Raw genomic sequence first — 72,089 nt, 5'->3', positions numbered from 1 at the left:
TCAGGAACTTAATTGTCCCTGAAGTGATATTTTTTTCAAGAGGTGGTGGCTCCCTATGTGTCTGTTTTTCCCTTCCTCTACAAGCATGAGGTAAAGCTGTTCAGAAAACTGTTATCAGGAACAAGCATATCTGCCTCAGATGGAAGTACAGGCTACTCCTGAAAAAAGATTCAAAGTCCTTCTTTTATTTCTTGAACTCCCTTTCTCTTAAGTATTTTTCTGCTGCCAGTGGTCCCTGTGCTACAGAAAGGCTCTGATCAGTAGCAGCATTAACATGAATAGGGGGCAGACCTTCATTTAAAAGTGCTCAAAATGAGAAGGTAGAAGCTGGTACAACACCTTGAAAGCAACCATATTTGTCAAAATTGGGGTTTCTTTTCTGAGGGATTTTTTTTTTCTTGACTTTCCCCAACAGCAGCTCTTCTGTGAAGAGTCGAAGCCCTGCACTGTGAGTGCACCTCTGGCACAGTCACAAGATCCTGGATGGTTCCAGAGGCAGAACATCTGCTTCCCATGGCACAAGATGACATTTGAGTTGTGAAGTCACCAAGAGCCCAGAGTTCCCACCTCACACAGAAGCCAAATTTAGTCAAACAACTTTTGTTTTCCCATTAAGGTACATTTTGTTTGCTCATGCAGGTTATTTTCTCGTTTCATTCTCTCTTTCCTTTTTTTCTTGCTTCCTCAAATATTAATTCATTGAATAATTTCTCTGAGGGTATCCACAGTGCCAAAAGAAAGACTAACATAACTCTGTGGAGAGGGAATTTTCTGCAGTCTGGCTTGCTGCTGATGAAGGGTTTGCTTTGTTTTCATTTCATGGACGCAACAACTGCTCTAGACTGTGACACACTGCTGGACACTTTCCTGTTTTTGCAGTTTCCAGTGGAAAGTATCTGGGTTTAAAATATTTTTTCAAGACTTTTGAGGGTTTTGCTACTAATTTTAAACAATTTGGTCCTTTCATGCTTGATTTACTTTATAGCAAAACAAATATTTGAGACTGGATGTTAGCAAGGAAGACTGTGAGACTGTTTTTACTTTTCCCACTTCCTTCATCTCTAAATGAACAAACACATGGTCAAGTAACCATTTCACAGGATGACTTGGCAGTTATTTTGGAAAAGAGGGCAATAATGAACAAAGTAGCATGTTGGTTAAAATGGTTAAATAAATCATGACTTGTGCATTCAAACAGGAATCTAAGAGTCAACACTGATTTAAACAAACATGCTAAAAAAATGATCTGAAGTAGTCTGATTCATCATGCTTTTAAAACAGAAAAACACAGAGAAATTTAATAAAATTCTTTTTAAAAAATCTCTTCGGCACCACAAAAGCCAGAATGTTAGTACTGTCTAGGTACTAGACAAGGCATCCAAGTTTGGAATGCGGATCAGAAGCCAATATCCTTGCTAGTAGGGAGGGAGTGTGACAATCATTTGAGTTGCCTTTTACTCAGTGCTTTGTGTTAAGGTTTTGTCCTGAATAAACGGTTTCACAAGTGAGCTGGTGAAGTAAATCGCCTTTAATTGACACGATAAATGGAGAACAAAAGGACCTTCGAAGTCTAAAGGAGAAACATTAAGTTCTGGTCTTTCCTTCTTGTATCTGAAAGCCCTGAATACGTTGTAGAAAAACACACATACAATATAAATGTTGCAGAATCTTTGTTTGCTCAGAGAGTTTGCAAATTGACTCAGTATAAAGTCAATCCATTCTAAGTTAATACTCCAGCTGAGCCCAGTGGGTGAAATCATATGATAACTTTGTAAAGTGCCTTCCATGGCTGAGGCTTACCTTCAAAATCTGAGAATTTTACTATCAATCATCTATCAGAAATGATTCTTATATTTTATGAAGTGGTAGGTAAACCCAAGCCACCTGTGGCTCCCAGAACAGTAACCTGAAGCACAGGATGCTCAAAGAGGAGTTAAAGGATCTGTGCTTGTTTCATGAAGCAAAAATGAGGCTAAGATTCTTGCTGGCAGTGGCTGCTGTCTGCTCTTATGATGCCTGTGCTGTGTCTTTTGAACCAGGGAACAGCAGCACATACTGGGACCAGGGCCTAATCACTCAGGTAAGTGTCAGAGATCCAGAGACACAGACAGCACAACTCAGCCAACCTGACCCCTTTGTTCCTTCTGCTGACTGAAACTGCCAACTTTAATTCACCCCACAGAGCAGTCAGAGCAAGGAGGTCATTGCACATAGACTGGCCATCAGCTGCCAGGCACCAGCAGCACTTGATTCCTACCTGACTGTGTTGGGTTGACCCTGAGTTGATGGACAGTCTTTAAGACCAATTACGCTTCTCACAATTTACATATTTAAACCGCACGGAAAGGCGGGACTTCCCCTTTTTGGTCGGAGCTCGCCTGCTGGAAGGTGGGGGGGCTCCGAGCCTCCCGGCCCCGCTGGGCCGGGCCGGGGCCACTGCCCCTTTCCCCCTTTCCCATCGCTGCGGCACGGACCCTGGGTCACTGAGGGGGACTGTCCCAGAGCCGCAGGCAGCTAAAACCAGCCATGGACTGCTCACAGCTAAACCCATCCAGCGCGGCTTCTGGGGACAGGCGGGTCCCTCTCCTCTCCATGCGGAGCCGGCGGAGCCAGCGGGAGCCGGCAGAGCCTCCTGTCTGCAGCCAGCACACTCCGTGCTGAACTGAAGAGGACACCACGCAGCCAGCAGCACAAAGGGAGCGAGGCTTTCCCCACCGTAAAGCCCGAACAAGAACACTCTTCAACATGGCGGCTTCAGAGTCAGAGAGAAAGAGAAGTGAGTCCCGTGGGACGGAGCTGAGCATGGCGACAGGAGAAAAGAGGGCGGTGCCGCGATTCTGGCGCGCAGCTTAAAAGAAACCTTCTTGCATGCCGTGGTAAGAAACTGTAATACCACAAACTGTTTGTCTCTTTAATCCATTTGAAGAACATGGGGGGGGGTGGAGAATCAACGTGTGCCTATGAAGTTTGTGAAGAGTGCCTATGCCAGGCTATATAGAAGTAGTAAGAGGCTGTTAGAGACTTGTGGCGAAGAAAAGCCTCTGTGTGCAGGCCAAAATAACTTATCCTTAAAAAGATGAATAACCCCATGTGATGGCCCATGTTCTGTAGTGTGAAAGAACTGTGAAATTCTTCATGGGAGAGATGTTCTACACATAGCAGACTGTTTGTTTCCGGGCGGGTCTGCTATTGGTGGCAGTTTGGGAACCACGTGCAACTGAAGGAAAACCCTTTTTTCCTTAAGCATAAGAGAGAGACTTTTCAAGAACTGCAACACTGACTAACATCCCATGTTCTGTTATCCCTTGTGTGAGCTGGATAAAAGGAGAGAAGTGCTGGAAAGAGGGGGGGGGGGGGGGAATTTACTTTAATTTTGTTTTGTTTTCTCTTTACTTTTAATTCTGTTAGTAATAAAGCTCTTTCATTGTACTGCAACTGTTTAAGGTTTGTGGCCTGCTTTGCTTTTCTCCTAATTCTTATCTCACAGAAGGAAAATAAGTAAATAATGAATATTTTGAATCAAAACCACTACATTTAATTGGTGTTTCTGCCCGGTTTCAAACTCAACCCGCTACATTTATGGTGGAGATGCCGGGGAGCAATTAATGAGCGCTGTGAGATGAAGATTAATTAGGAGAAAATAATAAGCAAAGCAAGTAGAAAGTTATAAAATTAAGTAGAATAATAGAAGAAATTTGCTTTGTAGTAGTGGTAAAAATTCTAGGGGTGGAGGTTTATGTAATTTGTTTTCTTTTAGCTCTGGTTTTGCTATTTTAAGTAACTTTTGGATATGTAAATTTTAAGAAGCGAGGGGTGGAATGTGTTGGGTTGACCCTGAGTTGATGGACAGTCTTTAAGACCAATTACGCTTCTCACAATTTACATATTTAAACCGCACGGAAAGGCGGGACTTCCCTTTTTGGTCGGAGCTCGCCTGCTGGAAGGTGGGGGGGCTCCGAGCCTCCCGGCCCCGCTGGGCCGGGCCGGGGCCACTGCCCCTTTCCCCCTTTCCCAACGCTGCGGCACGGACCCTGGGTCACTGAGGGGGACTGTCCCAGAGCCGCAGGCAGCTAAAACCAGCCATGGACTGCTCACAGCTAAACCCATCCAGCGCGGCTTCTGGGGACAGGCGGGTCCCTCTCCTCTCCATGCGGAGCCGGCGGAGCCAGCGGGAGCCGGCAGAGCCTCCTGTCTGCAGCCAGCACACTCCGTGCTGAACTGAAGAGGACACCACGCAGCCAGCAGCACAGAGGGAGCGAGGCTTTCCCCACCGTAAAGCCCGAACAAGAACACCCTTCAACATGGCGGCTTCAGAGTCAGAGAGAAAGAGAAGTGAGTCCCGTGGGACGGAGCTGAGCATGGCGACAGGAGAAAAGAGGGCGGTGCCGCGATTCTGGCGCGCAGCTTAAAAGAAACCTTCTTGCATGCCGTGGTAAGAAACTGTAATACCACAAACTGTTTGTCTCTTTAATCCATTTGAAGAACATGGGGGGGGGGGGTGGAGAATCAACGTGTGCCTATGAAGTTTGTGAAGAGTGCCTATGCCAGGCTATATAGAAGCAGTGAGAGGCTGTTAGAGACTTGTGGCGAAGAAAAGCCTCTGTGTGCAGGCCAAAATAACTTATCCTTAAAAAGATGAATAACCCCATGTGATGGCCCATGTTCTGTAGTGTGAAAGAACTGTGAAATTCTTCATGGGAGAGATGTTCTACACATAGCAGACTGTTTGTTTCCGGGCGGGTCTGCTATTGGTGGCAGTTTGGGAACCACGTGCAACTGAAGGAAAACCCTTTTTTCCTTAAGCATAAGAGAGAGACTTTTCAAGAACTGCAACACTGACTAACATCCCATGTTCTGTTATCCCTTGTGTGAGCTGGATAAAAGGAGAGAAGTGCTGGAAAGAGGGGGGGGGGGGGAATTTACTTTAATTTTGTTTTGTTTTCTCTTTACTTTTAATTCTGTTAGTAATAAAGCTCTTTCATTGTACTGCAACTGTTTAAGGTTTGTGGCCTGCTTTGCTTTTCTCCTAATTCTTATCTCACAGAAGGAAAATAAGTAAATAATGAATATTTTGAATCAAAACCACTACACTGACCCAACTCATTTCCTAGATGTGAAAGAGCTTGCACTTCACTGAATCTTCTGTGGGCAAGCCAGTCCTGCCTTACAAGCCTGCCTAGAAATATAAAAGGCTTTAAAATAGCATACTTCTTTTAACTGCTCAGGATTTGACCTCTGACAGGAATGAGAGGCAACCTTTCATGAAAGTCAACAGCCTGAACCTTATTAAGAGGGAATTCAATGTTGAAATTTCACTGTCAAGTTTCATACCACAAGAGAAAAAAACCTGTTTATGTACCTCCCTCTGCTCTCAGAAAAACATTTACCTCAACCTACCCAGGTGTCCTGGTCATCTGGTAGGGTTTCCTCCTCAAGGATCACTTTTTTCCTTTTTTTTCTTTCTTCTTAATTTTTTATTTCAGAAGAAAGCAAAGAAAACACAAATTGGCTGAATGGCACTCAGACTCCAGAACCTCTCTTTTAGTCCTCCAGTGGGACATTTATATCCACATTCCTCCCTGCACTCCCTTTTTTTGCATCTTTGAACATTCGTTTGGCCCCAACCAACACATTCTATCCCAAAGCACGGATTTGCAGTACTTTTGGTGAAGCAGCACTAACATCCACCCCTGGCACTGGGGATAACCTTCCCTCCCAATCAGGATTACCAAGAGCAGAGAGCTGTGGCATTGAACAGTTGTGACAGAAAATGCTCCCAAGCAAGGCAAAGAGGAAAAAGGAGGGTCTCAGAACCAGGTTTTTGTTTGAATGTATTTTCCCTCCTGTAACACATCTCCTTGAGACCAGGGCTTGTGGTGTTCAGTGTTTCACATCCTCTTCCTCCACTGTGTTTATGCACAGACTCAGGTCTGTGGACATAAGAACTGAAATCTCCCCTCACAAGACTTAGTGGTTAGTCACCCACCTACTTAGTGCTTAGATGTGCATCCCTGAAAGTCTGTCTGTCATGCAATACAGAGACAAGTTTCTTTTCTGTTTCTGGCCTTTGGGCTGTGAAGGATATCTTATGCTATGACACAGTGTCAGAGGGACGTGCTTCTCCCAGCGCACTTCTGACTCCTGGGAGGCCAGTCTTTGCCACAGAATCTGAGGGTTTAAGCAATCTCTTTTCCCTTGTTGGTGACCAGAGCTCTTGTTCTTAATGCTGCTTACAGATATTTTCTTATCTTTAATCCATAAAGAACTCTGTTTGAGCTGCACCTGGGAGTTGTGGAGATGAATAGATATTTATCTGAGTCTTCCTCTTTCAGGATGCCTTAGGTCAGAGATAGGAGAAGGATGCTAAGCCTTTTGTTTGTTTTCTAATGTGAAAAAAAGCAGGATCTTGTCCGGGAGGGGTTGAGAGACTTTAAACAAGAAGTAAGGAGGCTTGAGTAAATGCAAGGAGTTCTTATATTTTTCTTGAAAATAAGAAATCAGAAACTGAAAGAAGTGAAGCAGGGTGAAAAGAGTAAACAGATATGATGGGCAATGGAGAGAAGTAATGAACAAGGCATCAGCTAGGCATAAGGAAAAGGAAAAAGGAATAGTTTTCCAAAATGGACACACAGTTCTACTTTCTTCAAGCCATTACCTCTTTCTGAAGAGAAATATTTAAACAGCAAACAAAACCCAAAGATACTGTGATATCTCCCTTAGGATGTCTTCCAGCAGATGACTGTATGGGGCTTCATCAGTAGTGGGCTGTTGTCCTATATGGACAGGGATTTGGCTGTGCAGGATGCCCAGGGCATCCCTAGGAAGGGAGGGTGACTGTCCATCTTCTCACTCTGGGCTTTTGGCCCTTGGACAGGCTGGGGTACCAAAGCTGCATAGGGAAGAATTTGGAACAACAAAAAGGTAAGGATATTTTTGTCTGTCTGTCTTGCTGGTTATCCAAGCATTGCTCTATCCTTCCTCTTGCTCTTCCTGGAAATCAGGAGCAAAGCAGTGCCTGCCAGTGTCTCCTTCCTGCCTTAGTGATTACAAAGCTCCTCTCAGTGGAATCTAAGAGAGGAAGAAGCCAGTGCAAGTGTTAGGGATCCCAGGACATCATCCTGACCCCTTCCTTTCCTTTCCCATGGAAATGATTCCAGCTGCTGTTATTGTGTTCTAGCTTCAGGGTCTTAGTGTTTGGGCCTCACCATGATAAAATTAGGTCTTCTAGTTCAAGTACAAAGAAGAGAAGGGGAAGATAGTAATACTACTAATAATAGCAATACTAGCAATACTAGTGATACCAATACTAATACTAATACTAATAATTTTGAAAATTTATATTGCAGAATTATTCACAGATAAGATAGCTGAAAAAAAGGCAGGAAAATATTCTGGTGTGCTTTTAAATACAAAGGCCTAAGATAATCAGAGTTTTTCCCAGGGAAAAAACTTTCTACTTCAGTTGCATTGTGTTTTCTTCTCAATGCAAATAAAAAACCCCAGAGCTCCTGCTGACATCAAGAAATTCTTAAAAAAAATGCTAATATGATCTTCCTCACCTCCCAGAGACAGGCTTTAATTTTGAACACAGTTTGTGAGTGCTCCCAGTTTCACCCCCTCAAACTCCAGAAGAAACTAATCCAAGTTACAGCCTGGAAAGAGAAATGCCCACTTTAAATTAAGGCTTTAAAATACTCTCCATGAGTACTTAAAAAGAAACAGAGGATTTGTGTTATTGTCATTATTATGACTTGAAACATAGCTGGAGAATCTAATCTAATATGCCACCCTGCCTTGCAATGCTGAAGTCCATTAAACCAAATTAATTAACTAAGGGGAATTAATTAATTCTTTTTGATACTACCAAGTTTGTGAATAAGTGTTTGGAGTTGGTTTTAAACTTTCAAATGGGCAGCTGAGAGAAATTATTGCTTTTAAACAAACATGCAATTGAAAAAATATCCATGCTGAAAATAACGTTTTTTCTGTATTGATCTAAGACCACTTATAAGGCAATAAAATGCTTAGAACAGAACTTAGGTATGGAAGCACATATGGAAGCAGTGAACAAAGGAGCCCTTTTCTTCTCCATTAACACTCACTGATATAATACAGGTTCTCACATGACAGAGTGCTGCCATCATCAAGTGACTACCTTTTCCCCATTTCTGTTACTTCTTGTCCTGGCTCTGCAATTATGAAAAACAGCATCTTTCTATATATGTGTATATTTGTGGCTATTTCTGCACTCAGGTGTCTTTTCTTTAGGCCAAGGGCCTAAACAACCAATTTTTTTCTACCAATATTTTATTACAGGTCCTGTTTATTAGAGTAATGATCATTCACTCTATCTCCCCTGAACTCTTCAATTGCTTCACATCTTTTCTACAGTGTAGTGTAGAAAGTTGTGCATTGCAGCTCATGTAAAGCCTTGTCAATGCTCAGATAACTTTCTGTAATTTATGGGTGATACTTCTGCTTATTTTTTTGCTTTTCCCATGACATCATGAATATGACATGACTTGTTCAATTGTTGTAACTCTTCATCTATCTGAAAAACTGTTACTTATTCCTCACCTTGTCTTTGTGCTCTTGATTTTTTCCTTTCTCATTCTGGCATCTCATTCTTTCTCTTTTTATGTTATGTCATTAGAGATTTTTCCCAACCATGTCTCCAACATACCAGAATTAGTTTGAATTCTTATCTTCATCTCTGGTATCTTTGTAAGTGCCTCTACAGTTTTAATAAACATAGATTCTATTGCACTAGGAAGGTTATTCATGAAAATGTTAAACAATTTGGGTGATAGGCCTGCCGAATTACAGGCAAAATATTATTCTTTTTGAAGATGGAATCACTGAATCACTACTTTTCTCTCAGTTGATATCCACTGGATATCAGTTTCATTATATAAGCCTCCTTCTCTCCCTTCATGTTCTTTTACTGTCTCACAAAGTCCCTGTGCGTCTCTTTCCCATTTTCATGGGGTTTTTTTCACAACTGAGGACAGAGGACAGGAACAAGAAAATGCCCTGTGAGATTTGACTGTTCAGTGTTTCTCACTGCCTGCCTGCAAGTCTGCTGGACCCTGTGTCTCCTGCTTCTTTGCTTTGCTGCTAAGCTGATACAAAGTGCACAAAGCAGCATCTCATTTTTCCTGGGACCTGGTAAAATGCATTTACTTATTAAAGAACATAAATAGTTTCCTAGTATTGTCCCACCAATGATGAACCCAGTCATTTCCTTCTTCCTGGATGTACAAAAATATTTTTCCAGCCATTCCAGACTCCCCTTGTCTCATCATTCAGAGATTATGGAGAAATGCTACTTGAGGAGGGAAACAAACCAAAAATCTAGTCCAGATATATTAGTAAAACTGAGAACAATAAAGAACTGAAGTCTAGACTATTCCAAGGCACCAAAGGCAGTAAAATCCCTTTTTTATTGTTGTGTGCCATTCACTGTGGTCTTATTGTGACTAATATTTGTATATATATACTTATGAATCCTAGCTAACACTTCCAGACCACATTTAGACCACCTCCTGCAGCACCTAATGCAGATTCACTCTACATTATTATATCTACTGCCAAAGCAAGAAACAATATAAACACGGATAGTAAGAGTCTCATCACAGATGAGATGCACATCATCTAACTTGTAAAGTCTTCAGGGTTAGCATCCAGATCTAAAGTTCTCTAGACTCCCTTCAGAGGCAGCGTACAGAAATAGGAATTTCTCAATGGTTTTGTCACAGCCTAAATCACATGTTTCAAAAGGACTAGATGAATCATGGCTTGCAGACACCTCTTGCTTTCCCTTAGTCATAAAATGAATCCACATAATTGGTATATCCATCAATATTGCACATATTCCAAACTGGAAAAAAATTGCAGCAGAAAGCTTGGAGCTGACACATCTAAGGCAATCCATGAACAGAAACAAAAGTTGTGTACAGGTTATTATCATAGAACCATAAAATCTTTTAGGTTGGAAAAGGCCTTTAATATCACTGAATCCAACCATTAACCTACCACTGCTAAGTCCACCACAAAGTCACGCCTCTAGCTGCCACATCTACGCTTGTTTTGAACACCTTCAGAGACAGGGGCTCCACCACTTTCTGTGACAACCCTTTCTGTGAAGAAATTATTCCTGATATCCAATCTAAACCTCCCCTGGTATGACGTGGGGCCATTTCCTCCTTTTCTGTTGCATATTACTTGGAGAATAGGAATAGACTGATGCCCACCTGGCTACCATCTTCTTCCAGGGAGTTGTAGAAATAATAAGGTCTGCCCCAAGCCTGCTTTTCTCCAGGCTAAAAAGCCCCATCTCCTCAGCCGCTCCTCACAGGACTTGTGCTCCAGACCCTTCCTCAGCTTCACTGCCCGTCTCTGGACCTGCTCCAACACCTGACTGTCCTCCTGGTAGTGAGGGGCCCAAAACTGAACACAGTATCTGAGTCACATCTTGTCCTACTTTTCTTTGCTCACCTGATGGGAATAAACACAGCCCCTAGAAGTGTCACCATTCCCTGGAGGCTGTATTAAGTGCTCAAGCCCCCTGTCTTTTGTGCTTAATGTCAGCAGAGGGGTGAGACCCAGCTGGACAATGTCAGATAACTCTGACTTTCAAAACTGGGTCGCAGAGGACAAAACATTAATTATAAGTTCATATGACTAACTTTACTGCACGAGGGAGCCTTCTGAATTGTTAACTTAAGTTGGAACAATGTTTTACCAGGAAAGGAAAGCATTTATTGGGCAAGGAACTTTCAGAGTAAATCACTTGAAAATAACATAAAGCATGTCTTTGAAGGCATAATACAGCATCCTTGGAAATTCAGGGGAGTGGATGTGACTTAGACAGATTACAGCAGGATTTAATACATCACTGTGCATGGGCAGGTAGTGAATGAGATCAGTGAAGGCAGAGAAAAGGACCAGGGGCTTAGTATGTAGAAATCCAAAGATGTAACATTTAAGCATTGCAAGTACATAGAAATCATTGCTGGTAAACACAGCATGAGAATCCAAAGAACTGTTATTTATCCATGCTTTTCTTGGGCTTAATTCTGAACTGGTACAATAAATGGTAGCTCTGGAAAAATGAGATTTGGCCAGGATACACAGGGTCACACTCTCAGTTTGGAGCAGTCAAACCTTAAGTGCACTAGTTGAAATAGTTAAAATATCAAAAAATTGCAAATGGTGTTTACTAGCTGGGGAATAGCAAACTGGTGAGGAGACAGATTTCCAAGATTTGAGAAAGATAAAAAACAAGCCCTCAATTATGAAAAAACTCTCAGTTTCTTTTAAAGAAACCAGTGAAGCTTTGAGTGAGCAATGCAATAACTACATCAATGTATATTACTCAATATTTTTGTGTTACATATATACAGAACCATTAACAGCCTCCAACACAGACCCAGGCCTCAATAACGAACAGGCACCAATAGATGAATAGATAGAAGATGAACAGCCTTATGATCTGAAATGAGGAGAGGCAGACAAAAAGCTCAAGAGAATAAACATGTTGAATTTAGGAAGAAAACTGCCAGGTGATTTCACTGCCATTTCAGATACCTTATGGGAAAGTGCAGCCCTTTAGCGTGACCCAGCTGGTTTGCCTCTGAGAATCCTCTTAAACATTGGTCCTGCCTTTCATGGATCAACTCCAAAAATAGAAGGGGAAGGAAAGATCTGCTCTTTTTAAACAGGAACAAAAAGTGAGATGGTCTTGTACTTCCAAGGAGAGCCTGAAAGCAGGCAGCAAGCACTCACTTTACCAAGTGGACAACACATTAGAGAGTCCAGAAGAGGCACAAAAGAAACTCCTGTCATTTTGGGACATTTTGTTTTGAAACATTTCCTTTCTGACCAGACATTTAACATTTTTCTATATCAAGTGGCTGCATATTCTGCAGTGCTCAGGGGCACAGAGTCTTCAGCTTCTATAAACTTCAGTGGCTATTAGCATGGTCTAAGGCAGCAAATGTGTCTAGCATGGTCTAAGTGCAAATGTGTGACTGAAGACATGACTGCTTTGCAGCCAGTCACGTGAGACACGAGTGGGCAGATTACATCAGTGTTCAGCTCTTAGAGGGGTTGAACTGTATGAAATGTGCTGGGAGACGCTGGCTTCTCTTCTTGCCTCTAGATTATGACACCACAAGAGAGAACAACTGTCCCAGAACTGGGACTTGGTCCCGCTGCAAATGTGGTGCATTGGACCTACACATGCAGAGAAGTAGGAGAAATAGGTGGGTGGTTGATGTGCAAATTCCACTACTTTTTGCATGCATTAAGTGTGTAATTACACTCACTTTATTTGCACATTATATCCTAAGTGACTAATGTATCAGCAAACCTCACAGATAAGATGGTGAATTTTAGCCATAATCTTCCCCTCAAAGTTTTCAGTTATTTGGGATCCTGTTATTTATTTCTTTTGCTTTCAGATATTTCTGCACAGACAGGAATTACAGGAATTTCCATGTTTGGTATAGAATTATCTAGACACAAGAGTTTTAAAATGATGAAAAATATTCATCATAAGAAAAAGAGTAATAAAAGACATCTCAAAAGGCAAATTATGATTCAAGCTTTCTGCCAAGACAGTTTTTACTGGTACACTTAGATAAGAAATGCCATATTTATATATGAAAAACTATAGCAGGTTCCTCTGCATAAAGGAATAATAAAATACCTGCCCAGACACCAACAAAGCAGCCTTTTTCTATTGAAAACATCCACCAGCACTAGTCTGGAGAACGAATATTAAGATTCATCATAGATATTGCTGGTTTGGAAGCATCCTTTCTGTCAAAAGGCTTTCAGTGACAGTTCACCAACATTGTTCTCCATCTTTTTCTTCATTGTCTCCCAAGGATATATTCCCTTTTGGGTGAAATGCACACAGACCTTTGAAGTCTACTGGCAAATCATCAACTGCACTATAATACAAGGGGTTTTCCAAGGGGGTAGCATTTTTTTGCAGAGTCTGCAGCCCCATGCCAGGGCACATGGACCCACTTTGGTACAAGTTCCTTCCAGAAACTTTGGTGGAATTGCACATCATATAATTCAAACTGAGGAAATTTAGAGACAGGTGCCCTCAGCTTTGAAAAAAGATGCCTCACAAATAGCATTCAGACATTAGAAAACCCAGGGACTCCAGAGGACTTCACAAAGCATAAAAGAAAGAAACATTAATACATTGTTTGGAGAAATCTGGTGCCAAAAAAAAAAAGAGTAGATATTAAAAGCAAACATGAAAAAGAAATAACAGTTGTTTTGAAGAGTTGCTACAGTGCTAAGTGTTGGGGAGCTGTAAAACCTCCTCAGTCATTCTTTTGGCTTCATTTTCCTACATTGTTACTAATATCCAAGCTACTATAGTGATTTAATTTTACTTTATTGCACTGTTTTTCCAGCCCTTATGAGATAAACATTTCCGACAGTGTTGAAAATTGAGGTGACAACAATTTTCAAGACAGACCAGACACAGAGTATGAACTACACAAGTTATAAACAAAAAGGAGGAGGGGAAAAAAGAAGTATATTTTGCATTCCTTGGAGTCAGCCCAAGGAAGAAGGAGTCCAGTTCTCACTGCTGAGAAGTAATTGAGACAGTGAGGAGTTGGCTCAGTGCATGACTATCCATAAATTTGTCTCCAAGACAAAACTGGCTTTCTGATTACATTAAACAAGAGGATGGATGACTTTGTGGTTCATGTCCTTGAACTGGGCTCAAGAGGATGACCAGTCTGAACCTCCTGGTTGACCTTCTACAGGGCACATTGAAAAGGCCTGCTTTGTGTGGGGAGGGTGTGTCATGACAAGCTAGTTTATTCAGTAGAGCTAAAGCCAGAGAGGCTTTCCTTCCCAGAAGAACTCCACATGGTATTGGCACACCTACCCTGCTTCCTGACACCCTGAAGGACAGAAACACACAGATCATGTCATTCAGAGGTAGCTTGGTTTACTTTATTACACTCTTCCACTGAACAGAATAGTCATGATCTCTCTCTAGTCCTCCTTTGTCTGTTTCTAAAAGGATAATTTCTTTCCCACTCCTTTTTCTTCCCCTTTGCATCTTCTTCTGCAATACTACATAATTTCTTATTGTTTACAATATCACATGCTAAAATATTTCAGCTACTATTATTTTTTATCTTGTTACCTTCTACTAAATCATATGATTATCTCCTACTTCTTACTTTCAGGCACCAAACCATCCCTGGCCCCCTCGTTTGCCATATGTTTTGTCAGCGTAACATTTGCTGGTAACACCACATCCTTTCAAGAGCATTTTGGGAAAGGAACAACAAGCAGGTTATTTTTGGTAGAGCACATTTTGTCACACGAGGGAAGAAGAGGTTACACTACAAGGACAAATATTTCATGATATTTGGGAATACCAATCTGTTTAGGAGCTGTAACTGCAGGTGCAAAGAGAGCTCATGGCATCATCCACAGCAGGGTAGCAGAGAAACCCTGTAGTGAATGATCCTACGGTGAGAAACTTTGATGACTTGGGCTCAAGCTGAGAAAAGTAGTTGTACTGAAATCATAAAATAAAGTAGAAAACAATATATCCTCCTACACAATTGTTCTCTCTGGGTAGTTTCTAAGTATTCTGAACAGGTCAGAATATCTTTCATTTGCAAGTGAGTCCCTATTGCTTTACATTAGCAGAGAATTTGGCCCTCTCTTTCACACAGGGATGGGTGATATTAAATCTAACACCTAATATCACTCTTGGTTGCACAGCAATAAATCTGAAGTTACTCTTTTGAGCTCAGAGTACTGAATGCAAATCCAACAGGTTTGTCTCACTTTTACAGGGAGATAATGGAAAATAAGCTGTGCTTTTGTGCATTAAGACCTGAAGTAACATACAGCAAAGTTACTAACTTTGGACATAAATTATTTGGATTATACAAATATAAGAAACTGAAATCTTCAGAGGCAAGGAGAGAAGAGTTAAGACACTGCCTGGAATTGCAATCTATTTTCTTTTCCCAGTAGAATCTGCCCTAGACCTGATATACCAGCTGCTGTCTGATATATGTCTCCTGCCTCCCCATATGCTTCATGTATATGCTTGCATATCACTTTGCAGTCAGCCAGCAGCTTGAAAATGTCACAATGATACTTTGCTTGGTGACACCCCACACCCTCTGTGCTCATGACTGAATGTGTAGGTCCCAAATCTACTTATATGCACAAAAAAGCAGAACAAAGGGGGTGGTTTACAGCGAAACCCTTGAGCAGTGCTACAACAGTGAGCTCTGGAGTGAGCCAATACAGATGGTTTCGCCTGCCTGTGGCCTGTAGGGACATAAGAGACATCACGATCGTGTTGTCAGATACTCTGCCCTTTACAGGCCATAGACTTTCACTGGCTGATTCACAGATTAATATCTTCAAGGCCACTCAGGCCTCAGAATGATATTGAACTAATAACTTATGTTTGACTCATAAATCTTTCAGGAAGGTGTCTGTAAGATTTCAAGAAATAGAAAAATTCATCCTTTTTCTCAGCACTTTCTTCCAAATTTTGAGCGCCAAAAAATTGTCTCTTTTTTATCACTTGCATTGTTACAGAGTAATTGCACAATTGTTAACATTCATTAAAATTTACGAGATTCAAAACCTCTTTTAGTACCTGATTTTTGCTTCCCATTGAGATCCTTGTGAACAATAAACATCTTGCTCCTTGATCTTGCTTCTGGTAAGCTAGATAGAGGTATTTCTGCAGCAAGGCCTTGGCCTTGTATGAATCATGAACCTAATATACTTTAAGATATTTATCTTCCATGCTTTAAAGATGGAGAAGAGAAAGCTCTTCCATGCTGCTGCTTCTTGTTCTTCAAATGTAGACAGGACCACAGAAGTTAGCTCAAACCACTAGTTTCCAGAATAGATGAGGTCAGCCACAAGTTGTTCGTTGCAGACTTTTTACAAAGAACTACAGGTGATGAGAAGTTTTTGTAGAAGTGAAAAGACATATTTAGTTTCAAGGAGTCAAATGGCCTACCCAGGAATTTCAGCCAGTATACGAAAGGGAGCTAAAGTCCTTGTACAGTCAACAGAGGAAAATTAAATGACACCAAAGGCAAGTTAGCAAGCCTCAGAGACGTATTCCCATGCTCTCCTTCAACAGGTAACCTCTGTTTCTCCATGGGGTGATCAGATCCTCTCACACTCAGTGGGTTCCCACATGGAAACAGTGGAGCTCAGGGAAACACTAAATGTGAATCCAAGGAAATCCTGTATAGCAAACATTCTGCCTTCACAATGATTAATGCACTATTCAAAACAGATGCCTGATAGTGGAAAAATCAAAGAGGAACGAGTGCTAACCACAGCACTACGCCATGACCCCAGTGGAAGGTTGACTTCTCAGCTAAGAGTTATCAATATCTATCTGTAGCAAAGACATGAGTTAATGGTAAAGTAGACATGAACTTAATTCTCATTGTGCTTGTGTATATTTTACAAGGAGACAGACCATGTTGATATAATTTTTATACTGACATAAATTTTTTATTTTCTATATGTCAAACTAATGTGACTTCTAAATGGAGAAAAGCCCTTTATAGCTTAATATTGTAGGTGTATTTCTCTTTATAGATAATATTTGCAGTGCAAGATGTTTTTAAATCTTCTTTTCACCAGTGATCAAAAAACTCAGCATTTTCAACCTTTTCTGGCAGTACATTTTAGATGATGTTCTGTTCCTCTAAGGAATCCAAATAATAGGTGTCTGCCAGAAAATGGCAATTTTGCAATATCAGCTCGCTGGCAGAGTACAGAGAATTGTTAGAAACACATAATCAGAGAATCACAGAATAGCTGGGGTTGGAAGGAACCTCTGGAGATCATCCAGTCCAACCCCCCTGCCAAGGCAGGGTCACCTAGAGCACCTCATCCGGGTGGATTTTGAATGTCTCCAGAGAGGGAGGCTTCACAACCTCCCTGGGCAGCCTGTGCCAGCACTCTGCCACCCTCAGTGTCAGGAAGTTCTTCCTCGTGTCAAGGTGGAACTTCTTGTGTTTGAGACCATGGCCATTGCTCCTCATCCTGTCACTGGTCACCACTGAAAAGAGTCTGGCACCATTCTCTTGACACCCAATTTTGAGATATTTATATGAGATGAGATATGATGAGATCCTCTCTCAGTCTCTTCTCCAGACTAGACAGGCCCAGCTCCTGCAGCCTCTCCTCTGACCCCACACTGGAGCAGAGGAAGGGTGTGAAGACCCCTCCCCCTGAGGAAAAAGGAGCAGCAGAGACAGCATGTGATGGACTGACCCCTACCACCATCCCCTGTCCCCCTGCGCCACTGGTGGGGAAAAGGGAGGGAAAATCAGAAGCGAAGCTGTGCCCTGGGAAGAAGGCAGGTGTGGGTAGGAGATGTTTTAAGATTTGGGTTTCTTTTTTATTATCCTACTCTCATTTGTTTGGCAAGAAATTAATTCTTTTTTCCTAAGCCAGGTCTGTTTTGGCTGTGACAGTAACTGATGAGTGATCCCTCCCTGCCCTTACCTGACCCTCAAATCTTTCGTTATATTTTCTCTCCCCTGTCCAGCTGAGGAGGGGAGGGCTGGATCAGGTTTGCTGAGCACCTGGGGTGGAACTAGGGCTAACCTACCACAGCTGGACATTTCAGAGGACATTTGAGAATTAGTTTTTGAAGTTAAAAAATGAAAAAAGCAGAAGATTGTGGCAGGTGAAATTCCAAATGGTGGAATAGTGATAGACAGTGTTAATTAACACAGTGTTTATTCATGCTACATAGTGCATGTAATCAGTTACACTTCTAAATGAGGATTTGATTGCCCACTATTCCAAAGCATACCAGCACTTTCCCATCGTAAAGACAGGGAATCTGCCCATTTGTATTTGCTAAGTACAAGCAGAATGGCCTCTGGGAGGAGCATGAAACAGTACCAGAATAGAAATAGAAAATTTAAATATTCATAGAAAAGCTGCAACATCCTTTATGTCTGGATCTCAGCAAAGAAGGGTGTTGGTTTTTTCTTAGGGGGGGAGAGAGAATTATTGAATGTTATGTAGTCCACTGCACCTAATTTTAGCCACAGAATGAATCACCTTCTGGAAACATCTATCTCCTCCTTTGACTCTGCAGGGTATGCAGAAGACTAGGATAGATTATGTGACTAATATCTCAAACATCAAATTTGCATAAAATGACACAAGCCCCTTATCTTTAGAAAGTTTCTTCAGTAGACTGCCTCATCGTAGAGTCTAATTAGGAAATTTAATTTGGGTGATGTTGTAGAGGAAGAGTCCTTATATGAATATTTATAGGAAGCCTTCAGTAATCAGAACAATCTTTCAGCATGCTTTCAACTTGTAACAAGACCTAATCATGTGCTTAATTTTAAGAGGAAACTTTGTGTTTTCTTAAATCTTGGTACCCATAGGGCATTCTTCAGTGCTTCCCCAATAAAAGTTTGAGCTCCGAGAGACAAATCAGCACTGCGCTACGCAGCATTACTCCAGCTCCTATTTCAATGTTTGAAAAAATCTGACAAGATCCAGGGATCCTAAAGATTTCTGAGCTAAGTTCTTTCTCAAAACTTCCTGATATAAACCAATTCCATTCCTGAACTCTCCCTGTAACATTTTTTCAGCCTGACTTCACAAGGCAGAATTCATATTTATCTACCTCATAGAGAAAAGATATGTTTAGCTTATTCAGATACTTTCCTTGTAGTTTTGTTTATTGTTCTGGCTTATAACTTCCTGGGCAGCTCTTTGATTTAATAAGGAAGAAAACTATTTCCAAATAAAGCATTGCGTTTTTCATAGTGAAGTATATATATTTATTTCAGTTGAGTTTGGTCGTAGCTCACTTCAAGAAAGGAATAATCTCTATACACTGTCTTCCAGCATCTCACATTTCCCTTGCAGTTTAATGCCTACCATGTCTAACAGGAACACACGGACAATAAAAAGTAGATCTGTGTGAGTGTTGAAGAACTGACAGTTGAAACCTTCAGCCACATTCATACATGTCATTTAAATTGGGTTTGAGGAAGTCCATGACACTGTACCCAGAGGGAAACATTTGGACTCTGCATTAAACCAAAACAAAACTCATTGTGCAATTTCGTCAGCAAAAGCATTCATTGTGTGTCCCAGTGCCTGAGTCGCTGTGAGAGTGAGCTGTTGCAGTTGGGCTTGTTGCCATCCCAGCATGTGAAGTTTGAGATTTTTTTGCTTTGTTTTGTTTCTTGCAGCTGTATATTCTCCTGCCAAGCATCAAAAATCTTGAAGTAGTGCCAATCAGATACAGCTGAATTGCCTTTACTGCAGTAAGAAAAATTATCAGCATGCAATTTATTATTAGAATAGACCATTCTAAATTTTTACTCCCATTGCAGCAGACAGCTATATCCATTTTTGTATAAAAACTCACTCAGCACAAATAAAAGGCCAGCAGATTAGCTGGCTTTAAAACCATATCCTATTTTCAGCTGGACTCACTGGAGAGTGGACTTCAAGGACAGCCATGTCCAGTGCATTTAGTTGCACTTGGGGAACTCTCTCTCTCCCACACCTTGTATAAAACCAGTAAAACAAACTTATCATCAGTGGCTTAGGAACCTCGCTTCAGTGAGATTAATATTTCATTATTTGAGAGAACTACAATCACCCATTTAGCAGGGGTAAGCAGAAAACAAAAAATTAGTTCTACTGTAGCTCTAAGTTTACCCCAGGGCTCTCTGGATCCTATACCAATGGTGTTTCAGGAATTGTTTAAAATAAGATTTAAAAGAAAGCAAAACAAACAAAAAACAGCCACCAACCAAAAAAAAGCAAAACCAATACTATCAACATAAAAGTATTGATGCTCTGCATGCAGGATATGGTAACCACTTGCCACTTTGGGAATTATCTCCAAGAGCCTAAGGATTTGCAAGAGTTACTGTCAGCAATCAGAGGAGAACACACCCTGAGGGACCTTGGGAGGACCAAGGTCTGTTCTAATCTCTTGTAAACCCTTTCTTCCCCCCAGAGTGCCAAGTTATTTCTGGGATTCTAATGAATTCTATTAGGATTGCTGACTGCATCTTCTAGTTGTTTAACTAATCACCTAAGTCTAAGGTTGCTTTAACTAAGCCGCCTAAGTCAGAAAACACAAACATCCTCAAGATAGCTCAAACAAGTTGCAGAATGAAAGAAAAACTTATTGGAGTTTAAGGTTGTTTTAAAATAAAACCAATTCAAGTTACATTACTTATGAGAAAAACGAAGTTCAGGCCTCCCTTGGGCTAATAATTTTGAGGAGTTATTTTTAAAGCAGTGATACGAGGAGTGCTAAACAACAAGGTCTTGAGGTCATCACACACATCCTTATGGAGCCCTAGTTTCATTCAGTGTAACTGTGACTTTACCACATGCCAGGTTTGTGCTCAGATACTGGGTTGAAACACTAAACTGCACTGGAGTATCTCAGAAGAGAAGGGAAGCACAAAGATTTTGCTCTTGCACTTATAGAAGAAAGTAATCTTGAACTAATGCCTTTTTCTCTGGAGAGAAAAGTACATGCAAGCTGAAAGAGCAAATTCATCAGTGTTATTATATTTTAGGAAATATCAGCCAATCTTGCTGTGTCTGTTTGGGTAAGTGTTGCTTCAAGGTGGGAAGCAGACTCAGGAATGGATTTTAAGCTTTGTTAGATGTAACCCAGTTACTTCATTGGCTGAAGCATCCACACTGTCATTAGAAAGATCTCTGCTTTGGATATGTCCCCTCTGTGCCTGATGCATCCAGGCTAGAAAAGGGTAGAAAGAGGCTGAAGCCCTTGCTAATGTAGAGGAGATCCAATCTCCCAGAGAGCTCAGGCTGAGACAAGCCCATCATTACGTTACACAAGGACAGGCCAGATGCTGTACTAGCAACCTTTGAGAGGATTTTCATCTGCACTTAAATAACCATGAAAGCAAAATTTAATACGTGGGTAACAAAACACAGCAGGGTCCACAATCATCAGAACTCTTGACTTTCTGGCCACTTTGCAGTTATCACAGAATCACAGAGTATGCTGTGTTGGAAGGATCATTGAGTCCAACTCCTGACCCTGCACAGCACCATCTCCAAGAGTCACACCATGTGCCTGCCTGAGAGCATTGTCCAAATGCTTCTTGAACTCTGTCAGGCTGGTGCTCTGACCTCTTCCATGGGGAGCTGTTCCAGGGCCCAACGACCCTCTGGGTGAAGAACCTTTCTTTAATATCCAATCTAAACCTCCCCTGACAGAACTTCAGGCCATTCCCTTGGGTCCTGTCAGTGGTCACCACAGAGAAGAGATCAGTGCCCGCCCCTCCTCTTCCCCTCAAGAGGAAGTTGTGACTGCAGTGAGGTCCCCCTCAGTCTCACCCTCTCCAGGCTGAACAGACCAAGTGACCTCAGCCACTCCTCACATGGCTTCCCCTCAAGGCCCTTCACCACCTTTGTTGCCCTCCTTTGGATGTTCTTTGATATGCAGCAATGTTCTTTGATATGCAGCAACTAAAAAAAACAGCTTATTGAAATTATGCTACAGTAACACAGTCCCATCTATGTAAAGAAGAATAAAGGTTTGCAGTTGAACTGACGTTCTAACTACACCAGATCATCCAGGAATTATAACTTCCAGTGTTTAATTCTGCTTTTTGTGAGCAAGTCTTTCCTTTTGTTTTAAACTGCAGAATGATTCACTTTATTTTACTTATCATTCTGTTACTGTGTTATGAGAAGTCCATGTGCCAAAGCCTGCTCTGATTTCTTGAACTCAGCAAGAACTGATAGTATGATACACCCTCTCCACATCTACCCAGATGACATTACCACTGTTCCAAATATGCACTATCAAACTGCATGTCAACATCCTGTTGGCTGGTCTAGAGTGTTGGACATTAGATTGGAGAGGAGGCAGTGGCTCCAAGACATTCTGCCTGATCTTTGGACATGATGATACTATAGAGTTACAAAGACTCTGCACCACGGTCCACTGAACTCTTGACCTTACACATCTTCCCTCCATGGTGTCATTAAATGAACCACAGTTCATGGAAAGCCAAGAACCAGGCTACAGGGAAGATGAAGAGTCTCCTTATATTTCCTTTTCACAGAGAGATGGCACATTTTGAGAAGTATTTGTATTGTAGTGACACTGGATGTTCACCTGAGCACAGACACAAATGGAAAAGAGCTTGGCCCAAATAAACTGACAGATTAAGTGGGGACCTTAAACAGGCACACTACATCCTTTAACTGCAAATGATTGTGCAATAAGGGAAAGCAGGGGATATACATGTTCCAGGGATAGGAATATATCCTGAAGGTTCAAGATGAAGTCAGAGGAGTGGTAAAAATAAAGCAAATGCCTGGGGTACAAAGTAGGAAGGAGAGTTGATCTCTTATCTCCAGGGTAAACCCTTCTCTTTTGGCCTCGTATGAGGGTCAAGAACTTGTTCAGTGTTATGAATGCAGACAGAAAATTCCTTCTCTGTGCTCCAAGGATTTCACAATCTTGTTGCATTTAAAGTCACAGGCTGCATAGGCATCACATAAAACATGAGGTATACTAGCATCACAGTCCATCCTGGGCAATAAGTCTATATTGATCCCTTTTGCATCACAAAGGTTTCATTCTCCATGACATTACATCAGACCTGAGATGGTCCACACCGTCTATGGCCAGTATTCCTCACCTTTTCAGCACAAAAGTAAATGTGAAACAGAAAGGAAACAAGTCAGGGGGGAGAACACACCACAGGTTAACAAATAAATAACCTATTATTCCTCACAGAGATGGAGAGGAAGATAATCAGTAGAAAATAGTATTTCATGGGATATCCAGAGCCAAATGCTTTCCTATGAAGAATCCTTCCTTCAGGATTCAGCCTAGCAGTTAAATCTCTGCTTGTGTTGACCTGCACAAAGTCTTCAAAACCTAGGATTCCACCCAACCACACACAGCTCAGCAGCCTGGCATGTTTAAGACAGCCTGAAGTGTGTAGCCAGCAAAGGAGAGGAGAAAGCCAACACCACCTCTCCCACCAGCTGGCCAGGTGACCATGGCACGCAGCCCAGTGGGACACATCACTGGCTCATCTGAATGTGGCCACCAGTACTGTCATGAGGCCCATGCTGAGCTCACAGCCAGACACAACTGCTGCTACATCCTCTCCTCAAACGTCCAGATGATGGATCCAAACACCTTCTCTGAAGTTTGCAGGCTGTGCAGGGCGGGCAGTGAAGAACATTTCTGATAGCTTTCCAGTCAGCCTCTTTCAATCTTGCCACTGCTTTTACAGGATGAGATTACAGATTTTGCATCATGTTTTGCCATGAAAATCCATCACAGAGAGGGATTTCTAGTGTGATGTCCTGTTGTTGTAAGGCATAACTTCCTGAAGAGAGCCTCTTTCCTTTGTTTTATTTATTTATTTTCCTTCGAGTGCAGCCCAAACCCTCCCTTCCTGTTGGGAACAACAGCTGCAGCATGCTGTATCAGCTTGCCAAGCCTGAATGACTGTGAAATATCATTTATCTTGGAGCAAGATAGCATCAAAGAGAACAGCCATGTGGGCCTGACCATGCATTCATTACATAGCTGTGCTTAGGAGGAGTAGGATAAATTGCACTATCAGAGGCAAAAGAGGTCCCACTTCTGAGCTAACACTCTTGGACCTGAAAGCACTGTCACATCTGAAAGCACTACTGAGAAAAAAAGGGAATTTTCATTTCCTTACTCAGAAAAACATTCTTTCGAAGGTTGGAGATGCAAAAGTATTCACCAGGGTAGGAAAGCAATACTTCTTCTGTAGGTTAATGGGAACACCATGGCCTCAAGATCAAGTAATCGGCTGATGAAAACCACAGAGCTGACACACACATTTCCTAGCATACCTGTGTTATCCCACAGATGTGGTGAATCCTGTATGAATGCCACAGTCCTTAGACAAAAATTGCTTTCAGATACCCTTCTGTTATTTTCTCCCTTTAACCCTTTTGGGGAGCTTTTGTTTCTTGCCAGAAGCAACTGCTGTTTAAAGATTAGGAGAGTTCAGTCAAATTGAAAATTAATGATTAATCACACATTTTCCCCACCAGTGCTCCACTCCCATCTTTTGTTCTGGGTTCCCTTGGTGCCTCCTGTCCCCCAGGACCAGTTGGCTTATGCTGGGATGCTTTTTGTTTAGTGCCCAGTCTCAGGCTCCTCCGGAAGCGTGCTGGGCTGCATGGTGCTTCCCTTATCAACATCACATATTTCCCATTAATGACAAGTGCAAAAGGTCAGGCAGGTCTCTTTAATGGCCTATTTGAGGGCAAACAACAGCCTTGGGAAATGGCTTTCTGATTTCTGGGAATCCCAGTCTATTCAATAAGCAAAGAAAGAAGTCCCAAGAAGATAACAAGGGGTTAAAGGGGACTTCCCCATGTGGGTTTGGTTCTGCCAGAATCCTCTTATAGAAACTTGGGCAAAACTTCCAGTGATTTTGGTGGTGGGAGAGTAGCTTTAATAAGAACACAGACAGATGCAGGAAGTGTTGCACAGATGCAGAGGGGTTAAGCACCCGGAGCAAATCATGCATGCCGTTTTCAGTAGTTTGCCACAGAATTCTTAAGAAGGTCCAGACAACTGGCTCTAATGTAATAAAGGCATCACTACCACCATGCTTCAGTTCATCTGCAGCAGCTAAGTTCTCAACAGCAGTTCTGAAATTTCTTGGGGATCAAAGGATCATAGAATCATACAATGGTTTGGGTTGGATGACCTTAAAGATCATCTAGTTAACAACCCTCCTGACATCTTCCACTAGACCAGGTTGCTCAAAGCCCACTCAACTTGTGCTTGATCAGGATGATGAAAGATTTAAATGTAAAAATATTGCACGACAACAATTCTCATGCCCCAGAACAGAAAGCCCCAATTTTACCTGTGCACATTGTGTTTCTTACACAGAAGAAGCAGTAATCAAAAACATGCCCATCAGTATTTTCATAGAGAAGCTTTCGGGTGTAAATGAATGTCACGCTATAGAGCTGAAGCCAGTGGAGCAACGTCAGGAGTTTTTCCTATTATTTCACTGTCTTTGTTTTGTGCCTCGCTTTGCTCTATCACTAAATGTTCCAGAGCTCTCTACCATGAGCCCAGAGTGTGGAAATGCTGACTGAAGTAGTTTACTGCATCCATGCTCACAAACAAGCTGTTATTTGCCGTTGGCATGTAAATAAGTCACTGTTCTTTCCATCCTATAGCTGTTAAATAAATACTGTGAGCCAAGTTCACAGCACTGATTTCTTGTAGGAGGTCACTGAGATGATTTCACAGAAATATCCTGTGACAATTTTGCAAAACAGGATGGTCCCAGCCTGAATTTCATTACTCTGTTTTTTTCCACTTCCATCCTGATGGTTACTGTGTTTTTGCTGTCACAGGCAGGCTGTTAATTCATCCTGACTCCAGAACAGACACCAGGAAAATGGAAACTTTGTCCATTCTTCTTAGTGTTTAAGGCATATGTATTAAAATTACTTGTATTCTGGTATGACCTAGAAATCCTAGTCCATGTCAACTACAGACTCTGTATGCACACTTACAAGAACTTCATGCCACTGACTGCAGTACAGCATGCAGACAGCCAAACAGATAGCTTTAAACGGCAGCTATATAAACAAGGCAGCTGGCAGCCTAGATCAGGCTGAAAAACTTGCAGTGGAGTATGAATAAATTCACCTCTGCAGACCAATAAATACATCTTATTTATAAATAACACCTGCCTGTACATTAAAATAAAAATAACAAGACTAGGGAGACGCCAGGTGTCTCATCTTTATCCTACCAATGGCAAACTGGGGCAGAGATTAAATGTTTTGTCAAAGGTGCCATAGGATGCCTGAGTCAGAGCCATGACTGGAGCTACCTGTGCCTCAGCCTGTGCTGCAGCCACAGGTTCCTCCTTGTTGAGCAGTGTAGATTCATGGTATATGCTGACATAACTACTCTGACCCAGTAAATGTCATCCTCAATTTTCACCTGTTAAAAGGACAGAATCAGTCAGACTGTGAGTGTTAAGGGGGATGCTGGGCAATGAAAATTGGAAGTCCTACTTTCAATCTTACGCACTAATGGTAGACATTTTAGGAAAGGGAGTCAGCAGCAAGTTTTGCACTTAACAGGAATAACATCAACAGCAGTGGATAGGGGTTTGGGAAGTGGATTTAATAGGTGAGTCTGGATTTGGCTAAGAATGAAAAGAGCATTTTCTTTCCACTGGTTGCTGGCTAATAAAAGCAAAGGGGTGGAATACATCCAACTTGCTAAACTTGAATACAGTTACTGCTATCTGCAAATGGGTGCCCCTCCCCGCTCATGTGAGCTACACAGGCAAAAGAGAATGACACATGTGCTGTTTCCTTTTCCAGTTGTAAAGAGGTCAGGAGCCAGGCAAGGAGAGCCTGAACAAGAGGAGCATTTTCCTGGGTTCTTCCAGCTGTTCTGCTCAATCCCGCCGTCAGTTCTGAGCAGGGAAGAGAGACTGTCAACACAAATAAGGCATTTTTCAAAGGCGTAAATTATGAGTTCCCAAAACAATGCGACATCTCAACCACGTGAGTACCCTTACCCCCCCTCCCCCTTACAGTAAGAGTGGGTTTATCAGTCTGTCGCTGAAGGAAAAGATTGTCTAATGCATTTCATATGGGGGAGAAAAAGAAAAAAAGGAATGCCTGAGACCGATCCTGAAGGAAAGAAGTTGTGAAGAAACTGTTTTCTTTCTTAATTCTTTGTGTTTGTGTGTGCGCGTGTGTGAGTGAAGAACTGAAGCAGGCTCTGCAAACTCCGGTTCCTGAACAGGACCGAGAAAAGTTAGTAACATTTCCGCCTAAACCCCAGCTTAGAAAAGCTTCATTTGAATGTTTTTCCCTCCCCCCGCCTTCAGGAATGAAGTTATAGAGCATTTTGAAAGCGTAGTGACGCTTTTCTAAGATAGTAATGGTGCTGCTCAACTTGCGTTTAGAGTCTCAAGCTGTCTGTGTGTAACATGAGACGCAAGCCACAAACTGGCAGTCTATATTTAAAGCCACAATGTGTTTCTGCTCCTGGAAATTTAGAAACATGGGCTTAAGGACAAGCAAATTAGTTTTTCAGCAAGAGAGTGTACAGGAGGGCAAGTCCTCTGTTTGCATAACTCCACATATTTCAGTAAATTTTAAGAAAGTCAACAGTCAAGTGAGAGGCTCAGCTGCAGTATGGTAGTGTTCATTTTGGGACAGTATTAAAAAGAAAGGAGAGGGAAAGGGGGTGGATTATGATTTGATAAACTGAAAAAACTCTTGAGTTTTTGGTGCTGCAATATATCTTTTTTATTTTTTTCCGTATGGTTTTGTGTGATCTTTCCTGTTTTAATTCAAGAAAGTACGTTTGTTTTATTTTTAATAAATAAACTGCCAATAGCAGAATTATTTATCATACCATGGTATCAGTAATGAAGGCAGAAAGTACAGACAGCACTGCTGGGAGCAACTTGCAGTCCAGGGTACTTTTTCTGTATGGCTGTAGACATTGACAATGTTTCCCAAGCTTTGAATGAGGCAGGGTGATCCAGCAGAAAAGACACAGCAAGCAGAACCTCTGTAATCTCAACCAGCAGTTTCTAGTTACTCTTTAGTCCTTTTTGCGAGTTCTAACCAACAAGAAAGATTAGATGCTACCTTTATATTTTATTCTACTTCATTCTGCAGTTCAGAATATTATAGCTTGTTTTCAATTGCAGCTTGTTTTCTGCTATAGACAGGAAAGATACAGGCAGGCTAATTCAGGATTCTGAGAGCTTGGGTTTGGAAGAGCTTGAGTAAATTACTGCTATTTGTGCTCTCCAAGCGTGTCCAGGAGGGTGGTCATGACTCACTGAGGTTCTTCTTGTGTATTGTGAAATACCAACAAGGGTCCAGAGCCAATCTTGTTTATTTAGTGACAGGCTTGGCCAAGTGACATATGCAGGATCATCTCTACAGTCCTGAATACATTAAAAACCACTTCTCTGGCAGACCCAGGTTGTCAGACCCCACAGAAGGCCCTAGGGGAAAACCAGATAAGGAGCTAGTGCCCCAAGGGGCCTTTTGTCTGTTCATAATGAAAAAAGGCGGATGCACCAGGTTCTCTTGTTTTTCTCCAAAATGTGGACAGGGATTCTCAACTTGAACTATTTTAAGATCATATGACTCTCTGTGAAAATAAATGGCTTGCAATCCAGCTAGAAGAAGTATTCTGGCTGAAAAATAGTTACAATATATTCTTTTCTTTAGTTGTTGGGGTTTTTTGTTGGTTTTTTTTTTTAATTGTATGGATCCAATTTATAGATTAAGAACAAAAGTTAGAGGTGAGTCTGATAATACCATATTTCTGTATAATGCAAGCTTGGTGCATTGATAATGGTTGAGGTTTTGAGGGAAGGTCTTTGGGAAAAGGGTCTTATTGCCTAGTAAAATTCCTGCTCTTTTTGCAGGAAACAAGACAAGAAACAATTGAAAGTTCAGTGTATTGACAGGCACTGCGCAGCATGGACAGCAGATGTTTGCCAGAGAGGCAGAATAATTGGGAAAACAAATTTGCTTCATAGCCACAGTGAAAATCTTTGAGATGGGTGTGAAAATGCATAAAAAAATCATCAAAAACTTCTGACTTTACTGAACATATTAATTCTTTGTTGAATACTTGCAGGTGAGCCCACAGAGCAGCTGCCAACTGACTGAACAGTGTTAAGTTACCTATTGCTCATGTTCTTTGCTTATCTCCTTGTATTCACGCACAGCTGATAAGAAATTTTTATTCATTCTATAAATGCAGTATGATCCTGTCAATCCAGTGGGGACCGGACTACTGTTTCAGATTTTAAGTATTCAACTCTGTGAACACTGTAAATGTATTCTGCCTCCATATGGGGATGCCCCACTGTCTCACCTTGGGCACTTCCCATGCTCAGCTCAGATATCCACCAGATATCTGGGTGGGCTCTCTGTACACATAACAGAGGCCAGGGAGACAGTAACTCTGTGATGCATTTGCTTCCTGCTCAGATTGTACAAGCAGTAGCTGCCTGACTTACTATGAAACCTGAGGAACTCCACAGGTCTGGCAATCTCAATTCAGCTGGCAGCGTTTGCCCTCTTCCTTTTAGACAGCAGTGACCCTATTTTGAGGCAGCGGGACAGCTCAAATGAGGTGAAGGACTAGGACAATAAACGTCACCCAGTCAAAGGTTCAACCTGGGGAGGCGGTGATCCATGCAAAACCATCTTTATGGGTGAAACGTGTCCATCACCTTGGAGAAGGTGCTCTGCAATTGACAGGATTTAATCTGTACCCAGCAGGCTGGGAATGTTTGTCTGGGGCCTCTTATACTTCAAATGCCAGCTGTCAAAGGAGTTAGTGGTTAAGGAGAGCAGTTTGTGGAGGCTTCTCTTCCTCATCACCCATCAACAAACAAGGTCCTCCTGGGTGGATAGGGAAGCAGTGTGATGTGTTCAGTGAAGAAGACTTGGCCCAAAAACAAACCAAGAAGTAAGGCTGGTCCTCAGGCCATGCCCCAGCTGCAGAGGGAGGAAGAGGGTGAGGAACAGTGTGAAGTAAAGCCAGCCTTCTGAGCTGTGTGCACTCCGTCTGCATTGCCAGCTGTCCTCCAGCAGTAACCCAGGCACTGCCCTGCTCAGGGGAGCAGTCTGGTGCTGCCTCTGTTTTACAAGCAGGAGGTCTCAGCTCCATCAGGCTAAGCTTCTCCACCTGCCCCAATGAAACCTACAGCTTCTGGCAAAATGAGTCATGTGTGGGTGGGCTGTCCCCCAGAGAGGCTGAGACTTTGCAAAGGTGGCCTCAGACAAGGGCAGAGTGACTTATAGTTGTGAATGGGGAGTGTGGTTCTGAGAACAGCCTTGCCCCATCTTAACTCATGATGAGATATATTTCGGTGCTGCAAACTGGTCCTTTACATGTTCCTGGAGCAATACCACTTGCCTTTCACACATGACCTGTGAAAAGTCTTGAATGAACCCTGTAGGCTTTTAATTATATTATTCACACCTTGGCAATATATGTGATTTCATTGCCCTTAATCAACAGAAGTGCTTGCCTGTGACAGTGAGTGATAAACTAAAACAGAGGTATTGATTATGAAAATCTGGTCTTCACTGGTAAACCTGTGAGCATTTATACACAAGGAAACCTACAGATTATAATAACCTCTCATTTTTAGCACAGAAATCTCAAAACATATCCCACAAGCATTTATGTAAATTGAAAGTCTCTGCTTGTATGTTTGTTTCCCACCACTGTGCATATGAATTGGAAAATTTGGCTTTATACCCCAGGGCTATCCTGACACCCTCACCATCTGACATATTTATGTGAAAGCCTGGGAATTGAAAGGCTCAGAATGCACCTGAAATTTCAGTAATTAACAGCAGAAATGTTGGCAAACCACTGAACTGGAGAGAATAGGGAGGATGTCGACCCAAATAGGAGTCTGCTGGTTTAAAATACTCAATTTTCAGCATTGCTGGGCATCATTTAAAAAAAAAAAAATTTACACAGTAGATGTTAAAGATCCAGGTTATGGCTAGTTGTGTGCTTAAGCCTGTTAATATTACAGAATTATGCAGTGTCTGCATCTCATTGCTGATACTGCTGCACCTTTCTTTCTAGGCTCTTGTGTAATATACCCTGTAGCCATCACTGCTCAAATGACTGAGTCCAATCAGCAAAGTCTTTTGTGAAACAGGCTTCCAGGACTGCATTCTCTAATGAATGTCTGTTTGTGTGTGTGCTCTGTGCAGTGCCTGTCTCTATTGTCAGGGAGGGATTAGTATTCCTATAGCATAGAGAAATTCACGCCAACAGAGGGATCTGATTGTGCTAGGTGCTGTACAGTCACCTCTTCTTCAAAAGGCTGGTAAAAAGGAGAGATTACAGGTGGGAGAGAAATGACTGCTCTCCATAGACACTGCTGGGGAGTCCGCTTTTAGCTGGGAAAAGCTGGGGAGGTAGGAGTTGGTTTGATTCCAGTAGATCCAGTGGGGTAACAGCTCTTTGCTTCCCACTCCCTAATTTTTTAATGCATGCTTAGGAAAAAAAAACATAGCTCAGAAGACATTTAGCAACTGCCCTGTTTGTTTCCCACAGAAAGACCAGAAAACTTTTGAAAACAGCATTTGGCATAAGTAGGAACTTTGTTTACAATTTTTTGTTTCTCATACAAGTTGTGATAGAAAATGCATGAAAAACCCAGATGCCACAGTGACAAAAATATAAGAACACCTTAGGAGGGCAAGTATTGGGGCAGTAGACAATTGTGTTTTACTTACTTAATTTCCTAAATCAGACGCATTTGACAGCATTACCCCAGCAATGAATCAATGAAAAATTCACCAGCTGCTAAGCATTCTGAAAAACTACTTGGAGAATGGAGAAAAGTGTCACTTGGAGAAATCAGGTCTGGTTTGCCAACAATTTATGGACACGAATGGAGGAAAGGCCTCTCTTCTCTGGGTAATTTATTTGTAACTGATAACTCAACTGCAGCAAGTAACGACACTGCAATGCTATAACAACGGACATGCAGCTCATAATTTGTAGCTGAAATAAGGTCTGGACTCCTTTGTTTCTCCAAGAGTCAGCGTGATCTAATTCACACCAGATTCCTATCTCTGCTATGTTAGCATGGAAATCAAACACATTGCCTGTGCTATGCTGTTCCCTTATTGCAGATGTACCTTGCACGTGTAGTTTCACCAATGAGACAGCTGGCTAAGTGATTTTCCTCTTAATTAATCATCTCATGTGCAAAGGAAGCCAGTTTCTCATATCTTCTTCTCTTCTGACATATGTTTCACCACAGGGTTCTTCCTGATGAAGCAGAAAACTTCACTTAAAATCTCAATGGGTTAAACTTGTTCTGCTGCATTGGAGTTTTAAAGTGGCTTTTTTTCCTTTCCTCTGCCTCCCTTTTTCATCTTAAGAGGGGAAAAAAAGTCGGTTACTTCATGAGGGTCTCTACCTCTTTCTTCTTCAGATAAGCCCTGAAACAGAGTTAAGCTTTTTATCAGTAAGTTGCAGGGGGGTTTTTGAACACACTCTGAGACAGTTCTTTGTTATTGTGAGTGATAAATGCCTATTTTACTGGGGACTGCATGTTTAAAGTATCAAGTTTTATGAGGCAGTCCACACCATAAAGAACATATGTGACAAGGTCACAGCCATGCAGAATCAGACATCAAATCCTTACATATGTGTAGGTGTTTAGAGTTGCAAGCAGAGACTCTTTCAGTAATACCAAACCTAGAAAACAAGTTTGAATTCTGTCTGTACACACACATATGCACACCCAAAGTGTATGTGTATACAATATACCAGATATCTGTATGCATACATATACAAAGACACACATATTTATACACACCACCCTTTCCACTACTTTTATGTCTTTATTTGTTCAGATTTATATCCCTCTTCTAGCTCATCTGTGCTGGGAGAATTTGGTAGCTGCATCTTTAGGACAGTTTTCTAGAAACACTGATGACATTAGTATATTCATACTGAAATTATTCTTTAAAAAAAACTAAACCCCTTTGGAAACACTCATATTATGTAATTCTGTGTCCCACTCAAACAGTTGAGAAGATTCATTTATACTGGAATGGATTTTACAGAATTGTTATTCCAGTTTAACTTTTTTTTGGTAGGCAAACTTCTTCTCTGCTCTTCATCTCATTTCCTTTGAAAAGTGTTCTCACTAACACAAAAGCAAGATGCTTCTTGTCTACTAATTGGATGTTTCAAAAATTTCAGTCACTTAAGAAGGAATGAAAAAGTGGGTCTTGATGGCTGACTTTAGATAAACCAAATAATCCTTAAGTAAAACAAATAGCCCACAAATCACTTAACACAAAGTGTTAAATCACAAAACACAAGTGATTGAAGAGTTACATGTATGAATTAATAGAGGGAAAAAATATTCCTAGTGGATTGTGAAGAGTTACCATAAAAATGTAGTAATCCAAGAGTTCAGGAAACTTGTGTACATATTCAAAAATCCTGATGTTTAAAATGACATGCTGGATTTTTATATTTTATTTCTGTCTTCTAGGATATATTGTTGAATTCTGCTTTTAAGATTTTCATAGCATATATTAGGGCTAGAAATTTACCAGTTTATTATGAAACAGTCCAGTCTTTTATTTCCTGAAACTTCTATAACCAGCACTCATGAGCTAGCTGAGATTGTTCTTCTAACTATCAATGGTTCATTCAAGTGTAATGAGCACAGTTCCAGTCCCATCCAACAAAGCAAGCAGGAAATTAAATCCTTGATGTATCTGTGGCCTCTCTCACACCTGCTCTCTCATGTTGTCTAGTTGAGATATCCTCTGCACCTCCTAATCCCACCTGTCTGTCCCGTTCTCAGCCCACAAGTAAATGGTCGTATCTGAACATACAAAAGACACAGGTCCCAGCTGATAAATGCCATTTCCCCACTTCTTTCAAGGACCTTCCACAGTTCTGCCAGTGGGAAGGAAGAAAAGAACAGGACAGGAAGACATAGATCTTTCCCTGTCACCATCTGGGCTGAGGCTTTGTTTCCTCTGGGACTTGCCCCCTCTTCCACTCTCTCCCCCTCTTCTCCATTGATTTCTCTTTGCTCTCTCATCTTCACAGCTTGCTATGAAACAACACCTCCCCTCTCCAGATCTTTCCTCTCATCACATAGCAATTTTTATTTACAACTGGGACATGCTTTTTACATTCTGGATCACACGACTGGGAGAGATGATTATTGTCTGTCTCTTTTGAATTTCCATAATTACGTCAATGGCCTTTGAGTTTTGGACTCTGTTGCATAAAAATCCAGTTTTGCCTTAATGAAGTCATAGAGAAATTTTTTTTTTTTTAGTTTAGAGAAGCCTATGCTACCAGTTACTAAGGGCAGTTAAGCCCTTGGTGCAAATAGGGGCTATACACAGGATGAGGCTGTATCTCGCTCTACAGAAAACCCTGAATAAAGTGCTGAGTACACGAGGAACCAAATCTCCAGTTGGGAACCCCTTTTCAGCTTCCCTTTTGCTTTGGGGAAAAAACCCTTTGCTTTGGGGTTTTTTTTTTTTTTTTCACTCTTCTACAAAACCACTCAGTGTGCTCTGAACACTCTGTCACTTTTCCTGTCACTCATCCTATCCCTGCTCCAGTCATGAAGAAGAGTGAACAGCTTCTGCTAACATCACCAAGGCCACGAAGAACACCATCAGGTCAGGGAGAAGAAGGCCAGGTTGGCTGGGGCTTTGAGCAACATGGTCTAGTGGAAGATGCCACTAACCATGGGAGTGTGGTTTGAAACAGATGATCTTTAAGGTCCCTTCCAACCCAACCCATTCTATGATTATATGATTCAAAGGGTGCTTGGTAGGTCCTTCTCGTGAAGGCTGTGTACCCCTAATGTGAAGAAACAAATTCTTTTGAAACCTTGCTGTGCCTTTGGCACGTTACCATCTCCCACTTAGAGCTGTCTACTCCTCATACCTAGAGCTCAAGCAATGGTTAGTGTGACTGGGCCCATGAACATCCTCAAAAAATGAAAAATACCCTTCTATCTCACCTTTTTTATAACTGAATGGATCTGGTTCCTCGAAACACCTTTCCTCAAGTTAACCATCCCACATCCTGACCCAAGAACCCAGATCTGATTTCTACTTGCTGTACAGGGGACAATTTGAACTTACTTCAAATCCAAGCCATTACCACAAGGGTAGTGATGCATGCTAACTTGGCATGGCGAGAGATGGAAAAGATGGTGTTGTTCAGCCCTCAAAAGAAGCTGGTTTTTTTTCAAAGCCTTGGTTATCTAAGTCTTTCCTCTGTTTCCAGGTCTCCAATTAATGTCTCCTTCCTACTTATGGTTAATAGCAAGCTTTCCTTTCACATCCTTTCCATTTCCTCTTGACAAAATACAGTCTTCATTGCAAAAGTGTATCCTTTTTATTTTGTTTAGTCTGTAAATTTATCAGGACAGAATGATCTCTCCTTCTATCTCCTTTCTAAACAAAAATCACCAAATAATTATTTGACACTTTGGTGCTCATGTGGCACTTACCACATCTGTCTTCTCAAGCTACCTCACCAAGTTGCTGATTCTGGACAGAGATTTCAGCCTCCTGAAGTATGAAGATATAATTCAAAAAACAACCTTCAGTATGACATCAACTGGTAATGCATATCAAGCTGAAAGGATTTAGGGGTTTCTCCTTGAAAATATTTTTCCCCTAAACACATTTTTTTGTATTCTCTGAGATAGTCTCTGGACTGTGGAGATCAAAGCAAGCTGGAAATCCAGCAGAGTTTTTAAGTGCATTAAAGGTACAGTGTTTCAAAGCCACATGCCTGAACATTTAAGCACCATGGAAGAAATGGAGTAGCAGGTGGTAATACATGTAAACATGATTGTTATAATCTTAATACTTTACAATTTGTCAAAGCCTAACTGTGTGACAAAAAGCCAAAATAAAGGATGCTGTGTGCACATGCAGACACACAGGAGAGCATAAAACCCAAGGACACCAGCCAGCTTTGGGTTTTCCCTTTCAGCCACATTTTTGATCTTGTAAGTCATTTACAGTAATAAGGATGTGGATTTACCAGACTTATGTGGAACCTGGCAAATCTGAGCGTGGAGTGAGTGCTTCTTGGGAGATTTGAATACAGAAACATAATTCTCTGCTGCACTTCTTTTTTGCAGAGGTAAAGAGTATAAAATGCCATCCACCATAGAGCAGTGGCATATTGTGAATGTCTGTGTATTGTGAATATATAGAGAGAGACACAGTCTATAATGTTCCTCACTTAGCAACTGAGACATTATAGAAATATTTTCAGATGCTTTCACAGAGCCAAAGTGAGACAAAATGAGACTACTTTTCTTTTTATTACTCCTAAAGAAATGAGAAAATATCAAAAAAGGGTGCCTGCCAGATCCAACCCCTTTCCTACCATAAGTTTTGGTACATGTTTTCTGTACAGCTGTAGCTGTAAACAGAAGGCTTCATCACCTGAGATCACCTGAGGTCCTGGCCTGTAAACAAACAGTCAACCATTTCTGTGTCCTTCCCGTTTCTGCATTTTCTTGGGAAATGCCTTCCTTACTGCAAGCTGCCATTACAGTGCTGAAATCAGTGTTGTTGAGGTCCTTGTACCCTGGAACTTGAGATTGCTCATATTGATTTTATTGGACTTTGTATCAGAATTTGCTGATTTCAGACCATAAGTTTTTAATACTGCTCTGCTTCAAATGCCTTGGTTTAGTTCACAGCAGCCTCATCTACTATCAGCACAGATTTTAATGAAGGCAAAGTGATTTATCAATGGTAACTAGAACTCTTGTAGGAAACACTATTGAAGACAGGGGGTAGTGGGAAGCAAATAAAGATAAACTGATCCTGTATGCTCCTAAAGAAAACTTCCTGCTGATTCAAGGTTCTTGCACATTAAGAAAAGATGTGGCTCCTGAGCTCATTCTCCCTGTGGATTAATGATCCATAAGGGACTCTTTGTACCAAGGAGGAGTAAATCACCCCTCCTGCTTTTGGCAGGCAGGAACGTAACTGGGGAGATAAATGCTTTTACATTTCTCTGAACTTTGCTTTTGCTCCTGGGGTAAAAGATTTCCCCTTCTGGAATCCATTAAAATCTGTGAATCTCAGACAAAGACTCTTCTTCCTCCTCCCATGGTCTGTGTGATATGCTTAATCTCTACATCCTGGGGACATAACCATTTGTGAGCTCGAAACAGAGCATAAGCTGAGCCCTTCTTCTCTTGAGGTACCTCCTCTGGCTTCCTTTGCTTGCAATGAATGAAACCTTTCATTTCAGCGCCTCTGATTTGTGTCAGAAGATTTGTGACTGACTGGAGCAACAATGGGGTGGCAGAGAGGGATGAAACTCTTTAAAATGTGACTTTGCTAAATAAGTAAAGATCAGCTTTAAACACAGGGGAGAAAGCAAGACGAGGTACAGCTGAATGACACTGTTTTAAAGAAAAAAATGCAGCCTGGACTTTTCGTCCCTATTCCTCTCCACGACATGCATTTCCTTTAAGGAAAAGGTCATGCCTTCTTTCCCAGGCTGCTACAAGCCTTCCCCAGACAGGAAGCATATCCTGTGTCCTGTTTTCTCCAGAGTCCAGTAGCAGAGCAGATGGGACCGTAACTTCCACGTTGCTGCTGCCACTCTGCTGTTTTTAAGTGATCTGAGTACCAAATCTCTGGGTGAATCTTCCCCCCTCTCAATTGTGGTGCAGCCCCAGGGCCTTGCAGAGCTGGCAGCTGCTGGAGATGGCCAGAGGGAGAAATACAAGCTCCTCCCTTTGGAGGTCTGGATGGCTATTTTTGTCAGATATGAAACTGCAGCAGTCATTGGGGGGAGATGTGGGAGGGGGAAAAGCACATGTTCTGTATTTAAAGTTTGTATCTGTGATTTATTCCGGAAGAGAGGGGCATATTTTCCTCATTGAATGAGAAAAAGAGATTTGGAAACTGCAACATACAGCAAATGCCATTTTCCACCCAAGCAATTTCCTTCACAGCTCACACCTAAGAAGTTGTCAAACCCTAGGGGATCAACCCTCCCGAGTCACGCCCTGCTGCCTGCAGCACACAGCAATGTCCAGTACTTTTGGGTGGCTGAGGGAAGTCTGCAAGGGAAATACTGATAAATGTGGGTGTTCAGCTTTGCAATTGATTTTGTTTTCCACTATTTGGCACTTTAAGGCACCAGCTTGCTGTCTGTGGACATGAGCATCCATATTCCTAAGAGGATCACTTCCTCCCACTCACCGCTCCACTGAAAATATCCTGGGTGAGAGGAGATGTAGCAAGAAATGCAAATTATGTCCATTAACAGAAGCAAAGCCATGGCACGCCAGCTGTGGCCAAGGGTCATATGTCTCTCCAGACTCCCACGGCCACACACATCTGTCTTTTCCATTCCCCAGCCTTGCTGGGATATTTCCAATCCATCTTCTAGATAATGGGATTTGGTACCGATTTTCCCCATCCTTTGTTTCACTGCCATTGCACAATGAAGTGATGCTGTGGCATGACCAGAGCTGCCTGTGTGTCTCCCTTGGCCCTCACCAGCTGTTAGGTTACACAAGTATTAAGGCAAAGAGACTTTCTTTCCAGGGGACATTGCCACTTCTACCCACCTGCTACAGAATCCATGACAAATGATGGCCAGTGCAGGTTTGATCCTGATGGTGCTGGGTATTCTTGACTAACCAGGACTTAAAAGCTTTTTCATCTCTGCCCATGAAAGTGCTGCACTGAGCATGGAGCTGATGGTCTGTCTAACCCACTAGAGCCAGTAGCAGATGCTTAATGGAGAGTTAAAGCACAGGGCAACAATCAAGGGATCTGAGGAATGGGAAAGTTTTGAGCCAGAATTAGTAATTCAGTGTTTAAATGGTTGCCTTGGGGTATAAAAGCTTTTGCATTTACCAGAGTTTCTCATACGAAATACTTTAACCTCCTGCTCACATCGACTCAGCGCTTGGCAGGACTGAGCCTTGGCTGCCTCTCTTCTTGAGCGAGCTCTTTTAACTTCTAGCTGAAAGAATTCAACCTTTGAAGCTCAGCATTACTGAATGCACAGCTGGTGGCAGAGAGCAGGGAACTCCTCTGTCCAGTTCTCCCAGGTAACCCCAGTGCCTCCAGGGGCGTGTGACCATGACTTTATCATTTTGTCCCCTCCATCAGCCAGCTGTGCAGCAGCTGTCCACCCCAGCAACAATAAAGACTTTTGTCCGAAGCCAGCTGTGCAACGCAGCACAGTACAAAGGTGCTGGTAAGCCTAGCCCCTGTCTTGCAATGAAGCCAGGACAGGGAATATCTCTGCCACCCCTTCTTCCCTCCCCATTAAGTAGAGCTCCTACTTGTCAGGCAAAAATATACAGGGTAAGGTTTTAAAGAGTTAAAGCCAGATTGCTGTGTATGACCCTTCTTTATAGGGCATGTGCATCTCCTAGGGAGTGCTTCTTGCTGACTGTCTCCTAAAGGGACTCTCAAGAGCAGACAAGCTAGAAAGACAAGCTTTAAAGCTCCTGCCTGTGTGTTTAACACTCGTGGGTGTAGCAGGGCCACAGGGAAAGAAAACCATGTCTCACGAAAGTAGCCTACTGGGTTTGGAAAGGCAGACATTCAGGTCTTGTGGAAGAAGGAATTAAATTGACAGAGAAGCCCTGTAAAGCTCGGGTCCTGTGGCCTGTTTTATCCAGTTAAGTTTTCTCTTTCACCTATATGGACAGAACCAAAAAAATGCAAAAAGGAAGTGGGCTTTACTCCTCTCTGTCTTGTAACAGACACATATTTGTGTCCAAGCCTTGCCATGGCATGAAGTACAGCACAGCTCTCCCTGAAATAAACTGCAGCTCACATATATCTCAGGGTGGAACTTGGCTCTTAAACAAAATTTAATGGGAGTCTGCTCTGGCTGAACTCTACTTATGACTTCATATTTTCCAGGGCTGTGCTACTGCTGTTGGCTTGTTCATTTTTCTTTCTTTCTTTTTTTTTCATTCTCTTTATACTAATAGGTGTTTCAGTGGGATAACTTGACCTTATGAGACTGTTCCAAAGCATACTTCTCTGGAGGCAGTGGTAAACGGTTTTGGTACATTATGAAAATTCTTTTGAGAAGTTTGCAGGCTCTCTCATGACTGCTTGAGAAGGCAGACTTTTGCAACCTGTTAGGGAGCATCAACTGGTGAATTAAACTGGGAAGTTAGAAAGCAGAGAAGGTGGGCAGAGGCTATATATTATGTTCCTGGCTTGATTCTATCATATTTCTCATACTCATAAAATGGAGTTTTCAAAACTTTCACCATTGGCCCGACTGAGCAGGCGGAATGTGTGAGAGAACCAATTTCAAAGGAAGCAGAAGCAGTTTCGCAGTGAGAGCCTTTGCAAATTCCACTTGTCTGTGAACCACTTGGTGTTCCACTCTGTGTGTTGGGACAGTGCCCTGCTTTGAGCCAGCAGGGCCAGCAGTGACTGCTGCTGCTTGGCCTCAGAGTCCTGTCACTGCTGATGCAGCTGTGGAAGAGCAGCACCCCTGAAGGAAGGATGGCACAGCTCTGCCCTAGGGTCCTGATTTTGACAGCTGAGAGAGGCACCTGACTTCTTAGTGCATTCCAATATAACCTCACACAGGGAATACTAAGCCCAACTTTTTCCATGGCCTTCTAGAGCTACTGTAGTTCAAAGGAGTCACTAGACTGTGAATGTCTGGAGTTCTCTGCTCTGCTCAGAGCAGTCCAGAAAGGAAGTCTCCAGCTTTAACCAGCTGCTTTTCTCTTAATGCTTTTCTTCTGGGGAACTTGTTTTTCCTGCATGTAGGTTTATGATGTATTTCAGCCACCCAAAAGAGCATTCCTGCTTTTTGCCCTCTCTGTCTGCACCTAGCAAACCTCTCCCTGTTAATGGATCAACTGACAGTCTGACTACAGGCTGACTTGGATCAATTTGCCAATAAGTAAATAGCCCTCTAAAGCAAACAGTAAATATGAGTAAATAAGTAAATATTAAATGGGGGAAGGGGCTTTCCTTTTGGTGAGCTGGTTTTCTGCTGGATCAGCTTGGAAGGAAAATGTTTAGGAACAAGAATGCCCTTTGCTGCAGGAATGTAGCAGCCAACTCAAATCACAACAATTCACTGTCAACTTTCCTGCATGGATATTTCATACACTTAAGAGCAGCCCAAAGACTTTACAGTAAGTGAAAAATATGTTGGTCAGAGAAGTACCATAGCAAGCATTTGTTGCTATTGAAAACTACTAGACCATATTTCTTTGCTTAATGACACACATTAATCCTCCACTGAAATTTCCAGGGCTGTCCAAGCTGAATCTGGCTTTAAAGGTATAAAATACAGTCCAAACTATAACAATGTAGCATTCTGAACAAAAAAAGGAGCTGGAAAAAAGTACCAGCAATGTTCCTTTGTTTTTTTCTTTTGCTGTTTAAACCGCTAAGGATGTCATCTACAAGCTTTGAAATGGTTTCCAAAATATGGCATTTTTTAAATTGGTGACCAAAATATAAATATTATCCAAGTACCCACTGCTACTTCTGTTTTCAGTCCAGTTTCCTAATGAAATGAGTCTTATGTGTTCCTGCTGTCTATCTGTCTGCTTAATCATCTGTTCATCCATCTGCCACTTTTCATCAAGAACTTTTGGATCCACTGACCAGTTTCAACCAGATTTGAAAGAGAAACAAAAGCCTTGGAAATTATTATAATTTTCTAGGTTGCATGAAAGTCAACACTGTCTACAGAGAGCCATTCTAGTGAACAGTAACACAAAAAAGACTCCTTATTAGAAGATTAAACTAAGTTCTTTGCTACTTAGGAATGTAGTAGCATCAAGTTTTGGCAGTATAAATTTCCTTCCATAGACGTGACTCCAGCTTAACAGGCAAAACACAGAGAGCAAGACACCATCTAAACACCTACAGGAGACATCAAGCCCCTCTGACCAGGGCATGTTCAAAGCTCTTCAAAAAAAAAAAAGGTCTCACTACCTCATAGCAAGGTTAAGCCCTCAGAACAAGCTTTGGAAAGGGATGGTTAAGCAGTGCTAACAATAAGGTTTGGGATTTATTCTCCCTAATTATAGACTCTAGAAATCTAGGCTTCTTTAAGCTATTGTAAGTTTGCTTATTAGTTTATGGGAAGAAAATTCCCACACCAGACCAGGATTCACCACACTGTGTGGAGGCTGAATAGATCTTCTTGCAAGAGGGCATGTCAGAATAGAACAGAACAGAATAGCTCCAGTTGGAAGAGACACACAGCTATCATCTCGGCCAGCTGCCTATTAGTATCCTCCTGCAGCACCTGTGGAGACAGCTGAGATCATACAGACTCCTTCCCAGCAGTCAAACATCTCGTCAGGCTGGTTATTAGCCTCCCACCTACATGGTACTTGACATTCGTGTTGCATTAGGAGAGAGGAACATTAGCAATAAACTGTTAATGAATCTCACAACAATATAAGTCTGCACTGAAAAACATTCAGTATATGGCTTCATTGCAGGTCTTCTCATGCTTAGCTCTGTTAATGTGTTCAATATGCTATTTTTCAAATAATGCCAGACAATCGTCCAAAAATAATACACAAATGATCCTTTTTTCCTTTTTCCCCCAACAATTATTGCACGATCTGTCTGGAATTGCTCAGATGAATGATAGATGGTAAAGAAGTTTTGCTAAAATTCCTCAACTCTGTTCAGACAGCTTGGACTGATACGTAAGTGCTTTTCAGATAATAAAGTAGCCTTTGTCTTTAGAGCAAATATGCAAAAGAAATCTGCATATTCATTAAAGAAACCTTGGGAAATAAGAAATGTTGTTGCCCTGAGCTACTATTTGCCTTGCAAGTTTCTAAGGTGTTCCAATATGTTTTATTTTCTTTGTTTAATATGCTCAATATTCAAAGCATTTGGAAGATTGTTTCCACTACCGATATCTCCATTAATAATATTAATCTCATCTGTGCTCCAGGAAAGATCTCTGTGTCCCTGAAGAGCATATGCTAAACATCCTGACATTTCCACTTGCAACGCACAGTAGACAGTGCCTTAGGCAAGCACTGGTGTATGAGCTGGATGGAGCTGAATACAATTCATATCAAATAAGCCAGGAGACAGAGCACAGAGGACTACCATGTCCAAGAATTATCACCTGTTGGACTGCTTTGCAACAAAATATTGACAGTGGGAATGAACATAAAGGAAGAACCCTGCCCATGTTGGGAAAATTATTACACTTTTTTAAGGACAGGAGCATGTTGCTACATTCTTTGAACTCTTACAATAATATCAGGCTTTCACCAGTTTCCAGGTGATTTCTAGGTGACATCACTTGTACTTTGATCATATCATCTCTAGTTTAAGCACAAGGTCAAGCTTTTTCATCTCAATGAGAAATAGGCATTTGTCAGCCTCAATAGAATAATGGCCGTGTTTCTATCTCAGCATGTCGGTGTTCATTAAAATGAGTTTTCTGCCAGCAACAGAGCCAGTGAAACACTCTTGCTTTTGGATCTGTGTCTCTGGCCCCTAAATCCCACCCCCAGCATACGGAGGCTCCCTCCCTCAGCGGCTCCCCATGGGGAGGGGGAGCTGCAGGTCCTCTGGATCTCTGTGCCTGATGACTGGAAAGCTTGTGGTTACCAGAGAACTGACTCTAAACAGAGCCTAAAAATGCTGAGTCCTCACTGCCTTTCCTTCAGTGCTCCGCTACTCTGGTCTCCTTTTCCTCTCCAGTCTGCAGTTTTCGTGAAAATTGAAGCAGTCCTTATCTTTGCCTGCTTTTCCTTTAAAAACAGTTGGAGCTGAATAATGGAGTCGAAACTTGTGAAGGATAAAAGGACAGTCAGGCAGACAGCAGGAACAGAGAAAATCAGTGCAAAAATGCTGTTGAATGTATTTGATTAAAGTGTTTCAAATTCTAATAGTTCTGACTGTCTTAGTTAAGAGGACTAATTTTAACTAATGTTTGTCTTAGTGCCAAATCCATAAATGCTTAGTGCCATGTCCATAAAAGAGGGTATCTTTCAAATGTAAACCAAAAACTAATCTTTAGGGGTTATTAAGGTCATAAAATCAAGCACAACAACATTAAGAAACAGAGATCACCTTATCCTCTTATGACACGGTCAAAAGGCTTGAGAGGCAGGTCTGAGGGTGGTAGACCTGTTAGGTACAAATTAAAAGCTTGTCTTGGTAAATAATTACAAGCAGTTTAGCAGTTAAGTTGTCTTACTGCTTCATATAACCACTTACACAAGGGATTGGGAAGGAATAATCACATACTCCAAGATCTCTTGGCCTCTGACTTTTCACTAAAAGGTTCTGACTCAAATTTTTATGGTTATGTTTTTAACATAAAAGGTTTAGATCAGTGGGGTATGCTGCTTTCATTAACTGTTTCTAAGATTATAAGAGAAATATCGGTTACAGGTTGTCAGATGGGCTTTCACTGTGTCCATAGTCAGCGGCTTTGACTACCTGTGGTCATCTGCAACACTTGCAATGATTAATCAATTAAGCCAGCAACTAGTGTCTGTTCAGCTTTAACCTCAGTAAAGGAGCAAATGGCTGTTTGTTCCCATCTTCACTCAATAAAAATGAGTAGAACTTAAAAACTGTTGACTTTGGAGGAAAGTCAGTTAGAAATTAGCAAGAATCGTCAGATTCACTGGATATTTAGTGTTTCTTTCAAAACCTTCCCAATTATAAAGCCCTTAAAAGGAGTCCTCTGTTCTGATGAAGAGGGAAGAGGTGGGAGGAGGAGAAGACAAAGGCAGGAAAATGTCCTGATTGTGGACTGTATGCTCAAGATTGATTCATACTCCATTTGTCACTCCTTCCTTAATGAAACAATTCCAGGTCAATTTATCTTCCCCAGGAAGATGTTGTACATGGGCTGGCTCCGAGGAAAAATGTAAATGATGGCCTGGTTACATTAACCTATTTCCATGGGAAAGTAAGGAAATTTTGCAGTGATATAACTATATACCTGAAGCAGAAAAAACAGGACACAAATTCCAAATTGCCAAATGAAGCATTTTTTTAATAGATTAGACCTTCTTCCAGGTCTTCACACTTCATGCACCTTTGTGTGATAAGGAGGCGACATTTGCTCTTCAGACATTGAGCATCTTTCCCATAGGAGCATGGCAAAAAACCAGTCACCATGCGCAAGCAGCAGAGTGCTTCACAGGGTGGTCCTTGGTAGCTCCCACATCCCATCTCTAAAGACGATTTCTACAGCATCCTCTTGTGAGCTTCACTGCCTGCTTGCCAAGGGGCTCCTGTACCAGGGAGGCAGCTCCTCTGCCAGGGGGGCAGCTCCTTTGTCTTCTGCTCTCTGCTCTGAGCTTCTTCTGCCAGCCCTGGAACATTCTCACCCTTCCTGCTGCAATAAGCAGAGACAGAACTGTCTAAATTTCTTTTCCAATTTTCTACTGTATGTATACATCCTTGTGAGTACACGGGACACATTAAAGTCTGTTACCAGAGGGCACATGGGCTGACAAAAAGCTGTCTCTCAAGTACTGTGCTGAATGGGAGCTTTAAGGTTGTAACATTTATAGTACACCTAAGGGGGAATTGCCATTGTAATGCTCTTACAGGATGCCCTTAATTGCCATCAGAATTGGTGGTAGGTATTCAGAAACCCTGAGGAAAGGAGCTAAAGTCTCCAGTAACTTCAAACCAAAAAAAAAAAAAAAAAAAAAAAAAAAAAAAAAAAAAAAAAAAAGTATGTGGTTCAAACTGTTCAAACTGAAAGGGGAATTTGAGGAAGCTGTCAGTTCTTTCAGGGGATAAACGGAAAAGTTAGTTTAAAAAGAAAAATGTGGGGGTTTTTAGTTTATATAACTTTGTAAAACAAAACTTGCTTCTGTTTTTAAATTCGATATGTGGCTTTTATTTCAAAATATAGAATATCTGTTCACTTTTAAAAAATCTTTACTTTTTTAACCTAAAATAGTTTCCCAAATTTCATTAACATTTTCTTCTTTCCCCTCTTATCATTAAGGGATATAATATGATTACTTTTTGACAAAATGACTTTTAGTGTATCTCTCCATCTCTGATTTTCCCCAAGACTCAGGGCAATTCAGCTTCGCAAAAGAAAGAAACACTGTGCAAGTGAAGCCATTGCTTCCACAAACATTATAAAACATATTTTCTCTTATTTACTTCATCACATTCTAGAATGGTGAAAAAATATTTTGCTAACACTGTGTACCAGAATCAAATGAGAACTTCTAAAATTATGTGACAATCCTAACCTAATTAAACTAATTTGATAATTGCTTTTTGTCCATACTATATTACAAAGTGTCAAAAATCTTAAACAGACCTTTATTTGAATTAAACTGTATACTTTGTCTGCTTAGAATTAATGACGAAGTTGTTAGCTGGGATAGCAAGAGAATTGGGCCCAGAGCATTTTATTTTGTAGATAGTTTTAATCTGCATGATGTAACTTACATTTGGAACACAGCTTACTTACTTGCTCAAAAGATCATGTGATTGTTGTTGTTATATGACACCATTACTGTCCTTATAATAATTTAGTATACAAGTGGCAGCCAAATTATTCTGTCTCTTTTCCAGATTGACAGATGAGAAACTGTTCCTTAATTTTAAAAGAACAGCCTTGATGTGTTTCATAGTCTAATGGGAGATGGCGATGACTTTTTCAGCCAAATATGTCAAATTGATGGGTTCAGGCTGATGACCCTTCGGGATAAAAGATGCCAGCTCTAGCAGGGCACTGCACACTTACTAGCAAATATTAAAATAGGTAATGACTTTTTTTTAATTCAGAAAGGCCTCACTGTGATGCATCTGATATTGTAACGGGCCAGAGAGCAGCTTGAGCAATTAGCATATTTCTAACATGAAGTTTTCAGAAGTTGGTTCAGCTCATTTTTACAGATGCAGCTGCAGTGAACCAGTTCTAACTATAGCTTGTAAATTAAATCAGTGTGCTAAGGTTAATAGATTAATGATTTTCTCATGAATGCAGTGTGTTGGCAAGGCACAAATATAAACCAAAGGGCAAGGAGGACATACCACTGTTGCATAAACAATGGCGGTGTTAAGATTTCATTAGTTCTTCTATACTAAATGCGTGGTAAGAAAAGTCTTGCTTCAGTAAAGACAACACAGACACATTAGGACCTGCTTTTCCAGTCAAGAGGAACAATGACTGCAGAAGAGCATAAAAAGAACAAAAAGAGCCCCTGGGAAAGGAACAGTTATAATAAATACATTTTTATATACAGAATATTAAAAAAAAATTAAAATTGCAGTAATTATAGTAAAGGTTTTTAACAACTGCAAAAGCTTCCTGGTAGACTCCATATACTCCTCAGTGCTTTCAGAAGTTTATAACGTTTTACGGAACCCAATCCAATACCTTAGTATTATCTTGAGTGGAGGCAGTTAGAACCTCACCTAAGGTCTTTACATAAAAAGGCAGTCATCTTTTTAAATTACAGCTCTTTAAAAGTAAGGAAAGATTAGTATGGTATGTTGTGCTAGGCCAATTGATACAAGCCAAATAAAATGAAAGAACAATCAACACTGAGGCAAAACCTTCCTCTGAATTCCCTCTCTATCTGGCCTGAGTCATGAACTGGACATCATTCAGTTTGAACATCTCCCTTGTTTGATTCACTCCCTTGGGTGATTCTGCAAAGCACATCCGTGGATACACTGAGATAAGTTTGGGCTGTTCCTCATCTGGAAAGTCCCATTAGCAGCAGCTTTTCATGAAGCGATTAGGTGAGCCGATTAAAGATGAAATCTTCCTGTGTGTTTCCTAGTCTGCTTGCCTAGGAAAGCCCTGAGAAGGAAATCACTGCCTTGAGGTGTTCAACCCACCATTCACATGGATCGAACGAATTTCAAGCACTTCTTATGCAATGAACGGTACATCAAGAGAGAAAATGGGTTGCCCAAAAAAGCACTTAAAGACCTACTTGAGTGTAATTTAGCAGCCAAGGCTTTGTCTGAGAGTGTAACCTTGCAGTCAGCAACGGACCATTGTGTAAGAGGTGGCTGGGGTTGCTAAGAATCAAAAGCACAAGCTTGTGGGTAGGAAAATCCTGAAAGACACAAGCAGGAGCAGTGCTGCCTAACTGCTGTCGAGTGGCTTTGAAACCTGTGCTGTCAGAGCTGCTTACCACACACAGATATCTGTATACTCACCCAGTCTGACAAACTCCAAAATGCAGGATCACCCACAGCTCCGTGGGAATCATGGCAATGTGAGTTGCAATCTCAGGCTTTTCCTTCTCTGCTCAACACTACCAGCTTTAGTCTGGAACTTTATCTTAGGAAATTGGAGAGGCCTTGAGAAGTTTGGGGTAAGGTCTATGTTAAAGCATCAAATTGCCCTTGTGGAGTGAGCAGTAGGGATTTGGCAGTTCACAACCGTAGATTAGATCTATCCTGTAGGTGTGATTCCCATGCACTCCTGTCAAATGTGCCCAATGGGGATCCTTTTGCAGGTACAGTTTTCCTTTCATGCCTTTTCCGTGTGTAAATCCATAGCAATCAAACATGTAGGTGCTTAAATTGTCAACTAAGAGTGCTGACTGCAGAACCACCAAGAGTAAAAATACTGGACTTGTCTTCTGGAAACTAATTTAGCAGACAAAAATGATGCCTGAAAATTAGAAAGTTTGATGCTTTCTACAAGTTTCTCCCATCTGCCTCTGATAGTAACCACAGAATCACTTAAAGGTATTGTTTTCTGCAAGTAGCAAGATCTAAACTCTGAGCCTTCTATGCTGAATGGGAGAAAGTATTTGGGGAATTAATATGCCCCTTCCCACCATCATGTAAGTTGAACAGCTTGTCAGTTGGAATGCCTTAACATGGTTTGGCTTCTAAAGTAACTCACTGATAGGTCTTGCATCTTTATCAGGACTCTCCATAATACTTTGTGTTTTCCTTAAAGACCTGTTTTCTGGTGTCACAAAATCATGCCAAAACAGTTTCCACCTACAAAGCACGTTTAGTCCTTGGTATTGTAAAGGACTGGAAAGAACTACTTGAATGAAGCTCAGATACAAAAGAAAGTGTAAATTTAAAAAAAAATAAATTATTTTAAAGCCAGTGTCAGAATTCTGGGGCAGGAAGTGATTTATGGCTTTTAGTGGTTCAGATTTGCAATTTATAGAAGTAAAGGAACCATTACAGCTGTCAGAGAAATGCACAGTAAAAGTAGGAGAGTGCTGAATCTCAAGCAAAGATTTTCAGTGCTGGACCTGCCTGCTTCAAACAAGTGTTCCTCAGTCAAAATGGAAGAGGATAGGTTAAAACTGGGGAGGAGGGAAGGAACTACTAAAATTCATAAAAATCGAGTTTTAGTGGAAAATAGCACCAGGAGGAGGAAGTTTAACAAATTTACCAACAAACTGAGCAGGAAAAAGTCACCACTGGCCATGTTAACATACAAACCAGTTGTACTGATTTGCCACCTGGGAAGCAAAAAGCCAGAGATCTGCTTGCAGTATTTAAGTCAGGAATATTTCTGAGGCTTTCAGAGGCTGCTGCTTTCTCAGCAGGATGTGACTGATGAGGATGAGACAGGTAGCAATTGTCATTCTATTGCAAAAATCCCTTATCTGTAAGTTTATGAGCAAAATGGGAATTTGATGAATTTCAGGTCACGACACATTTCGCGTCATTCTGGCTTTTAGAAATATACTTTCCAACAACAGACAATTTGATTTGCATGTTCTATTCTTGATTTAGTCAACTCATTCTGATGGCCAGATATTTTATGAAAAACAAGTTTCCCCAAAATCTTTTGATTTCTGCGTGTCATGGTAACCAATGGCAGCATATAACAAGAATGTTTAAACACTTTCAGAACCAGACTGTAGCTGGACAAGGGCAAGTAAAACAGAGAGAGAAAGTTTTGCAAGGACAATTTAGCAACAGATAACACAAAATATGTCCTTGAAACAAAGGGAAACAATCAAAACAGGTGCAACAGCAGCTATTGAAACACAGACCTCTGAGCACTCTGCATGTGAAGAAGAGCAGAATGAAGAAGGTACAAGAAGGTCAAAGCCATTGCTGAGCTAAAAATTCCTTCAGTAAACTGGATGTCTTTTCTGCCTCAGAAAGTGAAGATTCAGTCCTACAGTAATGCACTGTATTTCTCATATAGACTGAGTTTAGAGAGGCCATGCTGATGCTCCTGGCCAAGCATGGATTCCCTTCTGGACAGCAACTGCTGTTTCAGTCCTGCTCAGGGAAGAGGGTCTCATTCCATCACACACGCCTTGCGTGCTCCTCAATATTTCAGGAAGGGTGACACTGTTTGAACCTCAAACAACCCCAACACTTTCGCACCTGCCTAGCACTGCTGTGCTATTGCCATGAATCACATAGCTATTTTTGGACAAAGGGAAATTTCAGAGACAGTGAAACAGGGATTAAGAGTGTCTCTGTGCTCTCCATCAACATTGCCTCTAAACTGATCTGGGGAGCAGACCTTGGAAATGTCTGGTCATTGGTGGTAGCTGCAATGTTCTGGCACTCTGACCGATGCAGCAAAAGGCTGCCTGGTAGGGCAGCAAGCCTGTTCTGTAGTCAAAAGAGAACACTCAATGGGGTAGTCAGGCCCTGGTGCTCCCAGTGAAATGGGGACTGTGGTGCGGGAAGCCACGTTACGGTGTCAGCTGGTTGCTGAAGGGCACAGCAGTGCCAGCTTAGCAGATCAGTGCCAGCTACACCATAGCTCAAGATGAGTCTGGCATTCTGTAGCAAACTTAGAAAGTACAGCATGGAAATGAAAACTTTTCTGACGATGATACTGTATTCCACTATCAAAAAGCACTGTGATGGCAAGTACTAGAGATAAGGCACCTGCTTGTAATCTGAATCTGAGAGGCACCTGGGAATCCCAGGTAAGAGCAGAGAGTTACTCATAAACGTTTATAATTAAAGGGATAATAATTTAATCTGGAATTAATGCTTGGCAGCAAGCTGTGTGGCTAGGGAAGCACTTTAGAATTCACACCTTCAAGTATTTGATTGCTGTAGAGGAGCCTGCTTTTCTGGCAAGCAGCATGTATTTGGTGTGTAAAGGAATACAGAGCATTTTGACCTTGAGGCAATTAATCTCTTCTGAGCATGTGGGTTTTGAGTGGACGTAGACATAATTAGAGTTTTTAAATTACAGAAGGTGTGCTCAATCTTTCCATCAGTATATAGATGGAAGAAAATGCAGGAAGGATCCCTGGGGGAGAGAAAAGCGCTCCTACTTTCTAGAAAAAGCACCTCCCATGCTTGAGAATAAGTGGATCCTTTGAATCTCAGCTCTCCTCAGTTTGTTGCAAACTGATGTTAGAGACAGAGCAAGGAGAAAACTGGTGGTAGTGTTTTGTCCTTGAATCACATATACAGATATAGCAAAAGGTATCCCATGTATCAACCATAGTACCACTGTTGAGTTTATAGAAGGATTTGGAGTTAGATTTTCACCTTTTCCAGAGAACTTTTCTATCTACTGCACTTACCAAAGGGAAATTTAAAAAAAAAGACCTCACATAAAGCTTTTTGTCTTATTCAAAAACCAGTGTCATTTAGAATTATATAAATAGTACAAAACTAAACAAAGAAAGGAGTGTCCTATCATTATCCTAGCATAGAAAAACTCGAGGAGTTCATCACCCTCTCAGACATCTACATAACGCAGGACTAGGTGAGCTGATACTACTGGCATGGAATAAGGAGCAGAAAACAATTCAGAATTGTATCCTGATCACCTAAGTGGAAGTTGGTGAAGAAATTCTTGTCTGTATGTGTTTACTTATATTTAAGGTCTATCTCAAACAATAAAGAGAGAAATATCCTCACTGGGTTTTGGGATGTTTTTTCATCTCCTCTTTAAAAAGCTTTGCCTATTCATTAGTTGTTTTGGGTATTCTTATTAAGTGCTATAATTAAGATCAAAGTGTAGTTCAAATTCTAGCTGCTCTTTCTTACAACATCTCAGACCAGTTTCTTACCTCACAAATAAACATGGTCAGGTACTTCTCTTTTACAGTTGATTGTAAAGGTTTTTTGGGTTTTTTTATAAATTATAATCTAACAAACAATGTTATTTGATTTATCAACACTGACTCCAGACTTACTCTAAGTGGACACTGTATTTTATGCCACACACGTGAGAGGCTTGCCTTGATTCCAAATGTAAGCTTAAAAGAAAACAAATGCTAAGAAGAAAAACAGGACATTGCATATAAATAAATACTAATTGAAATCAATACATACAGATTAATTTGCATCGAATCAAGATCCAGACCATACTCTGAAGAGCCATAAATGGGAGAATAAATAGACATCAACCTTTTTTTCCCAAAACTACCTCTCTGAGAGTAATCACAGTACCTAAATGCTCTTAATTTAATCATTCACTGGAGGATGTTACAGGTAAGTGCTCATAATAAACAGTAGGTGTTGCCCTGAGGGCCACGATAGTTTGCATAATGTGCTAGCTATTTATTTTCCAGTGTTATGGTGGCAGAAAACTGTTACAGTATGGCTAACTCTAATGTGAAGTTTCATAAATGTCTTTTGCTAACAAGAGATATTGATCAAGGTCTGAGTTTCACAGGTTAAAATAATACAGCACCGCCAGTACAGTCACTGCTGCTCTATATGATCCAATTCCTTTTTTATAATTAACTTTTGTATGTTCTATTCTATTTATAGATGGAGAAGTGGAGAGCCCCACAGCTGGAGCAGATGTGGCTGTTATTGGAGGTGAGTACCAGACCATACTAAGCAGCACAATAAGAATTAAAACAGCAGGTTTGTTGATTTCTTGCATTTTGCAAATCCCCTACTTTGCTGACAAGACAACAGGAGCGGCACAATTAGAGTTAATTAGGCCAGTGGGAAATCTGCTCCCAGAGGGGCTATTGCAAGATAACGAGATGAGATAATGAGCATAAGCCATATACTGAGCAGTAACACCCCCATCCATTCCCCATTTCAGGACAAACAAATACCAAACAGTCCTGATTTCCTTCAGTATTCACTGGGTCAAGCTTCAGTACAGAACTGGTGTAGCACTTTTGATTTGAGCAATGTTAGCTTACACCAGCTGACCCTTTATTGTTACAGAATTCACCACACTGTATTTCCTGGTGCTCCATTAAAGCTCTCTCATGCATTTAGACTAAATACAGTTGTCAGAATAAATGAGCAAAGCTATGTTCACGGAGTGAACCTGTCTTTTTATTTTTATTGTGTTTGTTCATTTCCATGCTAACACACTAATTTCAGTCATTCACAAGGGGCTATACCAATCATTAGTGCAAATTGGTGAGGTTCTGCTATATTTCCCTCAGGTCTCATCTCCTGTAACTTTAATTTCGGCTTTCTATGAACAAGTAGCAGGTAAATTGATTTGTACTTAGTCCCTTAGGCTTATTAATATTGTGCTACATCTAAAGCCTATTAGAGCCTCTTGTGTCAAGGGATAGCAGCGAGGTCCTAAAAATTGATGAAGCCCACACTGTAACCATGATATTATTTTAAATCTAGAGTTCTTTGTATAAGGAATTTCATTTCTGCTAGCAGTAACTTCAGATTCCAGAACCAGACACCATGAAATCTGGGAGATAATGTTAAGGAGTATGTTTTAAGGCAGAGTTATAATCTTTATTTACTCTGCTAATATTCTGTCTATTCCTATGTTTTCACACCAGTAGGGTATCCCCACTCAGTTTACTGATACTGATAAATCTAAAGCTTTGAAGATACTCACTCTCACCGCTTATCTTGACTATAAGATGCAGAAAAGAGATACTCTCTACCTTCCCCTCATTGTCTCTGCAGAGTAGCAGGCATTTCCAGAGAGCAGTTCTGAGAAAATGTAGAGTTCACTTCTGGAAGACAAAAACAGACACACTCTTCACTGACAGCAGAGGAAGCCCTAGGAATGTTCCATTCTAGTTCTTTTTATTGTGTGTTTCTTTAATGTTTGGTTTATTAATAAGAATATAGAATCACCTCAGTATCATGTACTTTTACAGAATCACAGCAAAAGCATTTATAAGCACATCCTGGATCCGTGCAAAAAAACATGTTTAAAAATTACAAAAGTCATGCAACTTGAATAAACTTCAAAACAATTTATTTTCAGGATTTTTAAGTCAAAAATTTGAGCTGGGAGGAAAGGGTTAGAGTTTGTAGGTTTTTTAACAATGGACTTGTCATGGACTTGTCATTCCTTGGACTTGTCAGGACTTGCCTCTTTTATGGACTTCTACCTTTCACAGTAGACAAGGATCTTGAATTTACTTTCTTTCACTAGGAGTGCTTCCATTCACCATTTGGTCCTATGCACACTGGGTTCATCCATAGAAATTTTTGTCCAGTCAACACATAGCTGGAAATTAGCCTTAGTGCAGGAGACAAGAAGGATCTACCCAGAATCCCTTCCTTCTGCCAGGTGTCACTTCCACATTCATTACAATCAGACTTTCTTAATTAGAGCACAGCATGAAATGGCAGCTTGAAAAGACAGAGCAGTTCCAGAGCCACACAGCTCCTGCTATTTGTTTAATGTCTTCTTGGAAATACTCTGCCCTGAACATTTCCTGAAATTGAGAACACTCGAGAAGGCAGGGTTGGGTTGCCTGCAACACCGGGTATATGTTACCAGAAGGAGGAAGGAAACCTATTGGTTTTCCTTTATGTTCTCTTATTTCTCCTCATTTTGCAGTGACCTTTTAGCTCCAATGTGTTCAATCAAACCAAGCCACTGATTTGAAAGAAAGCTAGTGAGAATTTGTCCTGTATTCCTGCAGTATCTATACCCTATCTTGGTTTTCCCAGTGTGTTCTGACTCTGGCCACTGCAACATGCAAACATCTTACAACACATGGGCTTTTCCCCACCAAGCGATTCAAGTCATGATGTCTGGCTGTGAGTTTATTACTGGTGATACATTTAAGTGGTCTCTTTCCAGGTGTGATTGCTGCCGTGGTATTCATCCTCATTTGCCTGCTGGTGGTGATGGTCCGGTACATGTACAGGCACAAGGGCACCTACCACACCAACGAGGCCAAAGGAACTGAGTTTGCCGAAAGCGCAGATGCCGCTTTGAAAAATGACCCCGCTCTCCAGGAAGCAGTGGATGAGAGCAAAAAGGAATATTTCATCTGAGAGGCAAGGATTTCCATGGAGACTTCCCCAAGGGAATCAGTCAGAAATATAACATCAACAGAAGTACTAAGAGGTGGATAATATGAGGATACAGGCGAGCATCCTAATTGAAAAGTATCTCTTTACTTTTTTTTGTCACTGGGTTGTTTCTTTTCCTCTAGCAGTGAAGAACTAAATGCCAGATACTTGCCTGTTGATTTTATTAGCAACACAGCTGGTCACAGTTGAAATCAATATCAGATAAGAAACAAAATCTCAGTATGAGTGATACACCAAAACCAGATAAAGATAGCAAATGTCAAGCCTTGACATTTGGTGAAAATAGCAGATGCCAAATGAAAACATCCTCTTAGAGTTAATGATGCATCCTATTCTGATATGATGAAGAACTACCTGAAATTGAATTTCAAATGGTAACAGAACAAACATTAAACTAGATAAAGCTGATCTAGTTCAAAACAAAAATAAATCTATAATCCAGATACACCCCCATCCCCTTAAATGTGCATTTTTATTGGAACAGGGGAGTTTATTTTGTTTGTTTGGGGATTTACACTGGGATTTTTTTTTTTAATTTTTGAATTTTATATCTATAAAAAAATCAAAGACACTTCAAAGAAATAAAACTCTTGGAAAACATGGAAAAAGTAAGAATGAAGGATTTATTACTGACTTTCTCTGCACGGCAGCTTGAGAACTGCAAAACGCTGGAATTTACAATGTAGTATATAATAGCCAGTGGATGTACAAATATGATTCCAATTAGTCAGCAGGTTCTTGGCACACATGCATAGATAGATATTAAAAGGTAAAGCATCCTGGTTTGAGCAGGCCCCTTGAAACAATGGAGCTCAGCTACATTTTTTCATGCAAGATATTTTTGCCTGAGTATTTATTTATTTATTTTGCATTTGAAAATCCTCTGAGTGCCCACCAGCAGGATTGTGGATTTTTGCAGGGAGAGGAATTCAGTTCTGGTGCAGATACCAATACATTATTCACAAATGCAACCATATGACTGTCACTATAAAGAAGCTTGTTCAGATTAACTGCATCCCTCTGGCTTTGTTTCTCACTCTGTAGGGCTTCTGTATATCCTTTGCAGTGTGCTAGACCAGAGAATTACACTGACCATCAATGCTTTATTACAAATAAATAAATAAATAAATAGACAGATAGATTATTCATGGTGGGCTGCATGAAAAGATCTTATTCCTCACCTAAGAATCAACGGTGATGAGTTTCTTTACCCCAGTAAGTTGGCTTCTTAAATGAAGCCCACAGTTTGCTCCAGAAATAGGATAATTGTTCTCTGCACCTGCTCATCCACAGCTGTCATGGTGCCCTGGACTACTGAAAATAGAGGTGGAGAAATACAAGATAACAAATAAGATACTGATGAGCTCTGCTCAACTTGATGTATTTTTTCCTGTGCTTTGATCTATATATGTGTGTACATATATATAAAGTCATCTACAGCTGCGCTTTGAAGACACTGTTGCTGATCACTTGTGCTCACTTCTTGGCACCAAAGCTCAGAAAGCTCCTGGACTCCAGTGTCGATTACTGACATTGGTCACAAAAATGCTGTAAGAGATCTGAGCAAGACAAGACTCTGAGGACCCCAACTGAAAAAACAAGATATTTTTGTCTTTCAATCACAATCTCAGTCCTTCCTCAGTACTCGAAGAAGATGGACTCGGAAGTATTTTTAGAATTCCAATACCTTTGCTTTTGGATCTTAAATCCGTGTGCGTTAGCATTTTAACCAAAGAATATGAAACTCGTGCCAAATGTATTAAATGCTTAAGATACTTTTTGTAACATACCATTGGACAGCCACATTGTATTCTGTGGCTACTGCAGTAAAAAATGCACAAAACATAGCACTGGCAGAGCCCAAATTATTTTGATATTATGCACCTGTCTCCTTCCAAGACACATTAATATTTTAATCTTTTTACTACTTTTGAAATAGGAGGTATTTTATTTCTCTAGGACAAGTGTTAGAAAAAAATCACTGATCTTAACTGTGAGACTGAGTTTATAAAACTGAAGACCCCTGGCCCTCCAGTTCGATGAAAATGTAAATATTTCCTCTGAGAAAAGTATAACTGGGGTGACTTGAGATTTGCTGCACCTCCCACATAAAGTGTGGGAACACCAAAGAACTTTCTTCCAGCCCTAGCAGGACCTATAGAGGACTACCAGCCTTTTGTCCCCTTTCATGCATTCAGAACGTGTAACATTATTATAACTGTTAAAGAAAATTGACTTTAGAGGAAATTTTGATAGACATAGGAAATAAATTCCTGCCTCTCTCCCCAGTCATAAAATTCTGGCTTTTGCAAGTTGAGCCTGCAGATTTTAATTAGACACCTGTGTCATACCTGTTACACACAGGAACCTGACTTAGTGTCTCTTTTGGTGTGGGTGTGAGTATTTTAAATTATGTGGTAGACTTAGACAAAGTGCCACACTGGAATTATAGAGGCCAGATTTTCTGGTGGTACAGCATGGGTTCAGAGTACCTCAGCCAATTCTTACCAGTTCAGACAACTTCAGACTTTGTGTCACTGCCTCCCCTAAATCTGAACTGAATGCAACTTTTGGTCTCTGACTACATCTCTTCTTAGTAGCTTAATTAACAATCTTTATCCCATTTTCCCTATTTATCTAGGCTGACAAACACTCCAAGCATTCAGGAACAGCTTCCCTATTGGTAATGAGCCACTTTGAATAGTTGGTCAGCAGCAATTCTGGCACGAGCTATGGTTTCAGTGAGGTTATTTATTTACTGTGTCCTTCTGGGTTTCAGGGCTTTGTGTATTTAGAAATTACTCAAGCACACTCAACAGAGAGAATAAATGGTTTATGGAGATTGTCTGTTTCTTTGTTTTCTTCAGGAAAAACTTTGCTTTGCAATGAAGAAAGCTCATGATATGTGGTGACTTGGCAGACTCTAATGGCCCCATCCTCTGTTTTTCGCTCATACAATAACTCTACTGTCTTGAGTCATTCAATTTAGTTGTAAAAAGAGTGCATTGTGAACTTCCTATAACTTTCAAAACTAATTAGCAAAACATCCTTCTGCAAGCAGCATGCTGTGCTAAAACAAACATGTACAGTGCTGAGACATCTCAGTTGGCAGCCATAGCGTTTCATCACTGATGGTGAAATGATTTTTGCAATTTGCTGCCTGAATAGAATAATTAATGAAACAGATTCTTCTTCCCGCCCCCCCCCCCCCCCCCCCCCAATACTTTTATGTAGGGTCCCTCTAATGCTGTGGCCTGTTGTCCTACAGCTCTTTGGTGCCCCATCTCCTCAGCTGTGACTGCTGTTCTTGCTTGCAGTCCCCCAGCTCCCATCTGGATCTCTACTGCCTTCTCTATGGTAAGGGATTAGCCATTTACTTATGTATTTATTTATCTATTTTTATCAATGAAGGTGTTCTGCCCTTCTCTGCTAGCCAGTAAACATTTTCAAAAAGGTTTTCATTTTGGATTGCCAATCCTATGTCAAATTTGAGCAAATTTGACCAACCTGATCTGAGACGGATTCACAGAGTGATCACATATGGCACATTTTTACAGAAAACATGTTTGTTAAAAATGGCACTGCAAGTTCTGTATTTGTTAAATTTAGTGCTATAAGCCTCCAGTGCTCATTAAACAAGGGAGCATTATGATGATCCCTCTGTCCTCATGCCTTAATGCCCTGTGAAAACTTGTTGAATCCCACTTTGCATGGGAAGTCATAGGTCCACACTTACAGGCGTAAGTAAGCCATCTTTCAATGATGTATGGGAAAGCAATGCTCCAAAATGACCAATATTTGCTGAAGTTGGAAGACAGAAAATAAATATGATCCTGTAGGAACACAGGACATTTTTTTATGATATATGAAAATGAAAGAGATTAAACACAGTATTTCTGGTGATATTGGTGAGCTTTAAGAGTGGGTGCATGAAGCTTTCAAATTCTCTCACTGATAAAAATAATCCCTTGCAAAGGGGAATTAATCTCCTTTTAAGTCATTTCTTTTTGTCACTCTTTGAAAAGAGTTTTCACAGGTTCAATATTCTGACATTCTGCCTTAACAACTGAAACTCAATTTTTTCTAATTTTATGAGCATAACTGACAGTCCTCCCCTGCACCCATCTCAGCCCCTGAAGCATTATTACAGCTCAGCAGAGTAATTCTGTCCGAAAGAAGTCAGTCCCAAATGTGTATCTGGCCAACCAGACCATGGACCTGGTATGCATTTTTTCTGGGGCTTGGCCTCTATTGTTCCAGGTTTTCCCCAGGTCCAATGTGCCATTGCACATTAACACAGGCCTGAGGAGCATTTAGTCAGCCCCTTGTCGAGGAAACAAGACATATATAGACATACATATATGTAATTTTTTTCTTTTTAGAATACCAAGACCAAATAATTTTGTAACCCTATTAAAAATAGGACTATGGGATTTCTCAGTATCAAGCTTTCTCTTAAATCGAATCTAGGGATCACTGCGGTGCGTCAGTACAGGGAAATAAAAAGGACTATTGTCTTTCAACAAGGAATGCAGACAAAGTGCTGAAACATTTACAGTTCAGGGATAAGCAGGAAAGTACTGCACTGCTAAAGCCTGCAAGAATCCCTCACAGAACAGAGGAAACCCTGAGACAAGATGCAGAGAAAATCATTAAAAATGTGCAGAGCAAGAGAAGGTAATCAGATGCCAATAGGGATGGAGAGAAGCTTTTCATCAAAAAAAATAGATATTGCTGTTTGGAGAAATCAAAGGGTATTTGCTCAGTGTAACTGCTGACAACAAATTTCTTTGAATTATATGAGAGGTTTTCTTTGAATAAAATGAGATGTTTGGATTCCTTGTGTGTTCAAGTCCAATCAAAAAATGATGGTACATACACACCAAAAGAATACTCACATTAAAAGGTATTTATTGCATTTTCTAAAATCCCCCAGTTCTTCACATAAGAAAGCTTTGTATGTTTAGAAAGTGCAGAAGCCTCACAGCAGCTGTTCATTCAGGACAGAAAATTAAAGAATCCCTGAACAATCAACGGACCCACATCTGGTGTCTGGAAATTTGGGTAAATAAAGGAAGTTAATAATATAAAAATAAAACATAGATGGTGAGCAAAAATTCCAACCATATATTACAAAGAAGTTAAATAGTTGTTGTAGTAGACATCCTTCTATAATTCAAGACAGTGGTATTGTCAGTGACTGGAAATAAGGAATCCTTATTCTACATGTCTATTTCCTGTGTGTTTGGGACAAAATCCCACTGAATTCAGTGGGACAAGCATTTCACTGACTATATTTACCCTTCCTGCAAAAAAAATTGTATTTCCACCCATGTCAGAAAGAAACACATTAAATTAAAGTACAATCTTTATAAGTGCTGATCTTTCAGCATAACTTCTTGCCTTCACACCTTTTCTGTTGTTTCAAACTGTATGTATGATGGAAAGTATCTGATATGTTGTACTAAAGTCTATTTGGATTGCAGCATTGCTATGACAAGAATAGAGGAAAACAGCATCCAAAGCCTACTGCTGATTTTATGTTAAAGCTGACTATGATGTTTGTATTTACAAAAGCTATTAATACACTGATGGTGTAAATCTACTATATTTTGAATTGAAAAAAAAATATGAAAATAAAAGAAATTAATAACTTTATAATTAAAGTTGTAATTTTCAGCATTTAAAAGGCTCTTCTCATATTTTTCTTCTTTTTCAAGATACCATGAACTTTTAGAATTGCCAATTATGTTGCTTTCATAAGAATGTAGATCAAAAAGGAATAGTCAGCTAGAATTTTTCTTAGTAGAGCATACAAACCCTAAAAGATATACTGCTGGTGTTTGCATTAAAAAGCAAACGAAGAGAAGCTTTTGATAGATCTAAGAAGGAGTCAATCTTCAAATGAGAAATCAAACAATTATTCTCTCTGAAGAAACATTACCCTGTGGTTGCTGCTGTGGACCTGTGCACCGCTCTATGATCTAAGGCATGGTATTCTTAAAAATTCTGGGCAGATTATAAACATCTAATGGCTATTTGCTGTTGGATGACCTGCCTTCCACCCAGCTGGTACCAAATGTGAATACTTCTGCTTTGTTCTTCATACAATTTTTATTTTATCTTAACATATCCCTGGGTAAAGAGTATTGAGAGGATATGCCTGGTATAACAAGTATTGTAATAGAATCATGGAACCATTAAGGTTGAAGAAAACCTGCAGGATCATCAAGTCCAACAATCTTGCCACTGCCACTCCTTTTTTTCAAAGATCACTCCTGTCAGTGAGAAAAGGTCTTCAGGTGATACGTTATTAGGTCAAAATGACACCTCAAAATGGCGAAACCTGGAGGGTACCAGAAGGACAGTGGATCCCCTAAGTTTTGATAGCTGTAGAGAAGCTGTTCCAAGGGGCCTTTCGTGGGCCATAGGACTTTGATGTGTAGGACTGTTTGGAGGCCAGCAGCAGCCTAATGGCTCATTAGCAATGTTCCAATGATGAAGCAAAGATAAGCAAAGAGGAAAGGCTACTGAACACTGTAAACTGGATCCTTTGTTGTTAGCCAGCAATTGTGGAAATTGGACCTGGTCTTCGTACCACCTGAGACAACAGGATTCAGTGTTACTGGAGGTGCTTCCAATTTAGCAGCCCAAATCTGTGATGGCTTTTACTGTTACCAGTGGCACTGCATGGCAATTCCACAGAGGCTGCCCACAGGCTCATTGCCAAGGAATAATTAAGATGTGTTCACACCAAATGAATCTTTTATGGATGGCCAGTATTTGACAAGCTTAGGGCAGAAACAAAGAGATGAGTAAAGAAAAAATTAGCAAATAAAGGGTAGTACATGAAAATAAGAGCTTTCAGAATGAAGTGCCCTCACATAACATCACCTTACACATACATATGATTCATTTCATACCTAGTCTATCAACCTAAAGCCTCGGTACAAGATATTTTGACTACACTGAGAAATAAAAGGGTCCAGACCTTGCAGTAATAAACCTGCTTCCCAGAAAATATTTTGATCAACATTTCTATTTCAGCTTAAAAAAAACAAAAACCAACAGGTTTAATGCCTTAACAACCAGGCTTGCTAGGACTATGTATAGAGATGCTTCTTAATTTCTGATGTTCGCTTAGTGACCAGGAAGACCTGAATGGCAAATCAGTTTCCAGTACCTTGAAAAGAAAGTATTTAATCTTCCTGAGGGATTGCTACCAAATTCATTTGGAAGGACTTCTCAGTGTGACATATGGATATGTTGATAAAATGCAACTCAGTGTCACATTCTTACTTACTGGGAACAATCACCTTTATTCATTCTAATACCTAATGGAGTGATGATAGCATTTTAATAAAGCCCCCTGTAATTCATATTTAACATAAATAAGATTTTATATTGTATTTCAATTAAATTACACTTTCTGCCATTCTTTACTGTCAATTTTTGCTTTCTTCTCCATTCATAAGTTTTTGTTCCACAAATGCATGTGAGACCCTCAGGGCTCTCCATACCTTTTCTCATATTCCTGTAATGTACTGCATAAATAGAGCCTTGTGCTCAGAATTTCTTCCATAGAGCTGAAATATCTCAATTCCCTTCTGTTCAGCAGCAGCACAACTTACCTACCAGAACAAAAGTTGAAGAATCAGAGATTATTACATCTCTCAGTTTTCTGGTAAAGGGATAAAGACCATTGTTCCATGCAGGGAGCTGAGGACTCTCTCATTCTTTCTTCATGCATGACATGAGTGATGCTTCTGACACCAGGATGCAAGAAAGAAAAATGAAAAATGGAAGGCAGAGCACAGAATCAGGAACAAGCTGATTCCCCTGAACAGCAAGATGCTGAAAACTTGCCAAAGGCCCCCACAGAACTATTTTTCTTTGTCTTCTCATTCAATACCTCTCTCACCTTCTTCCCTGCAAAGAAACATATGGCAGCTGTGTTTAACTTTAACCAGATCTCTCATCTCTGCAACTTCACTGCCTGCAATGAAAAATGGATTACAGGCACAAGGATAAGACCAAATAGTTCAGGAACAGATTGCTTCAAACCTTATCAGACCCACCAAGTCAGCTTTCTCCTTGCCCCACTCACAGGTATAAGTTACATGGGCTTTGAAAGCCTGTCCCCATTTTTTCATTTTGTCCCAGGCCTCAAGTCCTATTTTCATCCTCTCCTGCTGTAGGATTGGGAATTTTCTTATTAGATTCTGGCTAACCTTTTCATGGTTAGAGTCTTCAGGGGAGAGAGGAGACTTGTTGCTTTGGTTGTGCTTGTTTTTTCCCCATGCAAAAAAAAAATTAAAACTTGACAAAACTGGAGTTTTGTTAAACTCCAGTCGGTCAGGCTTTTTGGTAAGGAAGATAATGGAATAGTTGTGAGTGAAGGTCACATTCCCAAAGAAGATCAGCCTCCCTCCCCAAAGTACAGGGGCATTGAAGATTTAAAAGAAAACAGTACCAGAATACTGTTCTGACAGGGATCAAACAATACCTTTTCTATAAACCAAATTCTTGGCCAAAGTTGAATTGTTTTTGAAAAAATAAAATCTGTGAACTCCTCATAATTGTCTCCTCTCTGAAATAAAGAGTAAATAAATAATCAGTCTGAAGAAAAATCATTTTTAATCAGAGGAGTAAGAGGTCATTATCCACTGAAACAATTTTTTTCCAGCAGTTCTGTGTTGTACAGTAAAATTTGATACACTACAAAAAGACAGAGTAACATTTTGTTTCATCTTCCCTCTGCAGGTACATTCATGAAATGTGTTTGTGTCACTTTAGCTAATAAATGCCGTGGTGCCATCCGGCTAGCACACTGTCCTGGCACCGGGCAACCTTCTGCCTGCTCCAAACAGGGAGGATGGAGACTGATTGCAGCGCAGCAGGGCAGGCGAAGCGCAGCACCCGCTCAGGTTCCCCTTGCCCACCGATGGCGAGGACACGCGAAGGAGGTGGGAAAGAAGTGGAGGGACTTCTTCGTGGGGGAAGAGGGTTTACTGGAGAGGAAAATCCACAGGGAAAGCTGAAGAAACGTGGCTTGCAGGGGGTCTTGTACCCCACCATATGGGCGTGGGAAACACACAGTAACCAATGGAACATCAGCCAGGGGGTGTTACCAAATTACAGCAAATGGGAGAGGGGGTAGGCGGGGAGGAGTAACAAGGGCCAATTAGCTACCGAGAGACATAGAACTCTCTGGAAAGACAACCAAATATGAGAAATAAGGGGAGAGGAGGGCTGCGGCCAATGGTTTATATATTTTTCACAACCTTTTGAATGCTCAAGGCTTTTGGGCTGTGGAAGCATCAAACCAATGGACCTTTTGGTCCACTTAATTTGGCTGATCATGGCTCACCACAACAAATAAATACTCTTTTGTGCAGTGTCTTCCAGGGTCTTGCCCTCTCCCTCTATGTGAATTGTATTTAAGGTGGAGCTGGAAAAATATATATAATATTTCGTTGTCTAGCTCTGAGTCCAGGCAAAAGTTCCCATCTTCCAAGGGCTCTTTTTCATTTTATTGATATTATTATGGCAAATTAAACTGCTGAGAAAATGCTATAAAGTTTCCTCAAATTGTATATTTAGGCTGTATCTCTCTCAAGGTGGAATTCCCAGCCAAAAAGACAACAGTCTACAATGAGCTGGAAAAGCAGGAATGAGAGACTCCGTTCGTTCCATGAGGAACACGTCTGAGTGTGCCCTGGTTTGCCCTGGGATTTTAATAAATGGGGGGTTATGGGGCTTTTGCTTGTTTCTTTGTTGGTGTTTGGAGGTTTTTTCTAACGGCAGTATAGCCCAGCTGGCAAAATTCCTGATAGAAGTAAAATAAAATAACCTCTTTAAAGATACAAAGCCTCCTATTCCAGCTGCTGGGATGTGGAACATACATATATCCATTCCTTTTGCATGTCAGTGACTGCTCTGGCTGCTAAACTAGTCTAGTCCAAATAGTATTTGGACCTATAGGCAACACCTGAGCGTAAAAGAACGGCAGTAAAGAGTTCTCCATACCTTGGGAGTTTGCCAGTCTCTGACTATGTGATTCTGCCTATGTTTTCTGGGTTCTTGCTGACAGTGAGTGAAACAGCAACACGTCTCACGTGTACTCTGACCAGCACCTGTAGTTACACAGCACTTTGCTGAAATAACCTTGTGTAATACAGGACTTCACATTCCAGCTAACTGGACGAGATAGCAATACAAATCATATTTCTTCATTCTAATGCTAAGCCCATATAGAGAAAATTAAGCTTTGTTCCACTGTACTCATTAACACCATTCTGAACAAGATCAGGGAGTTATTTTTATCCCCAGATGTGTATGCCCTAATTTTGGATCATTTGAGAGACAGAAGCTCTATAACAGAGCAGCTGCTTCATCCCACTGCTATCACAAGGAGCTCTGATGGCTCATGTCTCAGCAATCAATAACCTCCACACCAACATCTGCCACCAATTTGTGAGGGCCATCAGCTACTGACAGAATAGTTTCCAGAGGGTCTTATCACCTGCAATTGGAACAGCAAAGATGGACTCTGCATTAACTTTGACAACAGCCACAGATGCTGGACAGAGGCCATAACTTGAAGGAGCAATTGGATCAGGTGCAGTAAAACCAGAGCAACCTATGATCTTGAAATGCTGTGTTGGTGGGTGAACACACAAACACATGGGCCTGGGGAGGCAGTGAATGGTCCCCTGGTACCTTAGGAATGGTGAAAAGTGAATTCATACTGCCTAGCCAGTAAACACAGCTATATACTTGTATTCAAGAGCAGCGTGACCACAAAGACAGGCTGAATTAACCCAGCCCCACCTATCTGTGGTTGTTCAAACTCAGCTGCAACAAAGTCAAAGAGAAATCTCTTCTGACAGCTGAGTCAGAAAGCAGCAGGAATTGATGGTAGTCACTCGCTGTGAAGATCAAGCTGTGGTTCTCACAAATATTTTATCACCATATAGCACAAAAAACCTCTCCATGAAATTCTCTGCACCTGCACACTGACAGGCAAGGTCCAAGCAGGACCTCCCTGTAAAAGCTGTTTTCTTGTTTGTATCCAGGAGTTTTACTCAGCCCACAAGCAGCTGGTATAAACTAACACAGATCCCTTCACTTCAGTGCCATTCACTTCAGCTACTTTGACTCAAAAAAAAAATCCCAAAACCCACAAACAACAAAACCAAGAACAAAAAACCAAAAAACCTTAGCAGTGTAAATTTGTCAAGGACCAATGAACACATTGAAAAATGAGATCTGGATGAAGAGAAGTTATGAAAAGGCTTGAATCCAACACTTAGGACTGAGTGTACTTTTTGTTAGGCTTCCAAGAAAAATTAATATTGCAATAGGTAAACTGGAGAATGAAAATGACCTTAAACACAGCAAAAAAACAGCATATTTTAAAGCAGAAGGTTGTGATCCTTTCTAAATTATGTTGGCAGAGTCTTAATTTTGCAGAACTGATGGCTTTTATCTCCTCAGCACAGTTGATCTGACAATGTGCTACTGTAATTATAAGCCAAGGCAAACTTGCATGCATTATTGGGAGAGTATCAGGGAAACAAAAGGAAGAAATATGCTATTGTGCATTAATGACTTCATTAAACAAAATTTTCAGGATTTTGTGATGGAGGACTGAAATGATGGGCAAGAATTATCTTCTTCGAACATCTGGGAGCAGAGCACAGCTGGCTCTCTATTGGAGCTTGGCACTCAGCGTGCTATGAGACATACTTCAGTACATAAGAGAGGCTCTTATAAAGCTGAATCATTTGGGCAATTAACACTCAAAGCAATTTTCACACAAGCCCTTGATATATGAAATTTGAGTTTTCCATAAGTGACAGGCTGCTGCTGTATGCAGACAGCACCAGCTTTGCTGTAGCACTTCAAGGTTTATGAGGGGGAAAATGCGTTCAAAAATGGAAGGTGCTTTAAACAAGTTTTTCTGCTCTTTTGGAAAGGAAGACTTACTGACAATGTTTTACTATTATGGGCCTGTCTAAAGTTAGTTACCTCACAGGAATATTCACATCAAGGGGAAAATCTTGAAAGTTTTACGTCACAAGAGTGTAACGTCTTAGAGGACCAAAAAAATAATTTTTATTGATTTTTCACCTCTTGCACAAAATCTTCTTTGGGTGTAAGCTAGAGAGTCTCTCTTAAGAAGGCAACTGTTCCCGTTTTCTGTGGAGAGCAACAGCGTGGCAAGAAATTGAAACAGATGAGAAAAAATAAGGATTTTACAAGTGCAATTTCTTTTGATCAAAATTCGTGGAAAGTCATTGATTTAGAAAAAATACATTTTAAAAAGCCAACTATATTTAAGTTTCCTATTACTGTTAAAAAGCTACATACAGTATAGTTTCTGACTCAGAATTCCCAGCGATCTGGGAGTTGACTGATGGAACTATCATGCTTCAAATGGTTAATCTTGTTCATATGGCAGTCAGGAATTACTGTAGGAAAGGAAAGGAGGGTAAAACTTGGAGTTAGTCACAGACAAGATTAGAAATGGAAAATAAAATTTGTTCTATCATACATAACCCAAGAATTTTGCAAAATAAACATATCACCCTTAAATTTAAAGCATAAAATAAATAAAAATAAGAGGAATAAAATAAGAGGAAAATAAATAATAAAATAAGAGGAAAATCAACATTCTTCTCCCTTGTCTTCCAATCTGTGAACTGCAGGTGAAGGTCCAAGGTTGTTTAATTTTGAATGATTAGGGGGGTTTTTTTGTTGTTTGGTTTGGGTTTTTTCTTTTTAATTAAGTGCAGGACTGAGTGAAATAGAATCCAGAAGAATACTCTAAATTTTGCTGCTCTTTTGGTTCTGCAGAGTAGTGATTGCAGGTACTCTTTGAACTGGAATATAGTGGTTTAGTAGCAGTACAAGGAAGGTTATTTAGAAGACAAAGCTACACAGAGCAGTTGCTGCCCACCGTTCTGCCCTTAAACTATCAGCTGGTTTTGATAAAGCTGCTCAATTTCCCCAGAGATAACTGAGGACAGAATCTGCCTGAAGCCCCCTGACTTGATTAGAATTTTTAAGTCATAGTTGAACCCTATCTTCAGAAGCAGCCTTCCTATCAGTAGCAGCTTCAAAGTAAGCTATAGAGATACACAGCTGGATCCTTTAGACCTAACAGAAAATTGAACAGAGGTGCATTTGAGAGGTAAACCTCTGCACCTGAGGTATCTCAGAAAGCCTGGATTTACTGACCAGCAGGGTCAATACCGAAGACTTTATTTATGCATTGCTGCTAAGACTGACAATAGCACTTTGCCATTAAGTGCCTCAAACTCATTTCGCCTAAACTCATATTCCACCAAAGCTATTTTAGGCTTCAATGACCAGAAGCATTTTATCAATGACTCAGAACTCCCAGCACACTTTGCTTCTTAGCACCGACTCAATTGCTGCACACCTGCACTTCATTCCCCAAAATACTGCTATTATCCAAGAGTCATGAATCCTACCAGTCACCTAGGGTTTGCAATCTAACACAGCAACTAGGTGTAGTTAACTTTCTGTGCTTGCTTCCACTAGGGAGTAAATCCTCTCTTATTTAGCAAATAGTCACAGCTGGGAAAAAGATTTTATAAGGAAGTTTTTCAGTCATCCTCTGATTTGACTAGAGGGGTGCAAATCAGCATGGTGTTCATTTGGGTTTCAGAATGTACTTGTAGCCAAAGATGAAATATGGAGAAAAGTTTCAAGGAAGAAAAACTGCAGTGTGAAAATACAGTGATGTTTGGTGAAGAGGACCTAAAAATCTCTCTTCTTGGAGAACAGGGTACTCTGAATTAAAAGAGCAGGTCCATATTTCTGTATAATTTTCTGTGGCTTTTTTTTGTAAGGCTGTTTTCCTGGCAGACCACGATACTTAGAGGGGGAACAATTTTTTCCACCCTCCTTTTCTTTCCCTGCTCACCTCATCCAGTGTGGAGTGGACTTTTCAGTCAGATCTCAGCATTGCACCATTCCCCTTGAGGAATGAGCCACACCAGGCACAGCTCACACACCCGGCTCTTCTGGGCAGTGCCTCTTCTACCCCCCTCTCTTGTTGTTACCCTGCTACCAACATGTTAATTTTTTCCAGCCCTTGTTTCTTTGCTACTAGAGTGGTTGCTTCCCACCAGTGAACACCAAGTCTGCTTCCCTGTGTGGTGAGCTTTTCTTTCAGCTTATTTTGTCTCTAGTTGATTCAGACCAACAAATCTCTCTCACCTTCCTTGTAGTGACATCCCAGTAAACTTCAGAAGCAGTTAGAGGCTGACTCTGGTGATGTAGGGAATGTGTGTAGCTCTGTAAGAAGGTAAGAGTAATATAAAAGAACTGTAGTGGAACAGAGAAAGATCCATGTAACTTGGTACCTCATCTCCAAATCTTTACTGATAGCAGGTGTATAAGGGAAGACTACAAGAACAGAGGAACCTTGCAGTGTAATTTCTCTAAAATATACTCTGAATATTTATGATTTGGAGATTTCTCATATCAGAGGAAGGCTGTATTCTCAGATTGTAAGGTTTTTCCTTCATTAATTTTTTTAATTCATTAATAATACGTTATATTTTGAATTAACATAATTCTTTTTTTGTCTCAGACATGCTAAAGCAAGAAGCTACACAGTTTTATTTATTTAATAAAGCAGTACTTTCTTTTCTTTGTTCTGAACCTGTCCCTGAGTTTCTCAGCAGACTTCTGATAGTCTTTTCATCAGAACATATGACCAAGAGTTATTTCCATTAACTTCCTTGGTGGTCCTTGGAAGTCCTGTCCACCTTCTGCATGGCTATTTAAAATGGTAGCAGTAACATGACCTGTCTTGCGTGAGGAAAATTACAGTGGCAGTTTCAAAAAATGTTGAATTAACTAGAAAGTTACATTCTTTAGATTTTTTTGTATTGCTTTCAACTTCTGTTCAATGAGTCTTTTAAAGCTTGACATCTATTCTCTGCATAATACAGTCAGCAAGACACTACTTTTGTGGCAGCAGCTTTATTCAAGAAGATAACACTCTGCAATCCATGGCTTCTATGCAACAGACAGCATTTTAATCTTCATGTTATTATAGACCACTAGAGGGTTTTCAGGACTGTCTTCATGAATAGTTTTGATAGTAAAAAAAAAAAAACAAACTATATTCGGCTTCCACACTTTGTAGTAAAGCTGTTCTCTTCCCCAGATAACAAACAGAACTCATTGGACTGAATTAATTTGCAAGGCAAAATACTGATGGATACATAAGAGACTTGAGCCCTAAGTTTGTCTTATTTTGGGTGGACTTGGTTATGGTATCCAGATAAATTGGTAGCAGGAATCTCTGCTAATACAAAACAGCTGCAGGCTGCAGATGGGGTAAATCCTAGTCATGGCGGTAGCAAATTTCTCACCAGCATGGGAACATTATCAGAATGTTTCACCCATCAGAGTTTCACACATCACTCTCCAGCTTCTTTTCACAATCATAAAGCTATTCTTTACCATGGTTAAGTAGGACTTCTCTTGTCTTTTCATGAAACATGAATCAGCTCTGCATTAGAACCAGGGAATTACAAGACTGTAGATTTCCTAGTCCACCTTCCTATGGGGTATCATATCAATGAGCTGGAGGTAAATATAGAATTGCTCATCAGTGATTTGATGAGTAAAGATCAATAGGGGTAGCTACAGATTTTACTTTGAAAGTTTGGTCCATCTGACAAAGTGCATTTTCATTAAATGTAAAAATACTGATCTAAAGAAGTGAGGAACAGAACGCTGGGAACAAGTGTGACGTGTTTATAGTTCATAACAACAAAACAACTCAACATACTTTGCAAGGCCGATATAATGGGTGAACAAACTCTTTCCTTGGATGCACCAGCGGACAAGCGCTGCAATGATTTTTTTCCCTATTTGGCCCTGCTCACCTGATGCTGACACATTTCCTGCATAGTGAAATGACATACCCAGTTCTGGTGTTGACATTTTAAAGAGGATGTTGAAAAACTACAGGGTGTGTAGGGAGGAGTCACAAATATAGCTCAAGGGATGGAGAAAAATATTTATGGGGAGCTAATTTGATCTTATCTCAAAGAGGACTTGAGATAACCATGATTAGTGCATAAGTAACCTTCCTCAAGAGAAAATAGAATATTCGAAATCATCTTTTAATCTTGCAGAGAAAGGCATAACAGAAAATGTATGGAAATTGAAATTGAGCTAATTCATATTAAATATTTTTAATGAGTGTGATTAACCATTGAAATGCACAGAATCAGAGCATAGCAAGTTCTTGATCTCTGTGCCTGTGTCTGTTAATAATTTAAAAACAAACCAGGTTCTCATCAGCAAAGTTATAATCTTTCAGCCTAGATGTGGGCTTAAAGGGATCACAGTCACACTTTTATGGATTCAGGTCAAGAATGGCTGTCTTACACATTTCTGAAGCAATATGTAAGCCAAAATAGTACAGGCTGTTGGACTCCATCCAGGAATAAAAGTGTGAGATTGACTGGCCAAGCACTTGGTCTTTTCCATCCAAGGGTTATGTTTTGGTCAGCAGATCTACAAATCTGCACAGCCTTCCCTGTTCACAAAATGTATTGAATACCCACACTTGCCCAAAGCAAGCCTGCTTGCAAAAAGCACTTATCTTCATGGAGGGCAAGTACTGCAAGAAGTAATACAACTGTGTACAGCTGTGCACAGTACAGCTGTGCCTCATGAATGAGTGAAGCCAGTAGCTATTGCCTCCTGAAATAAAAGTGCAGGAGGCCTATCAGCTTCTCAGGTGCTGTTTAACCTGCAGGTATTGTTGTTTGTGTTGCTTTACACAAAAACGTGTTGCAGTGTTGTCTCTCACTCCAGCAGATATAGCATTGCTAATTATCCCATCATGTACTACATTTATAAATAGCCCAGGTAGTGCCATTTTACATTATCTAGAAGAGAACCTCTGTAGCCTGGGTAGGGTATAGAATTGCTTGAAAAGAAAAGCAGGTCACTTTAAAGACAGATGCCGTAATTTCTCTGCACACACTTCAGACACTATGGTTTGCTTGAATCAATTCAGTAGAGAAGGAAAATAGGAATGACAAATAGGGTGATGAAAGAGATGAATTAATGAGTAGTCTTATTGCTGAGAATTCACCTAAAGCAGAGATGTAGAAGCTGATGCAAATACTATTTGC

The 72,089-nt window shown here is 40.7% G+C and overlaps 1 protein-coding gene across 1 annotated transcript; it reads left to right on the top strand.

Moving 5' to 3' along the window:
- Nucleotides 1-26,426: 26,426 nt before the first annotated feature.
- GYPC (glycophorin C (Gerbich blood group)) lies at nt 26,427-55,303 on the top strand. The gene is made up of 3 exons (XM_048308707.1): nt 26,427-26,646; nt 52,387-52,437; nt 54,653-55,303. Exons 1-3 carry the CDS (start codon nt 26,613-26,615, stop codon nt 54,847-54,849), a joined length of 282 nt encoding a protein of 93 aa, XP_048164664.1. The 5' UTR covers nt 26,427-26,612; the 3' UTR covers nt 54,850-55,303.
- Nucleotides 55,304-72,089: the final 16,786 nt, after the last annotated feature.

This window comes from Corvus hawaiiensis, chromosome 7 (assembly GCF_020740725.1).
Source record: "Corvus hawaiiensis isolate bCorHaw1 chromosome 7, bCorHaw1.pri.cur, whole genome shotgun sequence".
In the NCBI taxonomy this organism is placed as follows: domain Eukaryota; kingdom Metazoa; phylum Chordata; class Aves; order Passeriformes; family Corvidae; genus Corvus; species Corvus hawaiiensis.
Note: the sequence above shows the minus strand (reverse complement) of the source record. Positions and strands in the feature narration are given on the sequence as shown.

Coding starts and splice junctions, on each gene's coding strand:
- GYPC (XM_048308707.1), top strand. CDS start 26,613: ATGAGTTCCCAAAACAATGCGACATCTCAACCAC. Junction 26,647..52,386: donor CAATGCGACATCTCAACCAC/GTGAGTACCCTT, acceptor TTCTATTTATAG/ATGGAGAAGTGGAGAGCCCC. Junction 52,438..54,652: donor AGATGTGGCTGTTATTGGAG/GTGAGTACCAGA, acceptor GTCTCTTTCCAG/GTGTGATTGCTGCCGTGGTA.